Below are 72,089 nucleotides of genomic sequence, written 5' to 3'. Positions count from 1 at the left end.
CAATTAAACCAGTAATTCATGTCAACATCATCAATGTAAGAGTTTTGCTTCCGTCCCCACCTGGGCTCGAACCAGGGACCCTCTACACACATCGACAACATTCACCCTCGAAACACCATTACCCGTCGCTCCATAAAATCTGCGGTCCTTGCAAATGAAGTTAAACAACTACTTCCACATCGCAGAGCAAGTTACGTCACCACTCTAAACGCCACTAGTTCGCACCACTAACTAGCTAGCCCCTTCACACCAGTAACATACAACCCCCTCTGACTTCCTTCTCTTCAGCAACCATTAATCCTTGTACACCAAACGTAACCCATAATGTCCCTTACAGCTCTCTCACGTTTCAGCGAGCCACCAATGGCTAACACCCGCAGACAAAAACATGGAAACTCTTCAATTTTTACTAGCAGACCAAATAAAACCCCTTCTCAAACAGCGTTCTGCATATATCTCAATCGTAGGGTTTAACAACTAACTTAACATTAACAATCCTAAATTGCTGTAGTAACTCCATGTTTGGTTCAGTTTATCTGTTACGATAGTGTGTCAGTAATACTTCTGTAGTGACCTCAACCAAAAGTTGCCATAGTCCTCAGTCAATGTTATCTTTCATACTCTGCTTCCTTCCAACACTGCTTCATTATTCCTAGTGTTTGTTTAATATTCATTTTATTCTCTGAGTTCCCTTGCTTCACTTCCTTGAATATAAGACATTCGCTTCTCTATGCATCGTAAACTACATCCTATTTCCCCTGTTTTCAACTAAGATCATAGCCACAGCTCTTATGAAACCACCAATCCGCCATTATTAGAATACAGCAGATCTAGGTAACTGTCCTTTCTAAGTTGGCTACAAGTAACACCAAACACTTGCTGTAGTTGATCAGCATATATTTAATTTATATCCATAGTATCAATATCGAATTTATGGACTGACATTATGCCACCATTCTCAATCGTTTATTCTAGCAAACCCGTAGGTGACTCGAAAAAAATTACTACCACGAAATAAGTGAGTCCTTCCATTTGAAACAATCACGCTACAAACCTTCCATTCTTCATCACCTAAACCAAATACTTTGTAGTATCTAAGCAACACATACCAACAGTTGAATTACACTCAGAAACCCAGATTTGTTTACTCTATGCCATTGCAATGACAAAGAAATCCCACAAAATAGCCCAATTACACTGGTTTATCATCTTACCCTCTGATACAAAATGAAGTTCCTTCACTTCACCACCTTAGCTCCACACCTTATCTCTATCACATGATCCAACATGATCCAACAACGGTACAACTTAGAAAACCCGTATTCATTATTTCCCCACCCATAACGTACGTCTACATTTGGGTGAGCAAGTTAATAAATATATAATGTTAGAAACTTCTAGGTACTCACATCAAATAATCCCTTTGTGTTGTTTTTTTACCAATAAACAATCGACACACAAACCTCTTCAAACATTCTCCCAGAGGACCAAAAAAATTGACTGTAATTTTCAGGACACTGTCCTGCCACTACTCTATAAAACAGCATCACAATATCCATACCACTCCTTGATATTCTTATGACCTCATTCTGTTATATATAGCAACTTCTTATCCAAACTTATATCAAATTATCATATCCATTTCTAGAACTTATTATGCACCCCTCAGATTCAAATTACTTTCTGCTCTTCGTTCATAAAATAGCCCATGTTGTCCCATTCAATTACTTAACTTCGTTAGCTGGCTTTTTCTCCTTATTACTTATATTACTGTTTTTCCAGATACCGGTCTTTTAAACTGGCCATTCATTACTGCTATTAGTTCATGCAATATTAGTAATTAAATACTTAAATCAAATTCCCATTCTGTATCAAAATGTATTTTGCCTATTTTGACTTTTTTGGTGCTTTGATTCAGTATGTTACATTGCATTGGCTCCCTTTCCTGGCCATTTTTGAGTAATTCACAAAATACTAATTCTCTCTTCACCACAGTACTGAACCTCCTTAATTTGTACACATCAAAGGGCCTCAAACCCACTCATTTATAATGCTTTTAACCATTATGACTTGAACATCACAATAAAGGACTCTAACCTTTATTCCTAATCTGTTGAGGACTTGAACCTCACAACTTTTCACCTTTTTAGTATCGTCTTTCTACTAAGGACTGTAACCTTCAACCGTAGGCCTCGAACCTACACCAAAATACCTTATAGGGCTTTTATAACCTTCTACTAAGGACTTTAACCTTAAACCCTAATCTTGCTGAGGACTTGAACCTCTTCATATCTATATTCTTACATCACAGGACTTGAACCTATGAACAATGTTTATTCTATTGTATAATGTCGTACACTCCATAATCTCGTCATGTTGAGGACTCAAACCTCTGACCCATTCTACAATGTCGTACACCTTATAATCTCGTCATGTTGAGGACTCGAACCTCTGACCCATTCCAAAATGTTGCACACATTAAAAGTCCCTACGCCCAATATTGTTACACCCATTCTCCTTCTTCTCTGTTGTTTTTAGTCATTACTCTGACCAAACCCTTCTAAGAATCATAGCACCTTGTTATTGTCTAATAACTCAATACCACTCATCGTCCCCCTCCAAAATATAAACAGGCTACTTACAGTGGGGAGAACAAGTATTTGATACACTGCCGATTTTGCAGGTTTTCCTACTTACAAAGCATGTAGAGGTCTGTAATTTTTATCATAGGTACACTTCAACTGTGAGAGACGGAATCTAAAACAAAAATCCAGAAAATCACATTGTATGATTTTTAAGTAATTAATTTGCATTTTATTGCATGACATAAGTATTTGATCACCTACCAACCAGTAAGAATTCCGGCTCTCACAAACCTGTTAGTTTTTTCTTTAAGAAGCCCTCCTGTTCTCCACTCATTACCTGTATTAACTGCACCTGTTTGAACTCGTTACCTGTATAAAAGACACCTGTCCACACACTCAATCAAACAGACTCCAACCTCTCCACAATGGCCAAGACCAGAGAGCTGTGTAAGGACATCAGGGATAAAATTGTAGACCTGCACAAGGCTGGGATGGGCTACAGGACAATAGGCAAGCAGCTTGGTGAGAAGGCAACAACTGTTGGCGCAATTATTAGAAAATGGTTGAAGTTCAAGATGACGGTCAATCACCCTCGGTCTGGGGCTCCATGCAAGATCTCACCTCGTGGGGCATCAATGATCATGAGGAAGGTGAGGGATCAGCCCAGAACTACACGGCAGGACCTGGTCAATGACCTGAAGAGAGCTGGGACCACAGTCTCAAAGAAAACCATTAGTAACACACTACGCCGTCATGGATTAAAATCCTGCAGTGCACGCAAGGTCCCCCTGCTCAAGCCAGCGCATGTCCAGGCCAATCTGAAGTTTGCCAATGACCATCTGGATGATCCAGAGGAGGAATGGGAGAAGGTCATGTGGTCTGATGAGACATAAATAGAGCTATTTGGTCTAAACTCCACTCGCCGTGTTTGGAGGAAGAAGAAGGATGAGTACAACCCCAAGAACACCATCCCAACCGTGAAGCATGGAGGTGGAAACATCATTCTTTGGGGATGCTTTTCTGCAAAGGGGACAGACGACTGCACCGTATTGAGGGGAGGATGGATGGGGCCATGTATCACGAGATCTTGGCCAACAACCTCCTTCCCTCAGTAAGAGCATTGAAGATGGGTCGTGGCTGGGTCTTCCAGCATGACAACGACCCGAAACACACAGCCAGGGTAACTAAGGAGTGGCTCCGTAAGAAGCATCTCAAGGTCCTGGAGTGGCCTAGCCAGTCTCCAGACCTGAACCCAATAGAACATCTTTGGAGGGAGCTGAAAGTCCGTATTTCCCAGCGACAGCCCCGAAAACTGAAGGATCTGGAGAAGGTCTGTATGGAGGAGTGAGCCAAACCTGGTCAAGACATACAGGAAACGTATGATCTCTGTAATTGCAAACAAAGGTTTCTGTACCAAATAATAAGTTCTGCTTTTCTGATGTATCAAATACTTATGTCATGCAATAAAATGCTAATTAATTCATTAAAAATCATACAATGTGATTTTCTGGATTTTTGTTTTAGATTCCGTCTCTTACAGTTGAAGTGTACCTATGCTAAAAATTACAGACCTCTACATACTTTGTAAGTAGGGAAACTACAAAATCGGCAGTGTATCAAATACTTGTTCTCCCCACTGTAACAGTCTGATGGCCTTGAGATAGAAGCTGTTTTTCATTCTCTCGGTCCCAGCTTTGATGCACCTGTACTGACCTCGCCTTCTGGATGATAGCGGGGTGAACAGGCAGTGGCTCGGGTGGTTGATGTCCTTGATGATCTTTTTGGCCTTCCTGTGACATCGGGTGCTGTAGGTGTCTTGGAGGGCGGGTAGTTTGCCCCCGGTAATGCATTCGGCAGACCGCACCACCCTCTGGAGAGCCCTGCGGTTGTGGGCGGTGCAGTTGCCATACCAGGCGGTGATACAGCCCGACAGGATGCTCTCAATTGTGCATCTGTAAAAGTTTGTGGTAGAGCATGGCACTTGCAATGCCAGGGTTGTGGGTTCGTTTCCCACGGGGGGCCAGTATGAAAATGAATGCACTCACTAACTGTATGTCGCTCTTGATGAGAGCGTCTGTTAAATGACTAAAATGTAATTGTAAATGTAAAATGTTTTAGGTGCTAAGCCAAATTCCTTCAGCCTCCTGAGGTTGAAGAGGCTCTGTTGCGCCTTCTTCACCACACTGTCTGCCTGGGTGGACCATTTAAGTTTGTCGGTGATGTGTACGCCAAGGAACTTGAAGCTATCTACCTTCTCCACTGCAGTCCCGTCGATGTGGACAAGTAGTCCTTGAGTTGTATCGTTTGTTAATCTTTGAAATCAATGTTTTTTGTTTGGCATACATTTTAAGTAAAAAATCTGAGTCAGTTCTGTTACCGTGAAATTGCCTGTGTGTGTATGTGTCCCACCCTGGTAACAGTATGTGTGTGGCTCTACTGTTGGATGGGCATGTCAACACTGTCAGGAATTAACTAATCTACTTCCCTCACACTCTACCGGCTGCTTCCTCTCCCACACTCTTCCCTCACAGACATCTCTCTTTCTCCACTCCTCTGTGTCCATCACACAACTAGATGGTTGTGGGAGGTGAAGGTCTGACCACTTCATACAGAACAGGAAACATACACACGCAGAAGTACATATTCCATACTCCACATACATTACAAAATAGGTGGAAGATACAAGGACAGAGAGCGAGTAAGGAAGGGAAAGATAAATAGAGAAACCATTCTTGTGAATTCTCATCACCAGATTTACAGGGGATTGCAGATTAGAGGCTCCAGATTAGTGTGTTCTCCTGTGATTTAGTTGTGCCCATCTTCAGAGGGCAAACTGTTGTCCCAATGACGAATCCCAGTCAGTCCTTTCATTAGGGATGTTTCTACTGGCTCTAGACTGTCACTAGTAATTAGCTCAGCCTTTATGAACCACAGCTTGAGAAACACTGAACAGAGGCAAGATGGGGGGAGGGGGCTCCGAGTCGTGAATAATTTGATTTGGATTTAGTGTTGCTCAGAAGAATGACACAATTTCAACTGGGATTAATACGGATTTAATTCAATCTGGCCCGGCCCCGAAATAGCCCTCCCCGTGTCCTGCTGTTTGCCTGCAAGCACCTGCTGTTCGCCTGCAAGCACAGCTGCACCTGGCATGGGGTGGGGGGGTTCATTGGTTGTGTGGGGTCTAAGAATGTGTGCGCACGCGTGTGTGCGTGTGTGGGTGTGGTGCTTTCCCTGGCATCACCTCAGCATGTCGCTGCCTGCTTCATCTATTTAATCATAGACTGAATGCCTGGAGCTTGGTTGCTATCAGAGTACCAACATTTCTGTCTCTCTTTCATCTTGCTCTCTGTTTGTTTCACTCTTTATAATGTTTATTGCATATCTACAGTGTATCTGTTAATTGCAAAATGACCATCTGTAATCTAATATTCTTTTCATTTAGCAGACGCTCTTATCCAGAGCGACTTACAGTTAGTGAGTGCATACATTTTTTTCATACTGGCCCGCCGTGGGAAACGAACCCACAACCCTGGCGTTGCAAGTGCCATGCTCTACCAACTGAGCTACACGGGGCCTACTCTCATCTGGAGAGAGTGGCCGACTCTATAAATCTATACATGAACATTTCTACATTAAAATCTACTAATTCTCTATTGTCTACACATGTAATTCCACTAGGGTCCTCAATGCCGTCCAGTTAAATGTGTGTCGACGCCACAGTACTACTTTACAACCTCCATGTCCTGCATGCCCTCTGAGCCACTCATATCCGTCACTCAACACATCTGTTGTCCTCTCCTTAATCTTGTTACAATGGAGCCTGGCTGTCGCTAGCCTCAGCCTTTAGGGAGAGAGTGGTGCGAGAGGAATGAGTAAAATGACGAAGTAGTAGTGCTGAGAGATCAGTGCATTTTGAGGTCGGTTCAGGTTTTGATTCAATTATACAAAAAAAGAATCCCGGTTTCAATTTCTGTTTCCATAATTTTTTTAACATGAAATGCATTATGAAATAATGACGTTACAATGATTTTAGAGCTTTTTCATAGAAGTTCCAAAGCCAAAAATAGTGAACATTCAATAGCCAAAACATTGAAAATTGTCTCTGTCAGGTCCACATTGGGTGGACATCAATCGAAAAATAGGATATTACTATGAAATAATGAAATATTTTAGTTGTGTAATACTTTGTTTTTATTTGATTACTTTATTATTTTTCATTCCTTAAAGATGCACTATGCTGAAATCGCTCTGGCATTTCCTGGTTGCAATTTTTTAAATAGTTCGCCTAATTTCAGTTTATGTGACAAAACAAGCAAGTATAGTGTAGAGAATAATTCTACCATCTAAACCGTTGTGAAATATATTTTCCATAACCCAAAATATTGTATTTTCAGCTGTTTGAAGCTGGTGTACAAAACCAAAAGTAAAACGAAACTTCAGCAGGGGAAGCATAGAAAAAGCGCACATAGAACAGATCTACCGCTTCTTAGACTTGCTTTCAATGAGAATGACAGATCTATAACTCACATTTCTATGTGAATTTGGTCAGGTCACCCAAAAAGTTACATATTGCAGCTTAAAAGTAATCATCTCGTCTCTGCTCAGGCAGTAGCAGTCAGCCAGCCAGGCCATCTAATATTATATCATCCTATTTAGCTAGCCTGCCTAAGTGTGCTGCAGAGCTGTCAGACAAAATCATTTTACTAGTTCTTCAAAGTAGATAAGGCATACTTTTACGAACTGTCGCTGTCCCTCTCGTCTTTGTGTTGTGCACAACCCCTCTCATGCGGTCTGTGTGTATCTAACCTAACGTAGCAGGCATAAAATAAAAGCGTATTCGTCCAGAGATCTGTACATAATGACGAGATGCTCATGTTTCCGCCCTCACAATGGGAGTCGTTGTCCCAAAGGCGGGAAGGCAAGCGACAAGCTTAGGTCCAAAATAAGAAAATAGAAATGCATTTTGCTGATTTTGGACTGATTTTGGCGAGAGTGAACCCTCTCACTTCGTCTCTTCCTCTCTGATACGTCTCAGAGCCGGGAAAAACTGTCGCAATGGATTATGGTCATTGTAGTTAATTACCACGTTTCTGCGCTGAACTAGGTTTAATATTTGCTTAATGAAAACTACAACTCCCTTCAGCCCAGTGTCCCACATAGTTCTTGACTTGATTTCTCAGATTTCTCTCATGAATGATTTGATTTCTCTCTAGAGAAACGGCACGTTAGGCTCACAAAAAAAAACACAACTAAATGGAATTGAAGTAATTGAACCGACGTTGGGAAATTAGTTGTTTAATAACCAAAAAAACGAAAGAAATCGCGAGATTTTCACTTTTACAGGTTTTCAGTCATGTGAAGTATTCTGAACAATACAGGAGAGACTACTGGCTGTGCTACACAATAGGTCATTACGCATTGACCCTCTCCTTACAGAGGAACGGCAGAGCAAAAACAAGGTAACTGCCAGAAGCACTCAAGTTGACAGCCTGAGAGGGGAAGATGTGAGTCACCTCAAGTTGAAAGAGCTAACACTGCAGCTACAGTTGAGTACAAAGGAAAGGCTTCTGCACTTCAGGTAAATATACTGTACCAGTACGCCAAGTTAGTACTCAAAAAAACATACAGCTGAATATGTTCGTTATTATAACTTGGAGTGTGTAAAGTGTAAACTTGTAGATCCATTTTATGTAAACATATTGAGAAATATGTAATACAAGTAAACATATAAGAGGAGATACACCTCAGGTACATACAGGCGAGTGACCTCATAATGTACCCTTCAGTGCCACTAATCACGCTTAACTCATTTCCAAGTTCACCCACCACCTTTAGGTATTGCCATGTGTATTGCAAAGTGTTTGTTCCGCTTTGTTAGCTGGCTGATTTTGCATTTAGAGTGTTGCTGAAAGCGATTAGCAGTTAGCTGAGGCTAAATACCAGAGGAACAGTTTTGAAAAGCGGTTGACGTAGCCTTTGGGATGTTGTTATAAGACTGTGGAATCTGACAGCGGAGCAGGCCCATGCTGCCTCTCATCACTATTGGCAGCTCTAACTGTGGCACTGGTGACAAACAACAACAATCCATCCTCTTCATTTTCCGCAGTTAGCCCGTACTACCTGCTGATCTGATGCAGAGGGGATAGAGAGAAGGGGGGATGGAGGAATGGAGGGATGTCTGTCGCTGACCAGATGCTGACTGTCTCACCTGTTTAGAGGTCAAGGTCTGGGCACTACTGGGTCGCGCTTTGTGTAAGTGTAAGTGTGTACGTGTGTGAGTGAGTATGACGTAGGGGAAGACTTTATAGGGACAGATTATTAACTTTCCTAGGGGGAAGATGGGAAACACTGGAATTGGAGGATGCAAAGAGTCAGTGCTTTGGTCTCAGTGTTCACATTTACTGAGCTTGGGACTATTTTGGAGAGCTTGGGTGTTTCCTGGCGCCGACGAAGATGGTGGCCTCACGACTAGCTCTTAGGAAACTTTGTGGTATTTAGTTTTTTTATTAGCTCAGAAAGTGTTTTGTATCATTAAATATAGCCGGGGAAAACGATTGGATATCAGAGCGGCGGTAACTCACCAGCATTACGACCAGGAATACGACTTTCCCGAAGCAGATCCTTTGTTTGCTCTCCCCAGGGCAATTTAACTGATTCCAGCGGCTGACCCAAAACATCGCCGGCGGAGGAGAGGCACACGGAGCGGCCTGCTGGTTCGACTTAGGAGGCACGCACACCACCCACCGCTTCCAAGTATACAACTCGCTAATGTTCAGTCTCTGGTTAACAAGGTCGACGAGCTCCGGGCAAGGATTTCTTTCCAGAGAGACATCAAGGCCTGTAACATACTTTGTTTCTGTCACGCCCTGGCCTTGAGAGGCCTGTTGTCTTTAGTTGGTTTGGTCAGGGCGTGTGGATCTATGTTAGGATTTCTATGTTTAAGATCTAGATCTGTTTCTATGTTTGGCCGGGTGTGATTCCCAATCAGAGACAGCTGTCGCTCGTTGTCTCTGATTGGGGATCATACTTACAGTGGGGAGAACAAGTATTTGATACACTGCCGATTTTGCAGGTTTTCCTACTTACAAAGCATGTAGAGATCTGTAATTTTTTATCATAGGTACACTTCAACTGTGAGAGACGGAATCTAAAACAAAAATCCAGAAAATCACATTGTATGATTTTTAAGTAATTAATTTGCATTTTATTGCATGACATAAGTATTTGATACATCAGAAAAGCAGAACTTAATATTTGGTACAGAAACCTTTGTTTGCAATTACAGAGATCATATGTTTCCTGTAGGTCTTGACCAGGTTTGCACACACTGCAGCAGGGATTTTGGCCCACTCCTCCATACAGACCTTCTCCAGATCCTTCAGGTTTCGGGGCTGTCGCTGGGCAATACGGACTTTCAGCTCCCTCCAAAGATTTTCTATTGGGTTCAGGTCTGGAGACTGGCTAGGCCACTCCAGGATCTTGAGATGCTTCTTACGGAGCAACTCCTTAGTTGCCCTGGCTGTGAGTTTCGGGTCGTTGTCATGCTTGAAGACCCAGCCATGACCCATCTTCAATGCTCTTACTGAGGGAAGGAGGTTGTTGGCCAAAATCTCGCGATACATGGTCCCATCCATCCTCCCCTCAATACGGTGCAGTCGTCCTGTCCCCTTTGCAGAAAAGCATCCCCAAAGAATGATGTTTCCACCTCCATGCTTCACGGTTGGGATGGTGTTCTTGGGGTTGTACTCATCCTTCTTCTTCCTCCAAACACGGCGAGTGGAGTTTAGACCAAAAAGCTCTATTTTTGTCTCATCAGACCACATGACCTTCACCCATTCCTATTCTGGATCATCCAAATGGTCATTGGCAAACTTCAGACGGGCCTGGACATGCGCTGGCTTGAGAAGGGGGACCTTGCGTGCGCTGCAGGATTTTAATCCATGACGGCGTAGTGTGTTACTAATGGTTTTCTTTGAGACTGTGGTCCCAGCTCTCTTCAGGTCATTGACCAGGTCCTGCCGTGTAGTTCTGGGCTGATCCCTCACCTTCCTCATGATCATTGATGCCCCACGAGGTGAGATCTTGCATGGAGCCCCAGACCGAGGGTGATTGACCGTCATCTTGAACTTCTTCCATTTTCTAATAATTGCGCCAACAGTTGTTGCCTTCTCACCAAGCTGCTTGCCTATTGTCCTGTAGCCCATCCCAGCCTTGTGCAGGTCTACAATTGTATCCCTGATGTCCTTACACAGCTCTCTGGTCTTGGCCATTGTGTAGAGGTTGGAGTCTGTTTGATTGAGTGTGTGGACAGGTGTCTTTTATACAGGTAACGAGTTCAAACAGGTGCAGTTAATAAAGGTAATGAGTGGAGAACAGGAGGGCTTCTTAAACAAAAACTAACAGGTCTGTGAGAGCCGGAATTCTTACTGGTTGGTAGGTGATCAAATACTTATCATGCAATAAAATGCAAATTAATTACTTAAAAATCATACAATGTGATTTTCTGGATTTTTGTTTTAGATTCCGTCTCTCACAGATGAAGTGTACCTATGATAAAAATTACAGACCTCTACATGCTTTGTAAGTAGGAAAACCTGCAAAATCGGCAGTGTATCAAATACTTGTTCTCCCCACTGTAAGTAGCCTGTTTGCCTACCTTAGTTGTGGGATCTTGTTCCGTGTTAGGATTGTATGTGTATAGCCTGAGGACTTCACGTTACGTTGTTTCTTGTTTTGGCCAAAAATATCAAGGACATCAACCACCCGAGCCACTGCCTGTTCACCCCGCTATCATCCAGAAGGTGAGGTCAGTACAGGTGCATCAAAGCTGGGACCGAGAGAATGAAAAACAGCTTCCATCTCAAGGCCATCAGACTGTTAAATAGCCATCACAAGCACATTAGAGGCTGCTGCTGCCTATTGAAATCTCTGGCCACTTTAAGAAATGGAACACTAGTCACTTTAATAATCTTTACATATCTTGCACTACTCATCTCATATGTATATACTGTATTCTATTCTATAATATTCTACTGTATTTTAGTCCATGCCGCTCTGTCATTGCTTGTCCATATATGTATATATTCTTAAATTCCATTCCTTACTAGATTTATGTGTATTGGGTATATGTTGTGAAATTGTTAGATATTACTTGTTAGATATTACTGCACTGTCGGAGCTAGAAGCGCAAGCATTTCACTACACCCACAATAACATCTGTATGTGACAAATAAAATTTGATTTGATAAGGTTCTATCTGCATTTTTGTCTAAATTGTATTATTGACATAGCCTTGTTCTGCTCAATGTTCTCTACCTATATAGTACTATAAATACCCCAATTTATGTTGTTAAGTTCAAAGATTACAATATATAAATCGCTGACACCATTTAAACCAATAAGGGTTCGGAACTTTAAAGCCAATTATCTCAGAATCATCTTTTTGCAGATAGAACCTTATAGTCCCAAGCTCTCGATTTGTCTCATTCCGGTCTAACTGTTTTAATCCCTGGTTCACTCTAGTCTGAATACTCATCCAAGCCTCACTCTCCTTATAGTCTCCTCATTCTCCGTTCAGTGTCATTTCTCATTGGAGTGTTCACAATGCACTCTCTTTGTCTGAATTCCAATGCAGACACTGCATCAAACTCCATTGTTTGACACTCCCTCCTCTTCCACTTTAGACCTGTTTTTCCTCTCTCTGTCCATCTCCTCTGAGGAGCCTTGGAGCCCCCCTCCACTGCACCCCTGTGGAAGGAGATTCATTTGGAGGCTTTGAGTAGAGCTCTCTATTTCTCCAAGAGTTATCTCCTGCCTTAGTGGAGGGCTGTGAAAACAACATGCATTCCCCCTAGAGTTCACTGCTACCGCTCCACACACACACATAGAGAGAGAGCGTGAGAGAGAGAGAGAGTGTGAGAGAGAGAGAAAGAGAGAGAGAGCAGACCTAACCCACTCTATTAAATTAGTCAAAACTGGAATATTTTACATCTAGCTAGAAATTAATAAGGAACATTTCCTCATGTGTGCTACTTAACTGTGCCCTTGACTTTTTCCACATTTTGTTACGTTACAGCCTTATTAAAAAATGTATACAAAATAAATAATCTCATCAATCTACACACAATACCCCATAATGACAAAGCGAAAACAGGTTTGTAGAAATTTTAGCAAATCTATTCAAAATAAAAAAACAGAAATACCTTATTGACATAAGTATTCAGACCCTTTACTATGAGACTCGAAATTGAGCTCAGGTGCATCCTGTTTCCATTGATCACCCTTGAGATGTTTCTACAACTTGATTGGAGTCCACCTGTGGTAAATTCAATTGATTGGACATGATATGGAAAGGCACACACCTGTCTATATAATGTCCACAGTTGACAGTGCATGTCAGAGCAAAAACCAAGCCATGAGGTCGAAGGAATTGTCCGTAGAGCTGCGAGACAGGATAGTGTCAAGGCACAGATCTGGGGAAGGGTACCAAAACATTTTTGCATTAAAGCATTGAAAGTCCCCAAGAACACAGTGGCCTCCATCATCCTTAAATGGAAGAACTTTGGAACCACCAAGATTCTTCCTAGAACTGGCCGACCGGCCAAACTAAGCAATCGGGGGAGAAAGGCCTTGGTCAGGGAGGTGACCAAGACCCGATGGTCACTCTAACAGAGCTCCAGAGTTCCTCTGTGGAGATGGGAGAACCTTCCAGAAGGACAACCATCTCTGTAGAACTCCACCAATCAGGCCTTTAGGGTAGATTCGCCAGACGGAAGCCACTCCTCAGTAAAAGGCACATGACAGCCCGCTTGGATTTTGCCAAAAGGCACCTAAAGGACTCTCAGGCCATGAAAAACAAGCTCTGGTCTGATGAAACCAATATTGAACTCTTTGGCCTGAATGCCAAGCGTCACGTCTGGATGAAACCTGGCACCATCCCTACGATGAAGCATGGTGATGGCAGCATCATGCTGTGGGGATGTTTTTCAGCGGCAGGGACTGGGAGACTAGTCAGGATCGAGGCAAAGATGAACGAAGCAAAGTACAGAGAGATCCTTGATGAAAACCTGCTCCAGAGCGCTCAGGTCCTCAGACTGGGATGAAGGTTGACCTTCCAACAGGACAATGACCCTAAGCACACAGCCAATACAATGCAGGAGTGGCTTCAGGACAAGTCTCTGAATGTTCTTGAGTGGTCCAGCCAGAGCCCGGACTTGAACCCGATCAAACATCTCTGTAAAGACCTGGAAATAGCTGTGCAGCAACACTCCCCATCCAACCTGACAGAGCTTGAGAGGATCTGCAGAGAAGAATGGGAGAAGCTCCCCAAATACAGGTGTGCCACACTTGTAGCATCATACCAAAGAAGACTCGAGGCTGTAATCGCTGCCAAAGGTGCTTCAACAAAGTACTGAGTAAAGGGTCTGAATACTTATATAAATGTGATATTTCCAGGGGGGTTTTGTAAAAAAATCTAAAAACCATTATGGGGTATTGTGTGTAGATTGATGAGGAAAAAAACAATGTAATACATTTTAGAATAAGGCTGTAACGTAAAAAAAAATGGAAAAAGTTAAGGGGTCTGAATACTTTCCGAATGAACTGTGTATCCCCCCAATAGAATCCCCATACTTTAACGATGACAACTTCTCCATCCTAGAGGGGGAGATCAACCATTTCCAGGTCCAGGGACATGTACTAGTCTGTGGCGACCTAAATGCCAGAACTGGACAAGAACCTGACACTCTTAGCACACAGGGGGGCAAACACCTACCTGGAGGTGACAGCATTCCCTCCCAAATATGCCCCCCTAGACACAACTATGACAAAACAACCAACAAAAACCGGTCACAACTCCTGCAGTTCTGTCGCACGCTGGGTCTGTACAAAGTCAATGGTAGGCTTCGAGGGGACTCTTACGGTAGGTACACCTACAGCTCATCCCTTGGCAGTAGTACTGTAGATTACTTTATCACTGACCTCAACCCAGGGTCTCTAAGTGTTCACAGTCAGCCCACTGACACCACTATCAGATCACAGCAAAATCACAGTCTACTTGAACAGAGCATAATATTAAGAAATGTTATAGATTGAAGGAAAGTTGTGTAGAAACCTACCAGAAGAAAATTAGGCAACAACAAATTCAATCCCTTCTAGACATCTTCCTGGACAAAACTTTTCACTGTAATAGTGAAGGTGTAAACTTGGCAGTAGAAAACCTCTCAGCTTCCCTATCAAATCTGAAAATGTCAAGCAGACAACCTAAGAAAATTAACAACAATGACAAATGGTTTGATAAAGAATGCAAAAACCTAAGAAATAAATTGAGAAACCTATCCAACCAAAAACATAGAGACCCAGAAAACCTGAGCCTACGCCTTCACTATGGTGAATCACTAAAACAATACAGAAATACACTACGGAAAAAGAAGGAACAGCAAGTAAGAAATCAGCTCAATGTAATTGAAGAATCCATAGAATCTAACCACTTCTAGGATGATTGGAACACACTAAACAAACAACACACAGAGTTATCTATCCATTACCCCATACAGCGCCGGAGAAGATGGCTGCCGTTTTACAGCCCTCTAACCAATTGTACTATTATGTGTGTTTTTCCGCGTTATTTGTAATTTATTTTGTACATAATGTTTCTGCCATCGTCTCTTATAACCAAAAAGAGCTTCTGGATATCAGGACAGCGATTACTCACCTCGTATTGGACGAAGATTTTTTCTTCAACGAGGCGGCCGCGAAGGATATCATACAGACACGCGACAAGGCCCAAATCCCCGTCATTCGCGTGAGGAAGAGACGGAGATATCGTGGACGGAGATCGGGGTGCCTTGTAAGGATCCGACGGCGAGCGAGTAAACTGCCTCTTCCATCAATCCTATTAGCCAACGTTCAATCTTTTGAAAATAAAGTGGACGACTTAAGATTACGGTTATCCTACCAACGGGACATTAAAAACTGTAATATATTATGTTTCACCGAGTCGTGGCTGAACGACGACAATGATAACATTCAGCTAGCAGGCTATACGCTACATCGGCAGGACAGAACGGCTGACTCCGGTAAGACAAGGGGTGGCGGTCTGTGTATATTTGTAAACAACAGCTGGTGCACAAAATCAAATACTAAGGAAGTCTCGAGGTTTTGCTCGCCTGAGGTAGAGTATCTTATGATAAGCTGTAGACCCCACTATTTACCAAGAGAGTTTTCATCTATATTTTTCATAGCTGTCTATTTACCACCACAAACCAATGCTGGCATTAAGATTGCACTGAATGAGTTGTACAAGGCCATTAACCAACAGGAAAACGCTCATCCAGATGCAGCGCTCCTAGTGGCCGGGGACTTTAATGCAGGGAAACTTAAATCCGTTCTACCTAATTTCTACCAGCATGTTAAATGTGCAACCAGAGGGAAAAAAACTCTAGACCACCTTTACTCCACACACAGAGACGCATACAAAGCTCTCCCTCGCCCTCCATTTGGCAAATCTGACCATAACTATATCCTCCTGATTCCTGCTTATAAGCAAAAACTAAAGCAGGAAGCACCAGTGACTCGGTTAATAAAAAAGTGGTCAGATGACGCAGATGCTAAGCTACAGGACTGTTTTGCTAGCACAGACTGGAACATGTTCCGGGATTCTTCAGACAGCATTGAGGAGTACACCACATCAGTCACTGGCTTCATCAATAAGTGCATCGATGATGTCGTCCCCACAGTGACCGTACGTACATACCCCAACCAGAAGCCATGGATTACAGGAAACATCCGCACTGAGCTAAAGGGTAGAGCTGCCGCTTTCAAGGAACGGGACTCTAACCCGGACGCTGATAAGAAATCCCGCTATGACCTCCGACGAACCATCAAACAGGCAAAGAGTCAATACAGGTCTAAGATTGAATCGTACTACACTGGCTCTGACGCTCGTCGGATGTGGCAAGGCTTGAAAACTATTACAGACTACAAAGGGAAGCACAGCCGCGAGCTGCCCAGTGACACAAGCCTACCAGACGAGCTAAACCACTTCTATGCTCGCTTCGAGGCAAGCAACACTGAAGCATGCATGAGAGCACCAGCTGTTCCGGATGACTATGTGATCACGCTCTCCGTAGCCGATGTGAGTAAGACTTTTAAGCAGGTCAACATTCACAAGGCCGCAGGGCCAGACGGATTACCAGGACGTGTACTCCGAGCATGTGCTGACCAACTGGCAAGTGTCTTCACTGACATTTTCAACATGTCCCTGACTGAGTCTGTAATACCAACATGTTTCAAGCAGACCACCTTAGTCCCCGTGCCCAAGGACTCCAAGATAACCTGCCTAAATGACTACCGACCCGTAGCACTGACGTCTGTAGCCATGAAGTGCTTTGAAAGGCTGGTCATGGCTCACATCAACAGCATTATCCCAGAAACCCTAGACCCACTCCAATTTGCATACCGCCGCAACAGATCCACAGATGATGCAATCTCTATTGCACTCCACACTGCCCTTTCCCACCTGGACAAGAGGAACACCTACGTGAGAATGCTATTCATTGACTACAGCTCAGAATTCAACACCATAGTGCCCTCTAAGCTCATCACTAAGCTAAGGATCCTGGGACTAAACACCTCCCTCTGCAACTGGATCCTGGACTTCCTGACGGGCCGCCCCCAGGTGGTAAGGGTAGGTAACAACACATCTGCCACACTGATCCTCAACACGGGGCCCCTCAGGGGTGCGTGCTCAGTCCCCTCCTGTACTCTCTGTTCACCCATGACTGCATGGCCAGGCACGACTCCAACACCATCATTAAGTTTGCCGACGACACAACAGTGGTAGGCCTGATCACCGACAACGATGAGACAGCCTATAGGGAGGAGGTCAGAGATCTGGCCGTGTGGTGCCAGGACAACAACCTCTCCCTCAATGTGACCAAGACAAAGGAGATGATTGTGGACTACAGGAAAAAAAAGAGGACTGAGCACGCCCCCCATTCTCATCGACGGGGCTGTAGTGGAACAGGTTGAGAGCTTCAAGTTCCTTGGTGTCCACATCACCAACAAACTATCATGGTCCAAACACACCAAGACAGTCGTAAAGAGGGCACGACAAAGCCTATTCCCCCTCAGGAGACTAAAAAGATTTGGCATGGGTCCTCAGATCCTCAAAAAATTATACAGCTGCACCATCGAGAGCATCCTGACTGGTTGCATCACCGCCTGGTATGGCAACTGCTTGGCCTACGGCCCAGTACATCACTGGGGCAAAGCTTCCTGCCATCCAGGACCTCTATACCAGGCGGTGTCAGAGGAAGGCCCTCAAAATTGTCAAAGACTCCAGCCACCCTAGTCATAGACTGTTCTCTCTGCTACCGCACGGCAAGCGGTACCGGAGTGCCAAGTCTAGGTCCAAAAGACTTCTCAACAGCTTCTACCCCCAAGCCATAAGACTCCTGAACAGCTAATCATGGCTACCCGGACTATTTGCACTGCCCCCCCACCCCATCCTTTTTACGCTGCTGCTACTCTGTTAAGTATTTATGCATAGTCACTTTAACTCTACCCACATGTACATATTACCTCAACTACCTCAACTAGCCGGTGCCCCCCGCACATTGACTCTGCAACGGTACCCCCTGTATATATAGCCTCCCTACTGTCACTTTATTTTACTTCTGCTCTTTTTTTTCTCAACACTTTTTTTGTTGTTGTTTTATTTTTACTTTTTTTGTTTAAAATAAATGCACTGTTGGTTAAGGGCTGTAAGTAAGCATTTCACTGTAATGTCTGCACCTGTTGTATTCGGCGCATGTGACCAATAAAATTTGATTTGATTTGAAACAAAGAACAAACAGCTAAGACATATACATGATCAAATACAAATCTTAGAATCAACTATTGAAGACTACCAGAACCGACTGGATTCTCCAATTACATTGAATTAACTACAGGGCAGAATACAAACCCTCCAACCCAAAAAGGCCTGTGGTGTTGATGGTATCCTAAATTAAATGATAAAATATACAGACCAGAAATTACAATTGGCTATACTTAAACTTTTTAACATCATCCTCAGCTCTGGCATCTTCCCCAATATTTGGAACCAAGGACTGATCAACCCAATCCACAAAAGTGGAGACAAATTTGACCCCTATAACTACCTTGGGATATGCATCAACAGCAACCTTGGGAAAATCCTCTGCATTATCACTAACAGCAGACTCGTACATTTCCTCAGTGAAAACAATGTTCTGAGCAAATGTCAAATTGGCTTTTTACTAAATTAAAGTACGACAGACCACGTATTCACCCTGCACACCCAAATCTATAAACAAACAAACCAAAATGCTCATGCTTTGATGATTTCAAAAAAGCTTTTGACTCAATTTGTGACTAGTTTCAGGAAACTAGGCGTATGTCGCGCGTCACTACTTCACAGGAGAGCCATTTGAACGTAAACTTTTTTTTAAATCAAAATGCATTTTTGGGCAGAAATGCCTTCTGGAACTTTCATGTGCCTTAATAACAAACTTGTATGCCATCTGTAAATATGAATAAAATTGTTACATTATGAGCCTAGCTGGTTTAGCCACAGAAACAACAACCTTCCCGCTAGCCATGATTGGCTGAGATAATGAGTGGGCTGGACATGCCGAGAGATGAGTTCGGATTGGTCTGCCATGTAGCACGCTTCTGTCTATAACATGAGCTGGTCAGTATATGTAGGTAAACCTTTGTAACGCAGCTTTTATAAAAGATATCACGTAGTAGAACTGCATAAGTGTTGCTCTCCACTTTCTGGAGGACTGAGTTTTGAAATCAGTGGAATTAGAGTATAATAGCTAAGGAGATGGAGAAAATTCTGGCGTTTGATTGCAAATATGCAGACGGTGTCAAAAAGAGAACACACAGAAGGCTGTTGTATAAAACACCTGTCTCCGGATTACATCTTCAAGCTAAGGGCAACCATGGCATCCGTGACAGAGAGGGATATGGGTAAGATAGTCTAGCTAGCTACATTTTCAGATATTACACATTTCTAATTTTGTCAGAAAGTCGTTTTCAAGTTAAAGTGTACTGTTAGCTAGCTAGCTAACGCTAGCTGGCTGGCTCGCTAGCCAGCTAACATTACGTGTATGATCTGTGTAGTTATATTATTCGTATCTCAGAGCCATTTGCATTGCTAGTTATAGCCTAATGTTAGCTAGCTAACATTGAACCTGGTTGGTTAGCTACATGCAGATTCATGCAGGGTAGTAACGTTATGAGTTGGGATTATGGTTTATTGTTTAGCTAGCTACATGTCTAAACAAAAGACTCCACTATGCAAGTAACCATTTCAATAGAATGTTCATGATGTCACTGCGACAACAGTCGATAGATGTAGCTGGTAAATTCGCTCTGGTTATCTACTCCGATTTCAGAGCACTCGTCTGAGTGTGCCAGAACGCAGAATAACTGACGAATTTACAAACTCCCAACTCCCGTTGAATACGGCCGGTGTCAGTCAACTTTGGCAAAAAAGCGTATTTCAATTGTTGCCAGCAGCATAGTTGCAGTCACCAACGCTTTGGATAACATAAAAACAGCCTAACCAGCTCTTCTAGGGTGAGTAAAATAGTCAGAGTGAGCTGTTCCCTCTCATGTGTCTGGAAGTAACTAGCAAGCTAGCCAACGTTAGCCAGTTAGCTTGGGTGCTTGACTGCTGTTGTTAGGTCAGAACGCTCGGATCAACCCTACTCCTCGTCCACAGCGTCCAGTGTGCACTCTGAATGCTCCGAGAGTGAAACGCTCTGAATTTACGAAAGGACAATCTGACAACGCTCTGAGTTTACGAATGCCCAGAGCGCACTCTGAGCACACTCTGGCACTCCAGATTGAATTTACAAACACATCCGTAGTATAAACCAGCCTTTAATCTTGAAGTCTTTGGTTGTTTAGTACATGGCCTCACATGTGAATCCTTAAAGAGCTGGGTGGGGCTAAAGCTTAAGAGGTTGTGAACAATGCTGAAAGGGTGTAGACAAAGAAGAGCTCTACAGTAGGTGTACCAAAACATTCAAGGGCCATTTTCTCAAAAGTGAGGTTACAAGTTTATCAAGCAGAATTACTTTCCCATTGTTCCTCAACTGTAGTGTATGATCTATAGTGCTTTCGAAAAGTATTCAGACTCCTTTTTTCCACATTTTGTTAGGTTACAGCCTTATTCTAAAATTTATTAAATTGTTTTTTTCTCCTCATCAATCTACCCCATAATGACAAAGCAAAAACTGTTTTTTTGAAATCTTTGCTAATAAAAAAATAAAAAATAAAAAATTAAATATCACATTTACATAAGTATTCAGACCCTTTACTCAGTACTTTGTTGAAGCGCCTTTGGCAGCGATAACAACCTCGAGTCTTCTTGGGTATGATGCTACAAGCTTGGCACACCTGTATTTGGGGAGTTTCTCCCATTCTTCTCTGAAGATCCTCTCAAACTTTGTCAGGTTGAATGGGAAGTGTTGCTGCACAGCTATTTTCAGGTCTCTCCAGAGATGTTTGATTGGGTTCAAGTCTGCGCTCTAGCTGGGCCACTCAAGGACATTCAGAGACTTGTCCTGAAGCTACTCCTGCATTGTCTTGGCTGTGTGCTTAGGGCCGTTGTCCTGTTGGAAGGTGAACCTTCGCCCCAGTCTGAGGTCCGAAGCGCTCTGGAACAGTTTTCATCAAGGATCTCTCTGTACTTTGCTTCGTTCATCTTTGCCTCGATCCTGACTAGTCTACCAGTCCCTGCCGCTGAAAAACATCCCAGCAGCATGATGCTGCCACCACCATGCTTCACTGTAGGGATGGTGCCAGGTTTCCTCCAGACATGACGCTTGGCATTCAGGCCAAAGCGTTCAATCTTGGTTTCATCAGACCAGAGAATCTTGTTTCTCATGGTCTGAGAGTCTTTAGGTGCCTTTTGGCAAACTCCAACCGGGCTGTCATGTGCCTTTTACTGAGGAGTGGCTTCCGTCTGGTCACTCTACCATAAAGACCTGATTGGTGGAGTGCTGCAGAGATGGTTGTCCTTCTGGAAGGTTCTCCCATCTCCACAGAGGAACTCTGGAGCTCTGTCAGAGTGACCATCGGGTTCTTGGTCACCTCCCTGACCAAGACCCTTCTCCCCTGGTTGCTCAGTTTGGCCGGGTGGCCAGCTCTAGGAAGAGTCTTGGTGGTTCCAAATGTATTTCATTTAAGAATGATGGTGGCCACTGTGTTCTTGGGGACCTTCAATGCTGCAGAAATGTTTTGGTACCCTTCCCCAGATCTCTGCCTTGACACAACCTATTTTTGCTTTGTCATTATGGGGTATTGTGTGTAGATTGCTGAGGATTTTTATTTATTTAATCCATTTTAGAATAAGGCTGTAACGTAACAAAATGTGGAAAAAGTCAAGGGGTCTGAATACTTTCCGAAGGCACTGTACCATCTCTACTTTTATCCAATGTAAAATACACCATTTAAAATTTTGCTACATACAAGCCGGTCGGTCACTTCTACGCCATTAAAAGGAACGTAAAATTTGACATACCAATTAGGAATTGGCTAAAAATACTTGAATCAGTTATAGAACCCATTGCCCTTCATGGTTGTGAGGTCGGAGGTCCGCTAACCAACCAAGAATTCACAAAATGGGACAAACAACAAATTGAAATCTGCATTCAGAATTCTGCAAAAATACCCTACATTTACAACGTAAAACACCAAATAATGCATTCAGAGCTGAATTAGGCAGATACCCACTAATGATCAAAATCTAGAAAAGAGCCGTTAAATTCTGCAACCACCTAAAACAGACCCCACAGAGCCCCAGGACAGCAACACAATTAGACCCAACCAAATCATGAGAAAAAGTAACGATAATTACTTGACACATTGGAAAGAATTTACAAAAAAAACAGAGCAAAGTAGAATGCCATTTGGCCCTAAACCGAGAGTACACAGTGGCAGAATACCTGACCACTGTGACTGACCCAACATTTGCAATCTACTGTAGAGAGAGCCTGCAGAGCTCTATCATACTATCCAGGTCTGTGCCCAAACAGTTTGAGCTTCTCCTTCTAAAAATCCACCTTTCCAGAAATAAGTCTCTCACTGTTGCCGCTAGCTACAGACCCCCCTCAGCCCCCAGCTGTGCCCTGGACACCAAATGTGAATTGATTGCCCTCCATTTATCCTCAGAGTTCGTACTGCTTGGTGACCTAAATTGGGATATGCTTAACACCCCGGCCATCCTACAATCCAAACTAGATGCCCTCAATCTCACACAAATTATCAACGAACCTACCAGGTACAACCCTAAATCCGTAAACATGGGTACCCTCATAGATATCATCCTGACTAACCTACCCTCAAAATACACCTCCGCTGTCTTCAACCAGGATCTCAGCGATCACTGCCTTATTGCCTGCGTCCGTAACGGGTCCGCGGTCAAACGACCACCCCTCATCACTGTCAAACGCTCCCTAAAACACTTTAGCGAGCAGGCCTTCCTAATTGACCTGGCCCAGGTATCCTGGATGGATATAGATCTCATTCCGTCAGTAGAGGATGCCTGGTTGTTCTTTAAAAGTAATTTCCTCTCAATCTTAAATAAACACGCCCCATTCAAAAAATACAGAACTAAGAACAGATATAGCCCCTGGTTCTCCTCAGACTTGACTGCCCTTGACCAGCACAAAAACATCCTGTGGCGTACTGCATTAGCATCAAATAGCCCCCGCGATATGCAACTTTTCAGGGAAGTTAGGAACCAATATACACAAGCAGTCAGGAAAGCAAAGGCTAACTTTTTCAAACAGAAATGTGCATCCTGTAGCACTAACTCCAAAAAGTTTTGGGACACTGTAAAGTCCATGGAGAATAAGATCACTTCCTTCCAGCTGCCCACTGCACTGAGGCTAGGAAACACTATCACCACCGATAAATCTACAATAATCGAGAATTTCAACAAGCATTTTGCTACGGCTGGCCATGCTTTCCACCTGGCTACCACTACCCCGGCCAACAGCTCTGCACCCTCCGCTGCAACTTGCCCATGCCCCCCGCTTCTCCTTCACACAAATTCAGACAGCTGATGTTCTGAAAGAGCTGCAAAATCTGGACCCCTACAAATCAGCTGGGCTAGACAATCTGGACCCTTTCTTTCTAAAACTAGCCGCCGAAATTGTCGCAACCCCTATTACTAGCCTGTTCAACCTCTCTTTCGTAACGTCTGAGATCCCCAGAGATTGGAAAGCTGCCGCGGTCATCCCCCTCTTCAAAGGGGGTGACACTCTAGATCCAAACTGTTACAGACCTATATCCATCCTGCCCTGCCTTTCGAAAGTATTTGAAAGCCAAGTTAACAAACAGATCACCGACCATTTCGAATCCCACCGTACCTTCTCCACTATGCAATCCGGTTTCCGAGCTGGTCATGGGTGCATTTCAGCCACGCTCAAGGTCCTAAAAGATATTATAACCGCGATCGATAATAGACAGTACTGTGCAGCCGTCTTCATCGACCTGGCCAAGGCTTTCGATTCTGTCAACCACCGCATTCTTATTGGCAGACTAAATAGCCTTGGTTTCTCAAATGACTGCCTCGCCTGGTTCACCAACTACTTCTCAGATAGAGTTCAATGTGTCAAATCGGAGGGCCTGTTGTCTGGACCTATGGCAGTCTCTATGGGGGTGCCACAGGGTTCAATTCTTGGGCCGACTCTTTTCTCAGTGTATATCAATGATGTCGCTCTTGCTGCTGGTGACTCTCAGATCCACCTCTACGCAGACGACACCATTTTGTATACATCTGGCCCTTCATTGGACACTGTGTTAACAAACCTCCAAACGAGCTTCAATGCCATACAACACTCCTTCAGTAGCCTCCAACTGCTCTTAAACACTAGTAAAACTAAATGCATGCTCTTCAATCGAACGCTGCTGGCACCCGCCCACCCGACTAGAATCACTACTCTCGACGGGTCTGACCTAGAGTATGTGGACAACTACAAATACCTAGGTGTTTGGTTAGACTGTAAACTCTCCTTCCAGACTCACATTAAGAATCTCCAATCCAAAGTTAAATCTAGAATCGGCTTCCTATTTCGCAACAAAGCCTCCTTCACTCATGCTGCCAAACATGCCCTCGTAAAACTGGCTATCCTACCGATCCTTGACTTCGGCGATGTCATTTACAAAATAGCCTCCAACACTCTACTCAGCAAATTGGATGTAGTCTATCACAGTGCCATCTGTTTTGTCTCCAAAGCCCCATACACTACCCACCACTGTGACCTGTACGCTCTTGTTGGCTGGTCCTCACTACATGTTCGTCGTCAAACCCACTGGCTCCAGGCCATCTATAAATCACTGCTAGGCAAATCCCCGCCTTATCTTAGCTCATTGGTCACCATAGCAGCACCCACCCGTAGTCTGCGTTCCAGCAGGTATATCTCACTGGTCATCCCCAAAGCCAACACCTCCTTTGGCCGCCATTCCTTCCAGTTCTCTGCTGCCAATGACTGGAACGAATTGCAAAAATCTCTGAAGCTGGAGACTCTTATCTCCCTCACTAACTTTAAGCATCAGTTGTCAGAGCACCTTACCGATCACTGCACCTGTACACAGCCCATCTGAAATTAGCCCACCCAACTACCTCATCCCTATATTGTTATTTATTTTGCTCTTTTGCACCCCAGTATCTCTATTTGCACATAATCTCTTGCACATCTATCATTCCAGTGTTAATACTAATTGTAATTATTTTGCACTATAGCCTATTTATTGCCTTACCTCCATAACTTGCTACATTTGCACACACTGTATATATATTTTATGTTGTATTTATTGACTTTATGTTTTTTTTTGGACTCCATATGTAACTCTGTGTTGTTGTTTTATCGCACTGCTTTGCTTTATCTTGGCCAGGTCGCAGTTGTAAATGAGAACTTGTTCTCAACTGGCTTACCTGGTTAAATAAAGGTGAAATAAAATAAAAATAAATAAAAAAATTAAGGAAAGCTTTGACTATGTACAGACTCAGTGAGCATAGCCTTGCTATTGAGAGCGGCTGCCTTAGGCAGACCTGGCTCTCAAGACAAGACAGGTTATGTGCACACTGCCCACAAAATGAGGTGGAAACTGAGCTACACATCCTAACCTCCTGCCAAATCTATGACCATATTAGAGACACATATTTCCCTCAGACTACACAAACCCACAAAGAATTTGAAAACAAATATTTTAATAAACTCCCATATTTATTTTTATTTTAGTCATTTAGCAGACGCTCTTATCCAGAGCGACTTACATGAGCAATCAGGGTTAAGTGCCTTGCTTAAGGGCACATCGACAGATTTTTCACCTAGTCGGCTAGGGGATTAGAACCAGCGACCTTTCGGTTACTGGCACAACACTCTTACCCACTAAGCTACCTGCCGCCATATCTATTGGGTAAAATACCACAGTGTGCCATAACAGCAGCAAGATGTGTAACATGTTGCCACAGGAAAAGGGCATCCAGTGAAGAACAAACACATAAATAAACACAAATACAACTCATATTTATGTTTATTTATTGTCCCTTTTGTACTTTAACTATTTGCACATCGTTACAACACTGTATATAGCCATAATATGACATTTGAAATGTCTCTTTTCCTTTGGTACTTTTGTGGGTGTAATGTTTAGTGTTAATTATTCATTGTTTATTTCACTTTTGTTTATTATCTATTTCACCTCCTTTGGAAATGTAAACATATGTTTTCCCATGCCAATAAAGCCCTTTGAATTGAATTGAGAGAGATGTCTCTGACAACCCAACCCCATACCAGCCATGGCATCCCATCTACCTCTGTCAGTGAACGAGCCCAAGGAATGAGAGTTGAGAGAGGAGATGAGAAAAAGTGGTGAAAAAATTGATGAAGAGATGGAAGGGGGTGGGGGGTTGGAGGGGGTCTACCATAGAGAGATAGAGAGAGAGAGAGGACTAGTGATAAACCAACCCCCTCCCTCCCTTTATATGGCCAGTCATTTCATTTCAAATCCTCTCTGTCTCTCCTGTCCTCTCCCGCTCTCTTTACGTTTTGATACAGTTTGAAAGGAAACACAACACACATCACATTAGAAGAGGTGTTCCAGTCTTTGAAGTCAGTGAGACCCTCTCCCTCTCTCTCTTTCCCCTCCTCCCTCCTAACGCCGAACTAAAACAGTGAAAGAGTGAGGTGCTCCCAGGGTTACCTTCCCCCATCGCAGCATGCCTAAGGTCAGCCTCTCTCAGAGCAGGCTTAGAGAGGAGCTCTCTGGCACAGCACTTGGCTCACCCCAACCATGCTCCTCTCCTCGAACTCGTGGCCACGAGCTGCATCGCCTCTCTCAAGGGGAAAGGGGAGAGAGATGGAAAGGGGAAAGAGGAGGGGGAAGGAAAGGGGAGATAGAAAGCACAGAAACTAGGTAACAAAAGCCCAGAAATGAGCAGCTTAAAAGCTTAGCCAGCATTAGAGACGCCTAATTTTCCAGTGAAACCACTGGGCTGCTCTAAACCGACAAGAGTTGAGCGGTGTGCCCTAAGAACAATGAAACTTTATTTCAATATTTATCTAGAGCTAGTTGACTCATTTATTTATTTAATCCATCATTCCCATTGTCCCCCGAGGCAGTGGTATAAACAATACACTTTTAAGTAGGATATATAGTGAGTGTTTGGATTTTGAAAGCGTATTGAAAAGGGTGCCGTCAAGAAAAGGGTGCCGTCACTTCAAACATCAAGGAAAATAATCTGTCCACATCATTGATGCAAATGTATTTTGTTCGCGTGGACACAACGTCTCTCTTTCCTGCTAATTATCTACTTTGAAACAAGCCAGACGATATCGCAAATCAGCAGCTATAACCTAGAGAGACATTGTTGTCAGCTATCAAGTTCACAAAGAGCCTGTGGGATCTATGGGAAAATGCATATTGCAAACAGTCTTGCTTTCTCTCTTTCCTTGTTCTCAACGCTTCAACCTCTACGCCAAGCTTTCATTCCTTTACTGAAATCTCAAATACAGGATGCAGTGAAAAGGTATAAAATAGTTGAGAGAAGCTAGAGCACAGAGCACCAGGAAGAAAAGTGAGCACAACCCCGAAGACCGAGAGTTAGAGAGATAGATTGATGAAAAAAAGGGCAAAGAAAGTCAACACAACACAGAAACCCTTCGCTGTTCCCTTTGCCTCTCAGGGACTCTGAGTACTCTCTGTGAAAGGGGGAGTGGGAAGAGTTCACGGTGAAGTCAAAGAAGGACACACACAAAAGGAGGGAAGGAAGCGGTGCCAAAGATAGACAAAATGGCCTCTATACTCCCTCAGAGAGGGCTTAGGCAGTTTTGATTATTTTGCTGCTAGAGAACGTTCTGTAACCTCCCCCTCTTCGCCTTCTGCTCATTCAGCCCCATTCACCCTGGAACGATACGGTAGCAGGGATTAAAAAAACCTGCAAGAGGCTTAGCCACAGCATCACTTGTACTCCCCAGTCCACTTCTCCTCTGGTGCTAAAACAACACAATGTTTATGGTGAGAAATGAGAGGGTTGTAGGGAGGGAGACAGAGATAGAGGGTTGTCCGGAGTGGCTTTAAATCACAGACACTGAGTCATGCTTCCTTTCCTTTAGTGCCGCTTAGTCTCAGTGGAAGTCATCGAAAGGTAAGTTGGGAAAGTTGGGAAAAGAGTTAGAAAAGAGTTGTAGCTGCATGGAGATGGATATCATCCGGAAACCTTAGTTGAACCTCATATGTGCCACCTAGAGACCCACAACTCAGTTCCAACGAGATGGGCATCTGCATTCAAATATAGTACAAGCCAATCAGAGAGAGAGTCACAGCTGTGTTCCCTTGTCCTGCTGACACCCTCATCCATCCCCTACAGCCATGCATTTGTCCGCCTGTCCACCTACCTACCGCCAGCCACTCCAACAAAACACAACAAAATCTTTGACGTTTGACCTTGTGTTGGATCCCACCCATCCCCCTGTAAATGATTTTTTTACAGTGTGTTGTGGCAGTCTTGGGTTGACAAGTCTTTAGCTGTGTCAGTACTCAGCCCCAGTTATGTTTTCATTGGGACCTGTCAGATTTGTCGCTAATCCTGTGGAATGAGTGTAACAGTTGGAACAGAGGGTGCGATGTAGCGTATAGCATGCTCCTTTTACAAATCTGCCGACACCTAATCCCGTTTCTCTGACAAATTGGCCGTGTGGGAGAACGAGTTGTGTGACGACCGCTTGCGTTGCTTGCTTGTCTGTGAAATATGTAAATGTGTCAATGTCCAATGTGTCATTTCCAGTCGACAGCACCAATTAACACCATATCGATACATTTCCCTTACAATTTACATCATTAACATAGGTCTTGGTCTATAGTGTTTTGTGAGCCTGTCTAGCTGAGAAGACTAAGCAGAACTCCAACTTCTTGCTCATGAACTGATTTTAGATTCACTACCTTTACCTTATGATTATCATAGTCTATATCCAGAGCAGCACCGTTCGCCTCACAGATGTATCTTTTTGATACATAAAGACACTTCCCCACCCATCGAGAGCACCCACACTCATCTACACTCTCTTAAACCAAACTGAAAATCCACCTACAGCTAATATTTGATAAAAACTAAATACATATTTTGATGTATGGGCTACTCCTCTGTGAGCTCCTTCCATCAACACTCTCTGTTCTTCTTTTCACCGGAGCTGTCTTCCTGTCTGTCTCAGCCTCCGGCGCTCTGCTTTTTATTTCTGAATTCTAAAGATATTACCTGCCGAAAATGTTAACATAAGGAAACCTTATTTACATAAGTCCCTGAGAGGGGGAGAGAGGGAAATGGTGGGATAACGAGAATGTTCTATTTCTGTCAGATCTGGACTGGGATCAGTGGAAGATCGTCTCAGCGCGCCGTTCAGCCACTACAAAGATAAATAAATAATTGAAAGAGAAAAACACATGAAGGATGACAGATGTGCACGATTCAGATTCCAATCCAAATCTTAGAGCTGATTTGAGGCACATCATTAGACTATGTTTCCGCTCGCCTATCTGTCTGTCTGTCTGTCTGTGTGTGTGTGTGTGTGTGTGTGTGTGTGTGTGTGTGTGTGTGTGTGTGTGTGTATGTGGACTGCTTGTTTGCGAACTGGAGTGTGAACATGCATTCCATTGTCTGCATGTTTGCCTAGGAATTTGTTTGAATTTCTTTGTGTAAATGTTGACAAGTTAACATGTATGCTGATTTATGTTGATATGTGTCACTTACAATCTACAGTGCTTCGGAAAGTATTCAGACCCCTTGACTTTTTCCACATTTTGTTACGTTACAGCCTTATTCTAAACTGGATTAAATATTTGTTTCCCCTCATCAATCTACACACAATACCCCATAATGACAAAGCAAAAACAGGTTTTTATAAATTTTTGAAAATGTATAAAAAACACCCCAGAAATATTACATTTATATAAGTATTCAGACCCTTTACTCAGTGCTTTGTTGAAGCACCTTTGGTAGTGATTGAAGCCTCGAGTCCTCTTGGGTATGACGTTACAAGCTTGGCACACCTGTATTTGGGGAGTTTCTCCCATTCTTCTCTGCAAATCCTCTCAAACTTTGTCAGGTTGAATGGGGAGTGTCGCTGCACAGCTATTTTCAGGTCTCTCCGGAGATGTTTGATCGGGTTCAAGTCCGGGCTCTGGCTGGGCCACTCAAGGACATTCAGAGACTTGTCCCGAAAGCCCCTCCTGCGTTGTCTTGGCTGTGTGCTTAAGGTCGTTGTCCTGTTGGAAGGTGAACCATCGTCCCAGTCTGAGGTCCTGAGCAGGTTTTCATCAAGGACCTCTCTGTACTTTGCCCCGTTCATCTTTCCCTCGATCCTGACTAGTCTCCCAGTCCCTGCCGCTGAAAAACATCCCGACAGCATGATGCTGCCACCACCATGCTTCACCGTAGGGATGGTGCCAGGTTTCCTCCAGACGTGGCGCTTGGCATGTTTCTCATGGTCTGAGAGTCCTTTAGGTGCCTTTTGGCAAACTCCAAGTGCGCTGTCATGTGCCTTTTACTGAGGAGTGGCTTCTGTCTGGCCACTCTACCATAAAGGCCTGATTGGTGGAGTCCTGCAGAGATGGTTGTCCTTCTGGAAGTTTCTCCCATCTCCACAGAGGAACTCTGGAGCTCTGTCAGAGTGACCATTGGGTTCTTGGTCACCTCCCTGACCAAGCCCTTCTCCCCCGATTGCTCAGTTTGGCCGGGCGGCCAGCTCTAGGAAGAGTCTTGATGGTTCCAAACTTATTCTATTTAAGAATGATGGAGGCCATTGTGTTCTTGGGGACCTTCAATGCAGCATTTTTTTGGTACCCTTCCCCAGATCTGTGCCTCGACACAATCCTGTCTCGGAGCTCTACGGACAATTCCTTCGACCTCATAGCTTAGTTTTTGCTCTGACATGCACTGTCAACTGTGGGAGCTTATATAGAAAGATGTGTGCCCTTCCAAATCATGTCCAATCAATTGAATTTACCACAGGTGGACTCCAATGAAGTTGTAGAAACATCAAAAGGATGATAAATGGAAACAGAATGCACCTGAGCTCAATTTAGGGTCTCATAGCAAAGGGTCTGAATACTTATGTAAATAAGTTATTTCTGTTTTTTCTATTTTTATAAATTTGCAAACATTTCTAGAAACCTGTTTTCGCTTTGTCATTATGGGGTGTACTGATGAGGGAAAAAATAATAATTTAATCCATTTTAGAATAAGGCTGTAACGTAACAAAATGTGGAAAAAGGGTCTGAATACTTTCCAAATGCACTGTATGTGCACGTGGATACGCATACAGTGAGTGTGTGTAAACAACAATAATATCCATACATGATTGTTAATGTATCCAGGGTGTGATTGCTTGTGTTGTCTCCGCGTTGTCTCCGTGCTGCTGTGCTGTTAGTTGCTACTTGGCTACCTGCCAAACTTTCTCACTTTTTACTTTTAATAACCATTTATTCAAACTCTGTATTTAACAAGGTTACCAACATCTTAGTTTTGTCCTCACTCAACCTTTTTCGTTAAACTTTTTCACCCCGGACGCTTTATCTGGCATGGATCTGCAGTACCTCCTCCAGACGAAAAAGCTAAGTAACATTATGCGTTCTCTTTGCAGTCACTGTACTCATAATATACAGGAGAACTATCGCCTTGTGGTGAGGATAGCCGAGTTGCAAGCCCAGCTTCAGACGCAACCATTAGGCAAGGGCAATTTGAGTGTAGGAAAGTATGATACAGCGTCTGTGCCACCAGTAAATACAGATAGTAGTGTTAATCCCTCTGCGCAGTCCCCGCAGCCGGATAATTATATCATGGCTTCTGGAAAGAAATGCTGTCGGCATGCTCAAACTGTGTCTCTCATTCAGCCGATAGAAACTTTCAACCGGTTTTCCCCACTAAGCAACAAGTCGGTGTCAGAGCCCGAGCCTTCCTAGGTCTCGCCTCCACCCGTTACAGGGTCTGAGCCGCCGAAGCCTCCCACCATTAGCGCTGACAAATTGAAAACTCTAGTCATAGGCGACTCCATTACCCGCAATATTAGACTTAAAAAGAATCATCCAGCAATCATACATTGTTTACCAGGGGGCAGGGCCTACAGACGTAAAGGCTAATCTGGTGCTGGCTGAGGCTAAAACTGGCGAGTAAATGGTATATGGATGTTGTTATCCACGTCGGCACCAACGATGTCAGGAGTCAGAGGTCACCAAGCGCAACATAGCTTCAGCGTGTAATTTAGCTAGAAGTGTTGGCATCGAGTAATTGTCTCTCCCCCCCTCCCAGTTAAGGGGAGTGATGAGCTCTACAGAAGACTTGCACAACTCAATCGCTGGTTGAAAACAGTTTTCTGCACCTCCCAAAAGATAGAATCTGTAGATAACTGGCCCTCTTTCTGGGCCTGGCCTGCTCAGGAGTGACAGACTCCATCCTAGCTGGAGGGGTGCTCTCATATTTTCTATCAACATAGACAGGGTTCTAACTCCTCTAGCTCCACAATGAGATAGGGTTCAGGCCAGGCAGCAAGCTGTTAGCCAGCCTGCCAGCTTAGTGGAGTCTGCCTCTAGCACAGTCAGTGTAGTCAGCTCAGTTTTCCCCATTGAGACGGTGTCTGTGCCTCGATCTAGGTCTGGCAAAACTAAACATGGCGGTGTTCGCCTTAGCAATCTCACTGGAATAAAGAGCTCCTCTATTCCTGTCATTATTGAAAGAGATTGTGATCAGTGGTGGAAAAAGTACCCAATTGTCATACTTGAGTTAAAGTATAGATACCTTAATAGAAAATGACTCAAGTAAAAGTAAAAGTCACCCAGTAAAATACTACTTGTCTAAAAGTATTTGGTTCTAAATATGCTTAGTTATCAAAAGTAAATGTAATAGCTAAAATATACTTAAGTATCAAAAGTAAAAGTAAAAGTACAAATCATTTCAAATTCCTTCTATAAAGCAAAGCAGGCGGCACCATTTTCTCGTTTTTAACATTTATGGATAGCCAGGGGCACACTACTCAGATATCATTTACAAAAGATGCATTTGTGTTTAGTGAGTCTGCCAGATCAGAGGCAGAAGGGATGACCATGTGTTGTCTTGATAAGTGCGTGAATTGAACCACTTTCCTGTCCTGCTAAGCATTCAAAATGTAATGAGTACGGTCAGGTAAAATATATGGAGTAAAAAGTACATTATTTTCTTTAGGAATTTAGCAAAGTAAAAGTAAAGTTGTCAAAAATATAAATAGTAAAGTAAAGTACAGATACCCCCAAAAATGACTTAAGTAGTACTTTAAAGTGTAAGTACTTTACACCACTGATTGTGATAATACCTCACATCTAAAAATAGGACTACTTAACCCTTTGACACGTACCAACAAACGGGTGTGATCATTCTACAGTGGTCCCTGCAGCGTACGCTCAAACCGGTGTGATTAGAACGCTTATTTAGAACGTCCAGTTTCGATTAGGCTATTAGGCTAACTGAGGAAAGATAGATGTAACAAAAGCGATCATATTTAGGTAACTCCCGGCTTACAGAAACCACAATATTAATTAGCTGATAGCCATGACTATTTACAATTCATCACATCACTGGTGAGCTCACCATTGATCGAAATAATAGAGTAAAACACTTTGTTTGTGCGCGCCACCATGTTTGTTTTTTCGCGTCAACCAAAGATAAGAAGAGGAGTCAAGATGAGTTTGGTCTGTTCAACTTCTTATCTTTAGTTCAACTTCTTATCATTCACTTCCGGAAGTTTACTCGAAAGATGAGTGAACCATTCCTTCACCTCATTTTGTTATAACATCTTTGGTCTGACAGACGTTTACGTGACACCCAGAATGCATTGTATAATGTCAACAAACATGGCGCCACACATAGCAAATAACTTAGCATTAGCTCATCATAATCAGTATAACCTTCAAAAAAGTATTTTACACTCATCATAGGTGTCCATTAAAATCTATGCAATAATCGGAATGCATGATTTGTCAACAGTACTTGAAAACATGTGAATAAAACTGTAAATACATTATGCTCCATACATGCATACATACGTACTGTATGCTACAGTAGAAACGATAACACGATATACAGAAAATAAGGCACTTACTTTGATAGGAACGCACCTGTAGCTCAGTTGGTAGAGCATGGCGCTTGCAACGCCAGCGTTGTGGGTTCGTTTCCCATGGGGGGCCAGTATGAAAAATGTATGCACTCACTAACTGTAAGTCGCTCTGGATAAGAGTGTCTGCTAAATATGTAAAATGTAAATGTAAAAAGTTATTATTTGTAAGGAAATTAACAATGGAGGCAATGCGAGCGCCAGCCAGAAAATGTGCCAGGGGGAAAAAGTTTGTGCAAGACTGCGCAAATGTCTGCATACTTAATCTATGGAAACACTGGGGAAGTGCTTGGGCTCCCTTGAAGAGAGAAGTTCAGTAAAACCTCAAACATAAATTGTCCGCAACAGTGAAATGGGCTACTTCTATGTGAATTAATGAGGAGGCGGAACACACCTCAATTCAAACTGTTGTTAGAAAATAAAACGTTAGAAAATAATTTGAAACTGACAAGTTGAAATATAGCCTATAGGTAATTAATAGGCAGTATGTCTTGGTGTGAGGGCAGTGCTGGTTAACTGTCCTGTTGCGTAACAATCACATTTTGGAACAGTGAGTGCATTTTGACATCACGTACATAAAAGAAAATCACGCTGGGGCGACTGTTAGAGATATTTGGAACTCACGCATTAAAAAGGTTAATGTTAGATCCCTCAATTCCAAGGCAGTCATAGTCAATGAACTGATCATAAACTTGATGTGATTGGCCTGACTGAAACATGGCTCAATCCTGATGAATATATTGTGTTAAATGAGTCCTCTCCTCCTGGTTACACTAGTGACCATATCCCCCACGCATCCCACAAAGGTAGAGATGTTACTAACATTTATGACTGCAAATTTCAAATTTCAAAAAAGACTGCGTTTTCGTCTTTTGAGGATCTAGTCTTGAAATCTATGCAGTCTACTCAATCACTTTTTATAGCTACTGTTTATAGGCCTCCTGAGTTCCCTGAATTCCTATCGGACCTCGTAGTCATGGCAGAAAATAGTCACATTTTTGGTGACTTCAATATTCACATGGAGAAGTCCACAGATTTTTTTCCTCATAATCCTGTACTATCAGACCACCATTTTATTGCGTTTGCAATCACAACAAATCATTCACTCAGACCCCAACCAAGGAGTATCAAGAGCGGCACTATAAATTCTCGGAGAGCGCAAAGATTCTTAGATGCCCTTCCAAACTCCCTCCACCTACTCAAGGATGTCGGAGAACAAAAATCAGTTAACCACCTAACCGAGGATCTAAACGTAACTTTGCATAATACTCTAGATGCAGTCTCACCACTAAAAACTAAAAGCATTTGTCACAAGAAACTAGCTCCCTGGTATACAGAAAATACCTGTCACGCCCTGACTCAGGGGACTCGTATATGTTGAGTTAGGGTGTGTATGTTCTATGTTGGTGTATATCTATGTTGATATTCTAGTATGTGTATTTCTATGTTGGCCGGTGTGGTTCCCAATCAGAGGCAGCTGTGGCTCATTGTCTCTGATTGGGGACCATACTTAGGCAGCCTATTGGCACTAGTGGGTTGTGGGATCTTGTTCCGTGTTAGGTATGTTGTTTGTGTACCTTGGACTTCACGTTTCGTTTCTTGTTTTGTCGTTGTGTTTAATAGTCAAATAAACATGTATGCATATCACGCTGCGCCTTGGTCTGACCCGTTCATCAACGAACATGACAGAAGATCCCACCAAACAAGGACCAAGCAGCGTGCCCAGGAAGAGCGAATTGCCATGTCACAGGTGGGCAAATTGTGGTCATGGGAAGAGATATTCGCGGGGAAAGGGCCATGGGCGAAGGTAGATGCCCAGGCAGGAGAGGAGCAACGGCAACACAGAGGACGCCGGTCGAGGAGGAAGCCCGAGAGACAGCCCCAATAATTTTTTTGGGGGGGGCTAAAGGGGTGGTCGGGGAGCGAGAGAGAAGAGCCCCGACCACTGCACCCGGTTGGTTTTCAGATTGGGTCCCTACGACCATGGGAAGAGGAGTGGGAACAGTATTATACTGAGGAGTCGGAGGATGGCGACGACGACGAGGTTCTGTTCCCTAACTCGTGGGGGCTCCCGGAGGAGTCCTCACGGGAAGAGGAGTGCCGACGACGGAGACCCGAGAGGCAACCCCAAGAAAAACAATTTTTTGGGGGGGGGGGCACACGGGGTGGATGACGAGGCTACAGGATGCTAAAAGGGAGAAGGAAAGTGTAGAGGCACGGCGAGAGGAGCTGGTTAGGCAGCAGAAGGAGCGGGGGTTAATAAAGGAACCCAGTCCCGCTCCTCGCACCAAGAAAGTGGTGCGTGTCGCCAGTCCGGTCCGGCCTGTTCCTGCCCCTCGCACCAAGCCAGTGGTGCGCGTCGCCAGCCCGGTCCGGCCTGTTCCTGTCCCTCGCACCAAGACAGTGGTGATGGTCGCCAGCCCGGTCCGGCCTGTTCCTGTCCCTCACACCAAGCCAGTGGTGCGCGTTGCCAGCCCGGCCCGGCCTGTTCCTGCCCCTCGCACCAAGCCAGTGGGTCCACCGGGGTCCAGTCCAGCTCCGGTCAGCAGCTCCACTCCGGAGCCAGAGCAGTCCGATCAACCGGTGCCTGATCCAGCTCCGGTCAGCCGCTCCACTCCGGAGCCAGAGCAGTCCGCTCCACCGGTGCCTGATCCAGCTCCGGTCAGCGGCTCCACTCCGGAGCCAGAGCAGTTCGATCCACCGTCGTCGGGTCCAGCTCCAGTCAGCGGTTCCAGTCCAGACCCAGACGTCAGCCCCTCTCCAGGTTCGGGGTCTCCCACACCAGGGTCCAGACAGGGCTTGGTACTTCGTGGGAGGAAGGAGAGGGGAAGCAGCGCGCCGAGGTCCAGACCAGACCAGGGGTGCAACAGGGAGGCGGAGAGTAAGTGGTCGTCTCGCCCTGAGCCGGATCCGCCTCCGAGGCGGAATGCCCACCCGGCCCCTACCCTGTTATGTTTATGTTGCGCGGTCGGAGTCCGCACCTTTGGGGGGGGGTACTGTCACGCCCTGACTCAGGGGACTCGTATATGTTGAGTTAGGGTGTGTATGTTCTATGTTGGTGTATATCTATGTTGATATTCTAGTATGTGTATTTCTATGTTGGCCGGTGTGGTTCCCAATCAGAGGCAGCTGTGGCTCATTGTCTCTGATTGGGGACCATACTTAGGCAGCCTATTGGCACTAGTGGGTTGTGGGATCTTGTTCCGTGTTAGGTATGTTGTTTGTGTACCTTGGACTTCACGTTTCGTTTCTTGTTTTGTCGTTGTGTTTAATAGTCAAATAAACATGTATGCATATCACGCTGCGCCTTGGTCTGACCCGTTCATCAACGATCGTGACAATACCAGAGCCCTGAAACAAGTTTCCAGAAAATTGGAACGGAAATGGTGCTGCTCGATCAGCCTACTTTTCCAACCTGAATGAGGTGAATAAAAACAAATAGAAAAATGTATTTTTGAAGCTGTCACAAAGCTAACTAAAAAGCAGCATTCCCCAAGTGAGGATGGCCTTCACTTCAGCAGTGACAAATTCATGAACTTCTTCAAGGAAATGATTATGATCATTAGAAAGCTCCTGAGTGGCGTCCCGAGTGGCGCAGCGGTCTAAGGCACTGCATCTCAGTGCTTGAGGCGTCACTACAGACCCCCTGGATCGATTCCAGGCTGTATCACAACCGGCCGTGATTGGGATTCCCATAGGGCGGCGCACAATTGGCCCAGCGTCGTCCGGGTTTGGCCGGTGTAGGCCGTCATTGTAAATAAGAATTTGTTCTTAACTGACTTGCCTGGTAAAATAAAAAAAGCAAATGACAGACTCTTCTTTGAATATGCGTATATCTCCAAAACGTAGTTGTCCTGCACAAGATCTTGGACCTGCCAGGACCTGTATCTCTCAACACATTCACAAAAATAGTAATGGCCTCTAAATCTTCCAGCTGCCTACTGGACCCTATTCCAACTAAACTACTGAAAGAGCTACTTCCTCATGTTGAACATAATAAATGGTTCCCTATTCTCCGGATGTGTACCAAACTCACTAAAAGTGGCAGTAATAAATCCTTTCCTGAAAAAGCCAAACCTTGACCCAAAATTTTACATTGTTGGGGATTGTTTATGTTGATTACTGCATGCTACTGAAATCTTGCTAGTGTTGGTTATCTTGTTACATATGTAACTTATTTGTTCTGTTGCCAGCTGTTAGCATTGTTTAGCTAATGCATACTATCGTCTAAGTATAGAATTGCCAGCTACTGTAACCATTGCATGTTTCTAGCTATTATTATGTGCAAGCTACTATTACTGTGAGTCTGTGTTACGTGCAAGAAAAGTAAGTAAGTTGTAGAAGATTCTAGACGGCCTGATGCGCTCTCGCATGCGCACTTGATTTCTGGCCTATTAGATAAGATCTCTAACTGGCCGGAGAGAGAAGAAAAAATAGAAAAAACCCACTGTGATTCTCTGCCTCTGACCCTATTATGAGGGCTGAGTCACTGGCTTGCTAGTGCTCTTCCATGCCGTTCCTAGGAGGGGTGAATCACGTCTTGCCAGGCTTTTTTCACTGACATTATCTTCCTGTCCGGTCTTGTGGCCCCTTGATGGTGGGGGAGCTCTTTGTGGGCTATACGCCACCTTGTCTCAGGGTAGTAAGTTGGTGGTCTGTTGATATCTCTCTGGTGGTGTGGGGGCTGTTCTTTGGCAAAGTGGGTGGGGTTATATCCTGCCTGGTTGGCCCTGTTCCTCTCTGCCCTCCCGGAGGACCTGAGCCCTAGGACCATGCCTCAGGACTACCTCGCCTGACGACTCCTGGCTGTCCCTGTCCCCAGTCCACCTTGTCGTGCTGCTGATACAGTTTCTGCTGTTCTGCCTGCGGCTATGGAACCCTGACCTGTTCACCGGACCTGCTACCTTAACGCGGACCTGCTATTTCGACCCTCTCTCTCTCTATCTTTCTCTCGCTGCCCCACCTGCTGTCTCAACCTCTGACTGCTCGGCTATGAAAAGCCAACTGACATTTACTCCTGAGGTGCTGAACTGTTGCACCCTCTACAACCACTGTGATTATTATTTGACCCTGCTGGTCATCTATGAACGTTTGAACATCTTGAAGAACGATCTAGCCTTAATGGCCATGTACTCTTATAATCTCCACCGTCACAGCCAGAAGAGGACTGGCCACCCCTCAGAGCCTGGTTCCTCCTTTCTACTGAGTTTTTCCTAGCCACCATGCTTCTACATCTGCATTGCTTCTTGCTCTTTGGGGTTTTAGGCTGGGTTTTTGTATAAGCACTTTGTGACATCTGCTGTAAAAATGACAAAAAAAATGTGATTGATTGATCGTAAGCCTCTGAGTGTGTATGTTTGTTAATGCATACAGTGAGGGAAAAAAGTATTTGATCCCCTGCTGATTTTGTACGTTTGCCCACTGACAAAGAAATTATCAGTCTATAATTTTAATGGTAGGTTTATTTGAACAGTGAGAGACAGAATAACAACAACAACAAAAACGCATGTCAAAAATTTTATAAATTGATTTGCATTTTAATGAGGGAAATAAGTATTTAACCCCTCTGCAAAACATGACTTAGTACTAAACCCTTGTTGGCAATTACAGAGGTCAGACGTTTCTTGTAGTTAACAACAACAAAAATCCAGAAAAACGCATGTCAAAAATGTTATAAATTGATTTGCATTTTAATGAGGGAAATAATTATTTGACCCCCTCTCAATCAGAAAGATTTCTGGCTCCCAGGTGTCTTTTATACAGGTAACGAGCTGAGATTAGGAGCACACTCTTAAAGGGAGTGCTCCTAATCTCAGCTTGTTACCTGTATAAAAGACACCTGTCCACAGAAGCAATCAATCAATCAGATTCCAAACTCTCCACCATGGCCAAGACCAAAGAGCTCTGCAAGGATGTCAGGGACAAGATTGTAGACCTACACAAGGCTGGAATGGGCTACAAGACCATCGCCAAGCAGCTTGGTGAGAAGGTGACAATATTTGGTGCGATTATTCGCAAATGGAAGAAACACAGAAGAACTGTCAATCTCCCTCGGCCTGGGGCTCCATGCAAGATCTGACCTCATGGAGTTGCAATGATCATGAGAACGGTGAGGAATCAGCCCAGAACTACACGGGAGGATCTTGTCAATGATCTCAAGGCAGCTGGGACCATTGTCACCAAGAAAACAATTGGTAACACACTACACCGTGAAGGACTGAAATCCTGCAGCGCCCGCAAGGTCCCCCTGCTCAAGAAAGCACATATACATGCCAGTCCGAAGTTTGCCAATGAACATCTGAATGATTCAGAGGAGAACTGGGTGAAAGTGTTGTGGTCAGATGAGACCAAAATCGAGCTCTTTGGCATCAACTCAACTCGCCGTGTTTGGAGGAGGAGGAATGCTGCCTATGACCCCAAGAACACCATCCCCACCGTCAAACATGGAGGTGGAAACATTATGCTTTGGGGGTGTTTTTCTGATAAGGGGACAGGACAACTTCACCGCATCAAAGGGACGATGAACGGGGCCATGTACCGTCAAATCTTGGGTGAGAACCTCCTTCCCTCAGCCAGGGCATTGAAAATGGGTCGTGGATGGGTATTCCAGCATGACAATGACCCAAAACACACAGCCAAGGCAACAAAGGAGTGGCTCAAGAAGAAGCACATTAAGGTCCTGGAGTGGCCTAGCCAGTCTCCAGACCTTAATCCCATAGAAAATCTGTGGAGGGAGCTGAAGGTTCGAGTTGCCAAACGTCAGCCTAAATCCCTCCTGAGATGTGTGCAAACAACTGACCTCTGTGATTGCCAACAAGGGTTTTGCCACCAAGTACTAAGTCATGTTTTGCACAGGGGTCAAATACGTATTTCCCTCATTAAAATGCAATTCAATTTATAACATTTTTGACAATGCTTTTTCTGGATTTTTGTTTTGTTATTCTGTCTCTCACTGTTCAAATAAACCTACCATTAAAATTATAGACTGATCATGTCTTTGTCAGTGGGCAAATGTACAAAATCAGCAGGGGATCAAATACTTTTTTCCCTCACTGTATATGTGAGAGAGGATGTGTGTGTTCGGTCTGTCTGTCTCTCTGTCTGTGTGTGTATTTATTTATGCATAATCATGATAAAGATTACACGCTCCTCGGCTCCCATGAGGAAAGCAGGCAGAGAAAAAGAGGAGGAGGGGGATAAAAAAGGACGGATGTGTGAGAGGAGAGAGGAGAGCACTCCCCGGGGGCCAATAAACTCCCTTAATTAGGAGGGGCCTAGTTAATTAAGTCCCGTGCCCGACTATATCAGAGGGAATCTTTGCCAGGGAGCACTGCTGACTCCTCGCTGAACTCCCCCCAGCCCTGCCCCAGTGAACCCAGCTCTCCCAGTTAGTCAGCGCCAAGGTGCCTCCCAGTCCGCCAGCCAACACACCCCAAAATGAAGACAGATTTCCATGTTTCATCTTCCTACCCTCAGGCTGCAACCGTCCCAGTTCCTACATCATACGCTTTCCTTATATCCTTATGTCACAGCCGTGGCCTCTTGAGTCACTTTAGAAAACAAACCGAGGATTAGCCAGTGAAAACCGCCCAAGAAAGACTGGTTTTAGTGTCTTTAAACAGCATTGCAAATTAAGGATAGTTGATATCACTAGAGTTTAGAGTGGGGTGAGTTTAAAAGAAGTTAAAAGTGTTCAGAGAAAGCTGGAATTCTCCCAGAGGGGCAACTCGGCCGGTGTTTTGCAGTCGTGTCTCTTTACAAAACGCATCGCTCGACCACACAGCAAAACAGAGACGTGGGAGAGAGAGAGGGACGGAGCTTTAAAATATAGAGGAGGTTGAATTGATTAAATGCTGAAAAGTGTGAGTAATTCTTCCAGCCCTGGGAACACACACTGCACTCCCTCCATTATTCATGGCCATGCATTTCTCTATTCTATCTCTCCCTCTCTCTCTCTATCCCTTTCTCTCGCTCTCTCTGTCTCTCTCTTTTCCCTCCCCTCCCTTAGTCTTGCTTTGCAGTTGGATGTCGATGAGCGATGATGAATTGCATGTAGTTTGGAACCTGCATTTGTTCTGTCATTATTTCAATAACAGTGTCCAACAGAAATCATGTGCCTGGCAGTTATTGTACTTCTGCTCTCGCGTTGTGATTATTCTCTATGATTTACCTTATATGGTTGTCTACCATTCAGCCTCTTAGTTTCTTGAGGACAACCACTGTATCGCTGTCCTTTACAGTGGGTAACTTTATAAGGAAAGTGTTTGGTTGTGTCGATAATGACAAAATTGCCACCATTATTATCAAGCAAAGAGCATGGCATTTCAATTGCCCTTTCAGGCTTACAACACAATAGCAACCAGCTGTTCAATAATACCATCTTGCATTACCTTTTCACATAGACAAACACAGCTCTGAACAAATACTCCTTACTATGCCTTCTGTATATCCCTCCCCCATCATCCAAGCCTGAAATAGCCTTACAAAACCCAATATCATTTACATTTAAGTCATTTAGCAGACGCTCTTATCCAGAGCGACTTACAGGAGCAATTAGAGCTCAAGGGTACAGACACATTTTTCACCTAGTCGGCTCGGGGATTCGAACCAGTGACCTTTTGGTTACTAGCCCAACGCTCATGTATTTATAGGCTCCAGTTTAGACAACTATATTGCCTAAGCCGATACAACACTAGTACAACAACCACTATACAATGTAGCTTTACATTTACAATGTCTGGGTTGGGTGATGGGGGGAAAGGATGCATTAGTAGTGGTGCCACAGCTGGCATCCTAGCCCATGACCACCCACTGCTGTGGTAGAGATGTGCCCAGCTTAAATGTACATGGGGGATTTGTCTTAAGTCCGCAGGCAGACACATTGCAGGCCTGTGGGGGTTAATGGGGTTGAAGTGGGGACTCAAGACTCAAAAGCGTTTAGATTACAACAACTCAGCTCTGATTGCCATGGGGGATTAATTCCCAAATGGGGGGTTGAGGTCTGTTGGAGTCCAATAGGGGGTGCTAGCCATGCTACTCTGTCTGGATCCCTGGTTGTGCAGCATTTACATTTACATTTTAGTCATTTAGCAGACGCTCTTATCCAGAGCGACTTACAGTTAGTGAGTGAATACATTATTTGTATTTTTTTATACTTTCCCCCCGTGGGAATCGAACACACAACCCTGGCGTTGCAAACGCCATGCTCTACCAACTGAGCTACACCCCTGCCGGCCATTCCCTCCCCTACCCTGGACGACGCTGGGCCAATTGTGCGCCGCCCCATGGGTCTCCCGGTCACGGCCGGCTACGACAGAGCCTGGATTCGAACCAGGATCTCTAGTGGCACAGCTAGCACTGCAATGCAGTGCCTTAGACCACTGCGCCACTCGGGAGCAACCTGGGGATGAGTTGAGAGTCTTTGGTGTTAAAGCTAAGAAGTTGATGTTTTGGTGATATAAGGATAATTGGGGAAAACTTAATTTGGTATGACAAAGCACATGTCCTTGTCGATCACAAGGAGTGGTGTCACGTTGTAATGTCTGTTGGGTTGAGTGTGTGTTTGTGCGTGTTGCTCTATGCTTGTGTGTGTGTGTCCAAATATACTTGAATGTGTATGCATGTGCAACTACATTCACGTGCTTGCACTCAAGGGGTATCTTCACGCAGACAGACCCCTGATCTGTTCCTTCTCTTCATCCCGGACTCTCTCAGGTCCATGTTTTATCTGGAATATGTAGAATACCATAGAGTCTGTGAAAAGTGGCCACACAAATAAAGAACATTTCCACTGTCATTAGTACATTTACATTTTAGTCATTTAGCAGACGCTCTTATCCAGAGCGACTTACAGTTAGTGAGTGCATACATTATTATGTTTTTTATTTATATTATTTTTTTACTGGCCCGCAGTGGGAATCGAACCCACAACCCTGGCGTTGCAAACGCCATGCTCTACATCCCTGCCGGCCCCTACACTGGACCAATTGTGCGCCACCTCATGGGTCTCCCGGTCGCAGCCAGCTACAACAGAGCCTGGATTCGAACCAGGATCTCTAGTGGTACAACTAGCACTGCAATGCAGTGCCTTAGACCACTGCGCCACTCGGGAGGTTAAGTATAGTAGCTTGGGCTCCTGATCGTTTTCATGTCTCTCACAGCAGCTTTCCACCAGACGTTGTTTGAAGCTGTAAGTTCTCTCTAAAACTCCCATTAAGGATGCAGCCGAGGATAACGAGGCTCTTCAAGCATGTGTTTATTTATCGAAAGAGACATTCTCTTTCTCCCTAACTCCCATGCTCTGATAAACCTGGTGTGTGATGTGTTAATGAGCCACTAATGAGTCCAGCTCTTAATCTGTTTCAACATGAAATACGGAGCACAGAGGCGATGGGACCGGGGGAGTTGAAGTGTACAGTGTGTGCTTGTGCGTGTCTGTGCAGTACAGCCTATGTGTGGATGTATGGGCTGGTGCAAGGGTGATAGGCACTAGTGAGGCAAAGCCTGTGAATTAAACTGGAAACAAATGAGAATTAATCACTTACATAATGTCTCTCTTGTTCCTCTGCCCACTCCAATCTCAGTGTCCCCTGCAGAGAGAGACATCATGCCCTGGGTCTCACAGCAGAGAGAGTGCACTTTACATGGAGGATACATCTGGAGAGGTCACCACTTTGAGAGTGAATCTACTACTTTGTCTTTAAAGTCTTTGAAATCTCTGTGTGAAGATGAAGGACAACGCTCTTTCTCTCTCTCTCTCTCCCTCTCTAGCTTCCTCTCTCCCTCCTCGTCTCTGCTCTCTCAGGTCCGATGGGATAATCCTGTGGCCTTCTCTCCCTATCTATCTCTCTCTCCTTCTCATTTTCTCTCTCCATCTCTCTCATTCTCTCTCCCCCTCTCAGTCTCGCTCTCTCTTTCTCTTACACGCTCTTTCCCTCTCTCCCCCTTAAAGATGAGAGGCTGTCCTTCTCTTCAGCTGTTCTAAAGGGAGGGTCCGTTTAGTCCCTCCCAGCAGGTGTTCTGTTGCTCTTTACTTTACCTCTTTTACCACTCGTACCTGTGGGAGCACTCCAATCAATCAACTCCATTTTCTATTGAAGTATCATCTCTCCTTAAGTTCTGCTTGATCTGCTTTGATTCCCTTTCAAAGTTATAAAGAGTGCATCTATCCTAGCCAAATGTATGGTTCAAGTTTAGTATTGAACATGGATTAATAAAAGAGTAGTCAAATGTGTATTCCCATTGTGGGGTCGCTGTAAGGTTTAGGGGATGTTAGACTCTGACTATGGTGGCTGTGTTTCAGTGCTGAGTGTTGTCCCAATCTGAACTGCTGGGAAGTCATCTTCCTTGTTCTATTTTTCTTACTTCTTGACCGAGATGCAGAGAAGGATTATCTGGGATTATCAAACAGCCTTGCCAAAGTTTTTCTTCTTCTCCTCCTTGACATCTGGTTCACCCCTGAAGCCTAAACTTTTGATTTACCCTCACCCTTGTCTGGACAAAGTTAATACTTAGTATCCTTATACGTTATCGTGAAATCATTTAAATTCTGCTTTTCGATACGGCCTACAAACAGTAACTACTAGCTGTTTATTATTTCCCATCAGATTTGTTCTTTTTTTACAAACTGATTTTGACAACCCAAACTTGAACTAAGTTCAATTTGAGTTGCGTTTGGACACCTGTCCGGGATTGAGTTCAGAGCTAGGTGTACAGTACTGCATTATGATCAGAATGACAGTGGGCGAGGGGGCAGATGAAGAATTGGAGGGGCAGAACAATCTGCCTCCTTTGCTACAGATCTGGGTCTCACCATATGTGTGTGTGGATGGTGTTAGAATAGTGATCTTTAAAGATTTGCTGCAATATTGAGGACACATGCAACATACACTTCACATGCCACATACAGTGGGGAGAAAAAGTATTTGATACACTGCCGATTTTGCAGGTTTTCCTACTTACAAAGCATGTAGAGGTCTGTAATTTTTATCATAGGTACACTTCAACTGTGAGAGACTGAATCTAAAACAAAAATCCAGAAAATCACATTGTATGATTTTTAAGTAATTCATTTGCATTTTATTGCATGACATAAGTATTTGATCACCTACCAACCAGTAAGAATTCCGGCTCTCACAAACCTGTTAGTTTTTCTTTAAGAAGCCCTCCTGTTCTCCACTCATTACCTGTATTAACTGCACCTGTTTGAACTCGTTACCTGTATAAAAGACACCTGTCCACACACTCAATCAAACAGACTCCAACCTCTCCACAATGGCCAAGACCAGAGAGCTGTGTAAGGACATCAGGGATAAAAGTGTAGACCTGCACAAGGCTGGGATGGGCTACAGGACAATAGGCAAGCAGCTTGGTGAGAAGGCAACAACTGTTGGCGCAATTATTAGAAAATGGAAGAAGTTCAAGATGACGGTCAATCACCCTCGGTCTGGGGCTCCATGCAAGATCTCACCTCGTGGGGCATCAATGATCATGAGGAAGGTGAGGGATCAGCCCAGAACTACACGGCAGGACCTGGTCAATGACCTGAAGAGAGCTGGGACCACAGTCTCAAAGAAAACCATTAGTAACACACTACGCCGTCATGGATTAAAATCCTGCAGCGCACGCAAGGTCCCCCTGCTCAAGCCAGCGCATGTCCAGGCCCGTCTGAAGTTTGCCAATGTCCATCTGGATGATCCAGAGGAGGAATGGGAGAAGATCATGTGGTCTGATGAGACAAAAATAGAGCTTTTTGGTCTAAACTCCACTCGCCGTGTTTGGAGGAAGAAGAAGGATGAGTACAACCCCAAGAACACCATCCCAACCGTGAAGCGTGGAGGGGGATGCTTTTCTGCAAAGGGGACAGGACGAATGCACCGTATTGAGGGGAGGATGGATGGGGCCATGCATCGCGAGATCTTGGCCAACAACGTCCTTCCCTCAGTAAGAGCATTGAAGATGGGTCGTGGCTGGGTCTTCCAGCATGACAACGACCCGAAACACACAGCCAGGGCAACTAAGGAGTGGCTCCGTAAGAAGCATCTCAAGGTCCTGGAGTGGCCTAGCCAGTCTCCAGACCTGAACCCAATAGAAAATCTTTGGAGGGAGCTGAAAGTCTGTATTGCCCAGCGACAGCCCCGAAACCTGAAGGATCTGGAGAAGGTCTGTATGGAGGAGTGGGCCAAAATCCCTGCTGCAGTGTGTGCAAACCTGGTCAAGACCTACAGGAAACGTATGATCTCTGTAATTGCAAACAAAGGTTTCTGTACCAAATATTAAGTTCTGCTTTTCTGATGTATCAAATACTTATGTCATGCAATAAAATGCAAATTAATTACTTAAAAATCATACAATGTGATTTTCTGGATTTTTGTTTTAGATTCCGTCTCTCACAGTTGAAGTGTACCCATGATAAATTACAGACCTCTACATGCTTTGTAAGTAGGAAAACCTGCAAAATCGGCAGTGTATCAAATACTTGTTCTCCCCACTGTACATGCATGGCACACCATGCCACGGACACACGCATATGTAAATGGTTTCTGCATAGATCCTTTACGCACTCAAACACACATACCTACGCGAGCGTACACATACACATTCACACACACACACACACATACTGCCTAAAGAGCCACATATGCTGTAGACACTTTCGATACACTCACACACATGAACAAAGAACCCCCTCTTTGCATTTGGGGACTTCACATGGTAGCGCTCTCTAGTTTCCTGCAGCAAAGTGATTTATTCAGGAGATCTGGAGGGATCTCTCCTGTATATAGGGGGTAGGTAGATAAGGTAACGTATAGGGCACAGGGGAGTGCCAGTGGGGCGGAGAGAGTTGTGTCACCATGCATCATGTTTGAATATTCATGGTGGTGTGGCACTTTGTGTTAGCGATACGCTATAGGTTCTCCTCTCCTGGCTCTCCTCTGTGGCATGCTCAACACTCCCATCATCAACGAGCAGAACCTGCTAAAAGCATCAGATTGGCCATCTGTCTATCTGCCTCTGAGCCTGCTAATAGATGTGTAAGCACACGTTTTACAGTCTGACACACATGTATTCACATGACAATGGAAAGATGTACAGGTTCCAAATAGACTTGTCTTTTCGTGTCGCCTGAATCATTTTCCCCTTAAAAAGATTGCAGTAACTACACTGAACAAAAATATAAACGTAACATGTGAAGTGTCGGTCTCATGTTTCATGAGCTGAAATAAAATATCCCAGAAATGTTCCATACACATCTCAAATTTGGTGCACAAATTTGTTTACATCCCTGTTAGTGAGCATTTCTCCTTTGCCAAGATAATCCAGCCACCTGACAGGTGTGGCATATCAAGAAGCTGATTAAACAGCATGATCTATACACAGGTGCACCTTGTGCTGGGGACAATAAAAGGCCACTCTAAAATGTGCAGTTTTGTCACCAGTGATTTAACGTGTAAATCTTGGTAGGGCAAACCCCTAAAAAAGTGGGGGATGCATGCCAGCAAAGCCACTACACAACACAACACTAAACAATACATTAATTGCACTATAACGGTGACAAACGGTGCACACAAACTGTAAGGGCCTACATAAAGCTGTCCCAACAGCAGTACCAACAGCAGTCCAAACACCTTACCACTGCTACACCTGGCTATCAGTGGAGTCTTGTCTGGCAGCGAAACAGTTCATTCAGCCTCATTTATGCCTTTAAAAAAAACATAGCTGATATGGCTGACTTGCTTAAGCAAATGTGGTTTCTACTGACAATTGAGATGTACAAATTATGACATAAGGGGACAACAAGCGGATAAGAGGCAATCCGTAATTTCAATTAAGACATTAATGAGCGAGCTAGAACGGACGTAGAAAATATAACTATTTGTTCTGCACTTTTGAAATGTACAGCGACAGAATTCAGAACATGGGCCGTTCTTACAGTATTCTCCATATACACCAAGTCAGAACCATAGGATAAATAAAGGGGGCATATAAGCAGACAATGAAAGCTCTTACAATATTCGATAATTACATTTCTCTAAAACAGGTTATAGGCTACATGTGCACCACTAAGTCAGAACAGTCTGCGAAATTAAGAGGGGAAAATATACCAAATTATTAGGGTGAGGCACATGGGCTACTAACAGCTTACTACACAACATACACTCAGTATTACTTTCTTAGCTACAGTATACATATCTCCCTGGCATATTACATAATTTATGCAGCAGCATACAATACATTTTTGGACTCACCTTGTTGTGCTGTGCTCACTTGAACAGGAAGGTAGCGTCATCAAACTTTGTCATCAAAGTCTGGCATTCTCTGGACTTACGAGTTGGATGACCGTTCAAAACGTATTTTCCCAGTCGGAGCTCGTTTTTTCACCGAGATCCCAGTTGTCTTGAACTCACTGAAGTCAGATTTCCCAGTTCCCAGTTCCAAGTTTCCAGTTGTTGTTTTGAGTGCAGCAGAAGTCATGCTGGATTGACAGCATGGCCAATGTTGAATGTTTATCATTTTAAGCTTGGAAAAGAGACCCTTAAACCCAGACTTTGGACCACACACCCACTCCACTGAAAAGCAGGCTAGTGATGGCTTTGCAATGCTTGCAGTTAGCCACTGATTCCTTCCAAGCCACTCATTGTTGAATTTACGATTTTCAACTTGTTGTGTAATGTTTTGAAAGTATGATGTTGACAGTCCAATCAAATCTACTGTATATATAACGTGATTTGACGTCATTTTATCTGTGGCCAATGACCTTGAGCCTTCTTGGATGGGCACTTCTAATGTAACTCTATGGCAGCACCCAAGGGGCTTGAATTTTCTAGCTCTACCTTTAGATTTGGCAACGTAGTGTCCCCATGAGTGACAGAACATTGAGCCAATCACGGCGCAACTAGAGAACATTACCAACCCCTACCCTCCGTATTTTCCACTGGCTGCCCCACCACCACAGAAAGCACTGAGCTAGGCTGAAACACCTGCATTTTGGAGCTGCCTTACTCAAGAAAGCAAAACAGAGACCATGTTTGTATGCGGCTTTATTAACTCAATAATTTTATTTTTATTTTTACATTGTTTGCATTGTCCATTAAAATAACATCAAATTGATCAGAAATACATTCATTTCTCAGAACAAGTTTCAGAAGAAAGTTACTTGTTTCTGGCCATTTTGATTCTGTAATCGAACCCACAATTGCTGATGCTCCAGATACTCAACTAGTCTCAAGAAGGCCAGTTTTATTGCTTCTTTAATCAGCACAACAGTTTTCAGCTGTGCTAACATAATTGCAAAAGGGTTTTCTAATGATCAATTAGCTTTTTAAAATGATAAACTTGGATTAGCAAACACAACGTGCCATTGGAACACAGGACTGATGGTTGCTATGTAGATATTCCATAAAAAAAATCAGCCATTTCCAGCTACAATAGCCATTTCCAATATTAACACTGTATTTCTGATCAATTTGATGTTATTTTAATGGACAAAAAAAATGCTTTTCTTTAGAAAACAAGGACATTTCTAAGTGACCCCAAACTTTTGAACGGTAGTGTATATATATTTACTTTTTTGCAAAAAATGTAGGGCTCAATACAATGACGGGTCGCCACTGTTTGTCACATAACACAATGCCACAGAAATCTCAAGTTTTGAGGGAACGTTGAACTGGCATGCTGACTGCAGGAATGTCCACCAAGGCTGTTGCCAGAGCATTTAATGTTAATTTCTCTACCATAAGCTGCAGGATCGTCTGGTGGGGTGCTGAGGAGTATTTCTCTGTAATAAAGCCCTTTTGTGGGGAGAAACTAATTCTGATTGGCTGGGCCTGGCTCCCCAGTGGCTCCCCATGGCTGCACCCCTGTCCAGTCATGTGAAATCCATAGATTAGGGCCTAATTTATTTATTTCAATTGACTGATTTCCTTATATGAACTGTAACTCAGTAAAATCTTAGAAATTGTTGCAAGTTGCATTTATATTTTTGTTGAATGTATATATAGAGTTTGAAAATACAAGGGAACTCTGGTTTAATGCAATTGGGATATTAGAATGGGTTTTTATTGTAAATCCTAGTATCATGCTTTAACTGAAGTTGAAATATGTACATTTTTCATAGCCTATATACCAGTCAAAAAAATGTAAGCTTAAATTGAATGAATACCTACCAGAGGACAATAATGAACAGGCCATGTGAAACCCAGAGACAATCTCAATTCAGGCCTGCTAAATCTCTCCATGAGGTCCTGGCAGAGGGTTTAGCAGGCCCTGTGCGTATTTATGGGCTCTCCCTAATTGAATACCTGTCTTAAGTGGTCTGATTATGGTAATAGGTCCCCACAGTGCAGCCCGTGGATGTCCTTGTGATTACGATTGCCGTGGAGGCTCGGAGAGCGGTAGAGGTAGCAGCACAGCTCACTGGTTTATGGTACAGCTGATAAAGTCCTCACTTGAGCCTCAGAGTAAAGAGGCACAGGTTTGCGATGACCTACAACTGACCAAGGTTATAGGAAAGTATACTCTAGGAAGGTGTTGGACAACTTTGACTGTGAATGTCAGTGTGTACCTGTATAGAATTGCATTATGAACCTAGTCTAGTTTTGCCATAAAGTAATTGGAGGTGAGTACTATGTGGAATATATCATGGAATTTATAATAAATTCAAGTATGAGATCAAGACCTCTGCCCTTAATATCATGGAAATATACATTTTACCCATGGCGGTAATATGTGCACATTTATGTGTGTGTGGGCGGGTATGTGTAAGTGCATATACCAACTTATTTTTTATGTGCACTGCACTGCACACACGGCACACACACACCACATAGCATGTGTGCTCGGAGACTGCTGTGCTCTTTTTGACATAAAATTGCATTTTGTGGGGTTGAAAAAGTGGTGTTTGCTGAGATTAATTTACCTGGCCTTGGCGTCACGGAGAGCCAAGGAGGGGCTGATAATTAAAATGGAAGCCTGCTGCTGAGATGGAATATTCATTGGAGATTACTTCCACCTTTAAACATCTGGATCATGTGGCGAGTCCTGGTGTACCCAGCTCTTCTGTGTCTCTGTTGTGTTGTTTTGGGTTGTGTATGTTTTTTATGAGTCTCTGACTGTGGGTGTTTTTCTCTGTATGTGTATTTCTATGTGTGTGTATGTGTGTTCTGTGCCATGCGTGTTCGTATGAGCAAATATGTGTGTGCCTCTGCCCTGTAGGGCCTTTCTTGCTTCCTGTTGTGTAAAGTCATCAACACTTGACCTTACAGAACAGAAATATAATTAAATAGATGGCCTTCAGGAGGCATGCCAGACGCCTGTCGACTTCAGTTGACAAACAGCCAGTGTCCGTGTCCATCTGTGTCCCCTCCTCATCTGTATCACACCATCTCGTGTGTGTGTGTGTGTGTGTGTGTGTGTGTGTGTGTAACGGAGGGTGGTGATGACTACCCTAGCTTGAAGAGTAACCTTGCCTAAGACCTGAAAACATGTGTTAACTTGTGTTAAGTCAATGCCTAGGGCTTTAGCTTAGCGGGTTAACAGCGGATTTCACCTAAAAAGAGAAAGCTTTGGTAAAACATGAATGGGCCTAACTAGTCTAGCCATTCCTCCCCTCAGCTTGGCTCCCTGACTAATTTGGGGGCATTTGATTGGGAGCTGTTAAAAAACGGCTGAGAAGACATGAAACAGCAGGAAGGCAATAAAACAGCCTTGTTAAGAGAATTGTATTACCATTTTCTCCTCTGGCAGTCTGGAGAATAACCTTATCGCACCATGTGCCGGAATCCCCATAACGGAGCCAAAATAGTCCTGCTCTTTTTTCAGACAATTTAAAAGACATTCCAAGCCATTTTTCACCCCATCAAAACCGGCAAGAGACTATTTATAATCTTCTTTGCCAGACATGGAAACAGGGATAGGTCAAAGGAGATAATTTGAGGTCTGTGCACATGAAATCGACACCCATTTTTGTTTCCAGATCAGTCTTTTTCCATGTCGATTTTTAGGGGTCATGTAGCACGTAACCTCTCTCTGTTTTCTTGTAGACAGATTTAAAATGACTAGCTAGCCCATTCCTGAGCAGATAGACTCTTTCCAAAGCCTAATGGAGTAGTCTCTTTGTGAGAGAGATCCTAGAGGATATGAAGCAGATGGAGCTCTTTGTAATCCCAACACTGAGATTGCTGTTATTATCCGTGCGGTGGCTAATAGTGGGGAGAAATGGGATTCCTGCTTGGTGCTTTTCCCTCCTTTATTCCCATTTCAGAAGACGTGGAATGGGAATAATCTTCCTGTGCGTTCACAGAGATCAGCGGAGAGATGGAAAAACAGGGATGAGAAGGAAGAGGGGGAGGGTAGACGAGGGCGGCATACATATTGATGTAGAGAGATTCCTGGTAAGGGCGTAACCTTCTCGATTCAGTTACGGTAACGTTTAAGCAACGTTATCTTGCCACCACAGAGTGCTAGACATTCAGCAAGGATATTAGCTCCACGTTAGCAGGACCGAGACAGCTGGACACACTTGTTGAAAAGGTCATCTTAGGAGTAGCTTTGCTCTCCCTGTGCATGTGATTGTGTGTGTACGTGTGTGTGTGTCCGTGACCAGAGGGGTCATGCCAGTTGAAACTAAGGAGGCATGAGCATCCTCAATTTTGTAGGATAACAATTTACAAGATACACCAACGATATTAAATGTGGACATCAATGCCCACTCCAAAAATGTTGCATGCCCAGCTCCACCTGTGCGTGTTTATCTATGTGTATGTGAGAGATGTAGAGCAAGCCTGGGATGGGGTGTGGCCGTACAGGCCAGGGAGGATGTATATGTTTAGCCCTCTGTGTGTTTTACCTCCTCAGGTCAGCTCACAGGGGGCCCTGCTGGGTGGATGGATTCAAGCTACCGTTGAGGTTTGATACATGATTTATTCATCCCGCCCACCACACAACGCACCACGCCAATTACCCAGTCTCTAGTGACTGAGCACTCTGACATTTGATCCAAACGCTCTCTTATTTGGGGATAAAGGTGAGTGGAGGTGAACTGGGATGAAGTATGTACACCGTATGCATCCAAATAGATGATAAATCATGGATTTAGCGCCGAGATCATCACTTTGTTATTTTGTGCTGTTTTCTTTATTGAAAAATTTAAAAAACTAAATTAAGTGATGATGGGGAAGTTTGCACAGGGAAGCTGGGTGGTGATGAGAGTGTATGCATGATATTGTGTGTGTGTGTGTGTGTGTGTGTGTGAGAAGGGATAGAGACAGTAGGCCTGTGCCTTTGTGTGGATTTGTGTCAGTGGGGGATTTTGGGTGGCAGTGTGATTAGATGTGTGTGAGAGAGAGAGCGGTTATGCATGTGAGTGCTGTGTGTGATAGTGTAGGTGCATCATCCTCCCGGTCGGGTTGTGTATTGGCGGCCGAGGCGGGTTCATCTCACCCACATGAACAGATGCCATAGGGACAGACGGACACAGTGCCAACCTGACACTGGGCATCAGTGCTGGGCAAGGGTAACCTTCCTAGTTTACCCCTAGTCCTGACTGCCAGGAGGGAAGCTTTGCCAGGGAGAGGCTGATCCCTCCCCCTCTTCTCCTCCACCTACCCAATTTACCCTGAACCCAGCTGCCAGAGTGCCTAAGCCAGCGAGAGAGAGAGGGAGAGAGAGAGCTAAAGAGAGAGGGGGAAAGAGTAATAGAAAATTGGGATTGAAACAGTGAGATCAGAATTAGAGAGAGAGAGAGAGAGAGAAAGGTGGAGAAAGGGAAATGTTTGCAGCATCAGTAACACCCTCATAAGTATGCATGAAGGGCCTTCTCATGATTGTGTCTCATTGGCAAACACAACTAGGCTCGGTAAGTGTAGCTGCCAATTGTCTTCAAATAATAACCCTGACAATTACACCACCAGTCACGATCCGCAGCAGGTGAGCCAGGAAATACTCAGACTCAAATAGAACCATAGGCCAGCCATCCAAAAAAAACACAAGACCATCTAAACTGCACGGATCCAAACCACTTCCAATAAATGCCTATTTCTCAATACGAGAAGGAGATTACTCAAATCTCTTTCTCTGCCCTAAAAAACACTTTTCCATAGACTAATCATAATACCCAGAGACTACCACTTATGTTTAAACATAGACGGGTTAGCAAGTCACGAAAATGATGTGCACGCCGCAATGGGGCAGAAGTCTGTATGTTGTTGTGATTCTGGATGACCAGATAGCTAGCAACAATGACAAGAAGCTGCCATGTGGGGAATCGTAGGTGGCTCGTTTCAGCTAGTTTTATCTTGTTCCAAACCAGTCTGTTTTGCCCCAGTGTTGCGCGCGTTGGTTTTGTTGCTAAATAACCAACCTTTCTATTGCCCAACACAAATTATCTTAAATTCCCAATAAACGGACTAAGCGTGGACATATGACAATGTAGCTAATTGCCATTGTAGAGTAGAGTAGCTCTTGCCTAGACCAGTAAACCACTCTCGTCTCCCCTCCCCCAGGAGTCTGCTCTCATTGTTTGACCCTCCAGCTGTGACCCATATTTCCAAGTGTATCTGTTGGTCAAAAGACCAATCCCATCTGTGCGCCCGAGCTCATCTTACTCAGGAGGCAAATAACCCCACTAACACACATGCAACGGCTCAGCGTTAATATATTAAATCATTTGTAGTGTGTGGATCCATAGATCTCTAATCTCTGTGGTTGGTCTAGTGGAGTGGACAGAACTGCCACTGCTGTTTTCAGGGGCAAAGAGCCCTACTGTTAAGACAGAGGCTAAACGGCGCTACCATCCCCATACCACCTCAGCCATCACACACATAGTGCATGTATGCATACACATGCACATATGTACATACACACTGGAATAAGAGCACTAGTGCAAGGCACTGGGATAATGTGGTCTAATGATGGTATCCGATACAGACACTGCACTGTATTCTAATTGTGTGTGTGTGTGTATGTGTGTGTTCACTCATGGGCAAAAAACAGGGAATTAATGTGCAGCTGGTCAGTGTTTGAGAGCATTTAATTTTCCCAGTGTGCGGCTGGGTCTGCTTCAGTCTGTGTGTATGGTGAATGACATGCTTGCCAAGCGTCTCTTCAGACAGGAAACGGTCAGGTCTGGGCAGCAGCAGCTCTGGCCCAATGTGACAGAGCACAGCATGGTAACTTCCTGCGTCTGCCTATCATACAGACACCAGCGCTGCCTGCCAAGCTCACCGCATAATCACATCAGCAGCTGTAATAGGGGGAAGACAGAATGACAAATCTCATTACAGACGCAGACTCAGTTTGTTTTTATGAAGCCAGCCTCTTATTCATTTTCCCTCAGTGAAGATTCATGTTTTTCTATGAGAGAAGTAATGTGATAAGCGGCCGGGGACTGTGCTGACGCTGGCTTGAGGGACAGAACACAGTTGTTGTCCAGCTTGTTCATTCAGAATGCCGCAGAGGTTGACGTCACCTCTCGCTTTTTGCCTCTTTCTCATACGTAGTCAGTGTGTGGTGTCTGTGTGGGCTTTCTGACCAATGCCTCCCTCATGATGAGTGTTGAAGAGGCTGGAATGAAGAGTAATATGCTCTCTTTACACACTGTAACAATTTGGTTAGTTCCAAAACTTTGGAAAGCACATAGTTGTAGAAGTAGTGCTGGAAGCTGGATCGGCAAGCCTATAGGGAAACACAGTGTCAGGTACAATAAATATAATACAACACTCAAGCCTACATCTTACATGTGCCGTATTAATGCAAAGATTGTCATAGTCGTCATCTCAACTTAATGGGTTGTTGTAAAAAGTTGGATGAATTGTGTTGAGCTAGTGGACAGACAGACAAACACAGACACAGCATGATAAGTGTGACGACCCTCCCACTCTGTCTGCCGTATTCTCTCTTTGCTCTTGTTTCCTTATTAGGATGCCGGTGGGCGGAGTTGGGAGGGTCGTCAGCTACATGGGAAACACCTTGGCCGGGTGTGTCCCAGCATAAATGGAACTCTTCCACAGTCATTGAGGAGACTCTCTCCAGGCAGATACTTTGATTTTGGTTGTGATATTTTTGTGGCCTTTTTTGGGTTGTTTGCTTTGGCACTTATCAACACTTTTCTATATTACATTTATGCAAGCAAACACTCACTTACACTACTGATTACTGATTACACACCCCATTGTTATTTCAGTTAGTTACTTTAATTAATAAATATATACTTTGAGTACTCCTTGTCTCCACGTGTCTCCCTTTTGTTACGAACTTGAGCCGGTTCGTGACAAGTGGGGGGTTCGATCCGGGATTTTGAACTGGTTGTGTTTGGGAGAACGTGGAGTTAATGTCCAATGCGGTAGGGTTTTTCTTTGTAAATTTTGTTAGTTTGTTTGAGTTTGATAGGCCAGTATTGGTTGCCTTTGGGTTTTGTACTGCGTTGGAGAGAGTACATTGGTTAGTTTCCAGTCCCTGCCCAGCCTGGAAACTCTTGCTCTACTCGCTGTTGGGACATCGGTCTGAGGTGAGTACAATCGGCTGTGTACCTCAGTGGGAGATTGGGTAGGGTAGTGACATTTGCTACCCGGAGCTATAACTTTTTCCCCTGATAGGCTTAGTGACGTGTTTTGTTTGGGATACGTTGGGCATGGTTAAATGTTTGTTATTTTTTGTGTGGTGTCAGTGGACTGAGCAGTTGTCTCGAGGGCACATCCGTGGCTTGGGGAAATCTACCAGCGTGCTGGGGGTTTAATTCCTTGCCAGCGGGCTACAGTGCGTAATTACCCACCGCGAATCTGCACGAAGACTAGGGTTGAGTTATTGTAGGTTGGGGAAGCTCCATATCCCAGCTCTCTTCTGTGGTGCTCGGTGTGATTGTCATTTCTCTTGTGTCTGGTGTGCTCAGCAGAGGGGTTGAGCAAGATTATTATGATCTATATATATATTTTTTTTTCTTGATTATGGCGTCTAATGTAGATGAGTTCATTCGCTTTCCATCAGAAGAACTGTTAGAATTATGTACTAAAGAACAGCTGTTGAAGGTTGCTGAACACTACAAGGTTGAAATTAGTGATAAACGCCTAAAAAAATTCTATTAGGTTAATATTGAAGGCCAATTTGATGGAGAGTGGTATTCTGGATGTTACCACTGGGGCAGCCTCTGCTGAGGACACGTTGTCTCCCCGATATGTTACAATGACCGCTCCATCGGTTAGTCATGGTGGTCTTCTTTTTGAACAGCAGAAAGAACTGCTTCTGTTACAGCTAGAGCATGAACAAGCTAAAATGGAGCATGATCGTGTAAAATATGAAAGGGAATTGGAATTTAAACAGGATATGGAGCGTGCTAAAATCAAGCTGCAACAAGAGCGACTAGAGTTGGTTAGGGAAGGAAAGCTCTCAGGGGAGAGTTTGCTCTGGGAAGGTGACCCAGAGTTACCTAGGGTCGTTCCTCTTTTGGTCGTAATCCAGAGACATTTGATGTTGTAGGGAATTTACGGTTGTTGCCCCAGTTTAATGAAAAGGACCCGGAGATATTCTTTTCGTTGTTTGAGCGTGTTGCTGACGCTAGGAGTTGGCCTGATTCTGATCGCACTTTGATGTTGCAGTGTGTGCTGACTGGTAAAGCGCAAGAAGCATATTCAGCTCTTAGCGTAGCAGACAGTGTTAGTTATGAGAAGGTTAAAACGGCTGTGTTACAGAGTTACGAATTGGTCCCTGAGGCTTACACGCAACGATTTAGAACTTTAAAAAGGGATGATCAGCAGACTCATGTTGAGTTTGCGCGAATATTATCTTCACAGTTCAATCGCTGGTGTTCTGCCTCTGCAGTTATGACTTTCCAAGGGCTGTGTGATCTGATTATGTTAGAACAATTTAAGGACACAATCCCTGATCGTATAGCGACGTACATTAACGAACGAAAAATAAAGACTGTTGCTGAAGCTGCGGTTTTGGCAGATGAATATGTGTTGACTCACAAAAATGTTTTTGCAGAACCCCGTATTCGGAGTGAGTGGGGGCGTTCGCAGAGATTTGGGCCTCGCTCGCCGAGATACTTCGGTTCCCGGGCAGAGTTTCATTCAAATAGGGTTGAGCCTGATACCCGTGGTAAAACTGACGTTGGTCAAGAGTGTCACTACTGTCAAGAATTAGGTCATTGGAAAAATGAATGTCCGATTCTTAGGTCTAGGGGTAAATTCAGTACAGGTGCTTATGGTAAATCGAGGCCTGCAGCGTTAGCCGCGCCTGTTCCACATCAGTTCACTCATGACGCATTGTCTCATGCCCGGAGCCAGGTGAAGGGTTATATTGATCCCGACTATTTACCTTTCGTTACGGAGGGTTTTGTGTCTATGGTAGGAAGTAAGAACCTAGTGCCAGTAAAGATCCTAAGAGACACAGGTGCCTCTGAATCATTTGTGTTGGAATCTGTGTTACCCTTCTCTGCGGAGACTGATTCGGGGAATAGTGTTCTAATTAGGGGAATAGGTTTGAACACTCTGTCAGTTCCATTGCATAAACTGATGTTGGATTGTGGACTGGTGAAAGGTGAGGTTGTTGTGGGGGTGCGTCCTTCATTGCCTATTGAGGGTATTGACGTGATCCTTGGAAATAACTTGGCTGGGGAGCGTGTGTGGCCTATCATGTCTCCATCTTTAGTGGTTTCCACTAAGCCGTCAATTGTAGGGATTCCCTGATGAGAGTGCGCAGAATTTCCCAGAGGTGTTTTCTGCGTGTGCAGTGACGCGTTCTATGATACAGGACGACCTGGTCACGGAGCTGGCTAACGAGAATACCATAAAGAAGTCTGTTACTGTTTTCCCTGTTATCCCGTTATCTGTATCCCGCTCCGATTTAATCGGGCGCAACGGACTGACCCTACATTAGAAGAGTTGCGGGACCAAATTGTGTCTGTGGAACAGTTGGGAGATGTCGCACAGGGCTATTTTCTCCAAGAGGAGGTCCTGATGAGAAAGTGGATGTCTCATGGTAGTTGTTTTCTGGGGAGGCGATTAGTCAGGTTGTGGTACCAGTTAAGCTTCGTGAGTTGGTGCTGACAACTTCTCACAACGACGTTGCGGGCATATGGGTGTGAGAAAAACCTACAATCGCATATTACGACATTTTTTTTGGCCAAGATTAAAGAGGGATGTTTCTGATTTCATCAAAACTTGTCACACCTGTCAATTAACTGGTAAACCTAATCAAGCTATTAAGCCGGTACCACTGTTCCCTATTCCTGTACTCAGTAAACCTTTTGAGTATCTGATTATTGACTGTGTTGGTCCTCTGCCTCGTTCCAGAAAGGGTAGTAATTATTTGTTGACGGTGATGTGTCAGACCACTAGGTTTCCTGCTGCCTATCCTCTCCGGTCTATCACGACTAAGTCTGTGTTAAAAGCTTTGACTCAGTTTTTCTCACTGTTTGGAATCCCTAAGGTCATTCAAAGTGATCAAGGATCTAATTTCACCTCTAATCTCTTTGGACAGGTTCTCCAACAACTCCATATTAAACACAACTTGTCTACCGCTTATCATGCCCAAAGTCAAGGAGCACTGGAATGTTTCCATCAAACGCTTAAGTCTTTGTTGAGATCTTATTGTACTGAGATGGATAAGGATTGGGAGGAGGGGTTGCCTTGGTTACTGTTAGCTGCTAGGGAGGTTTCACAGGAGAGCACAGGTTTTAGCCCAAATGACCTAGTGTTTGGACATAAGGTGCGTGGGCTTTTATCTGTTCTCCAGGATGACTGGAGGTCTCCCGAGCCTCCTCAGTCCCTGTTATCATATGTGTGTGATTTTCGGCGACGCTTGTATGCCGCTGGTGAAATGGCTAAAGAGAAGCTATCATCTTCACAGGACAGGATGAAGAGCATATATGATCGGCGAGCTGAGCCTCGTCACTTTAGTCCAGGTGATCAGGTTCTGGCTCTGCTGCCAATTGTTGGTTCTCCTTTTCAAGCCAAGTTTCAAGGTCCATATACAGTGGTGCGCCAGTACACTGAGCAAAATTATCTAGTTGCCACTCCAGAACGGAGGAAAGCACACCAACTGTGCCATATAAATTTGTTAAAACCCTATGATGCACGTTCCTCTGAGACTGAACAGGGGGAGTCTACAGAGGACGGTAAGGCTGTTCTTTTGGCTGATACTGTTTATTCCCTGGATTCTGGTCATGCTAGGTCTGTGCAGGAGCAGGAAGATGTTTCTGGTCCCGACGATTGCATACTGCAGGGTAGATTGAAGAATTCAGAGACACTGGAGATTTTAGATAGTCTTCTTACTCATCTACCTGTTGATGGGCGGAAAGAGATGGTGGGTCTGATTCGGAGATGTCCAGGGTTGTTTTCTGATACACCAACATGTACAAATTGTCGGTTTGGGACGCAGGGGGCTGGTACGTTGGTCCGGGGTCCTTGTTGGTCCCCGGTCTTATGGGGGGGTGTGACGACCCTCCCACTCTGTCTGCCGTATTCTCTCTTTGCTCTTGTTTCCTTATTAGGATGCCGGTGGGCGGAGTTGGGAGGGTCGTCAGCTACATGGGAAACACCTTGGCGGGTGTGTCCCAGCATAAATGGAACTCTTCCACAGTCATTGAGGAGACTCTCTCCAGGCAGATACTTTGATTTTGGTTGTGATATTTTTGTGGCCTTTTTTGGGTTGTTTGCTTTGGCACTTATCAACACTTTTCTATATTACATTTATGCAAGCAAACACTCACTTACACTACTGATTACTGATTACACACCCCATTGTTATTTCAGTTAGTTACTTTAATTAATAAATATATACTTTGAGTACTCCTTGTCTCCACGTGTCTCCCTTTTGTTACGAACTTGAGCCGGTTCGTGACATAAGCCACCCACCCAGCCAGTCGAATCAATTTCATGTTTGGGTAAATGAAAGGACATAGTGAGGAGCATGTACAATGGTATGATTATAGTAGGTACAATGGTATGATTATAGTAGGGTCAATGGTATGATTATTTGAGTGGCAGCCCTACGTGTGTGAAAGAGGTTGCATCCAATTAAATGTAAATGACCATGCTTATGGATAGCCCTATTAGTGCTGGTGTCTCCTACACATAATTACACAAATGTTTATGCTTCTGCAGTCCAAGTGAGGAATAGCAGCACCCCTCCATGGAACGATGAGGCTGCTTAGAAAGAGCTTCTCTATGTAATTTCCATAATTATAATTTAGACCAGCGGTAGGTAGGTAAGGAGGGAGGTGAGATCATTTGAAAGTGACATTTAGAAAATTATAACATTATATTCAAGCCATGGGTCCATATTAACTTTTTCCAGGAAGAGACAGATTTCAGTAGCATTTAACAGAAATACTGGGGTTGCCTTGCCCTTAGAGTATATTGCCTATTTCTTTTCATGCTATTCACACTAAGCTGTTTGTTCTGATCCTAGAACAGAAATAAGCTCCATCTGGTATTCTAACGGGTGCTAACGTATAGCTTAGCTTGCCTCATCGGAGGTGAAGAGAGCACAATCTTCCCCCGTCATCCATAGTGATGGGATGGGATTGCCTTGCCTTGGTGTGTTCTTCAGCTCATCGATCTGTGTTACCATTACCAACAACGGGACACCCACAGATCCCTACATGGGAAGTAAATCTAGAACACAAACACATACAGTGAAGTCAATATAGGACAAGCATGTATACCCACAAGCTCACACACTTACATAACCAACACTGCTGCACACACACACACACCCCAATACACATCTTTAAGCAGGTTGTGTATTTTTACTTTGAGCCTACATTTTCAAGCCACTTACAGTAGGTCATTGTTTATTTCAGGACTTCAGGAGAGTAAACAAAGCCTACACACAACCCAGTGCATGGTAATGTACACTGCAGAAGGCTAACACGTCTGTTAGCGTGGGAGAGACAACAGAGAGATGGAAGGATGGAGATGGAGAGATTGAGAGGCATGACAGCTTGAAGTGCTCTGGGCATTAGGAGACCACGCTCGATGAGGTTTAATTTCCTTCTGATGTCCTAACACCAGTGAGCCGCAGTGTGTGTGTGTGTGTGTGTGTGTGTGTGTGTGTGTGTGTGTCCATGCTAGGGCATAATTAGTAAGATGGATAAAATAACACCACAATCTGAAGGTTTGTTTATGTCCATAAGAATATGTGTATTGCTCTGTTGTCAAAATGTAGTCTGAGTTACATAATGAAATCACTGCAGTTACAGTGCAGCAACTGACACTACTAATCTTAGAATCACAATCTGCTCAGACTGTACAGTAAGCATCCCAGCAGAGCTGAAATCTAATAATCTTATTCTCACAAGCTTTACAAATGATCTGCTTCTTATGTTGCCTGATAAAAGTTTTTTAGCCGAAACACTGTGCTTCTTTTATCATTTAGGATTATCTTGCAAATCTAACTTCTATTTTCCTCCAATAATAGCTGAATGTTTTCTATATCCAGTTTTTGCTTTATTTTGTGTGACTTGGATTGTGAGGCAGCAGTAGAATATTGACAAGGGGGCATCCAGTTAATTTGAAATGGCCACTCCCCACAGTGCAATGTAATTTATTTGGGCCTCAGGTGAGCATATTAGCTATTTTGTGTAGCTAATCTGTTCTGATATTGGTGAAAATGTATTCCTGATATGCATCCAAACTGCCTCACTGTCTTCACATTGAAGTCAAACTTTTTAGAAGTGACTTCAACAAAGTCTTCAGGGAATTGTAAAATATGGCTACAAAAATGGGACGCATGCCCTCGACGGAGCTGCATGCTTAAAAACAAAACTGCTGAATTTGTCTACTCGCAAAAATGTTGGTACGTGTTCACACACTGTTGGTAGGGGAGAAAGAAAGTTCAGCCAAAGTTTAAGAACAATATTTTTCATTCACACATCTCCGGAAATCCCAAGGAGGACCCCAATTGGATGGCATGAATATTCACTTTGAATTTGCATGTTCTTAGCTTCTCATCTGCCTTTGGCCCGCTCACCTTTTGTGATGCATTAATCTTTCAGCGTTCCATCCCTCTCTGAGCATATGTCATCAATCTGCAGCTACATCCTGTTTGTCTAATGCTTCATTTGCTTTGAATGTAATCAATTATGTAAATATCTCTGTTGTCGCAGGAAACTGAACAGTAGCGCAGACTCGGGTTTGGTAGAGGATGGAGATGTTGACACTCTCTCTTATCGTGCTGTGTAAATAAAGCGCTCTTCAAGTAGCTGTCTGTGTTCGGATGCGGCGGACTAATGTCAACATAGCGTGCATTATGACTCATCAATTTGTACTTCATGATTGACAGGTAGGTCAAAAGTAGACCTATGGGGGAAAGGGAGAGTAGCTCATACAACAGAGTGTTGTTTGGAGTGCTGCATCAAATAGTTTGGGCATTAAATGCACAATGAAACTCAAATATAGCTGACATTCATTTTGTGTTGTTCATAACACAATGTTTCAACTGTCACAGTGAACTTAAGGTACATCATAAGTAAGACAAAGGTGACACTGAATACAGCAGAAGTTTTATTGTTTTACACTACAGTCAAAAGTATTTTTCTCCACCAAAAGTGGTTTGAGATTAAGTTTGGGAGTGCAGTGGATAATATACAGGTAGGCTACTGCAGATATTGTGGATCCATACTCATATAGTATCCGAGAATATCTATATACCAAAGAACAAAATGGTAGCTATAGCACTTGAAAGTTGACAGCTAAAGTTTCCTAGGTGTCTGAATAGCTTTTTCAATCCTGCTGCCAGCTATCAACCTCAATCTACCTCCGGTAGCTTTAAGAGTGCCTTGAGGGAAAATGACCTGCTATCTGATACTTCAAGATTCTGCAAAGAAAATCTCACATCAGTCCTATCCACTGCCGTCTATTGATAAAAGATTGGTTTGAAATTGGGCTTGGCAAAGGTTATTCTCCGGCCATTATATTCATATTCAGTTTGGGAGACCCAATCTTACCTGCAATTCTGAGACTTTATCATCCAGCATCAATGTGTAAACAAAGGTGGTGAAAAGATCTGACCTAGGTCAAACAACTTTTTTCTCTCTCTCATATATATATATATATAGATAGATAGATAGATAGATAGATAGATAGATAGATAGATAGATAGATAGATAGATAGATAGATAGATATATAGAGAGAGAGAGAGAGAGAGAAACGCAACTTGTAAAGTGTTGGTCCCATGTTTCATGAGCTGATGTAAAAGGATTCATGAAATGTTCCATATGCACAAAAAGCTTATTTCTCTCTAATTTTCTGCACAAATGTATTTACATCCCTGTTAGTGAGCCAATATAATCTATCCACCTGACATGTGACATATTACACAGGTGCACCTTGTGCTAGGGACAATAAAAGGCCACTAAAATATGCAGTTTTGTCACACAACACAATGCCACAGATGTCTCAAGTTTTGAGGGAGCGTGCAATTGGCATGCTGACTGCAGGAATGTCCACCAGAGCTGTTGCCAGAGAAATGAATGTTCATTGCTCTATCATAAGCCGCCTCCAACGTCGTTTTAGAGAATTTGGCAGTACGTTCAACCGGCCTCACAACCGCAGACCATGTGTAACCACGCCAGCCCAGGACCTCCACATCCGGCTTCTTCACCTGCGGGATCGTCTGAGACCAGCTATCCGGACAGCTGACGAAATTGTGGGTTTACACAACCAAATAATTTCTGCACAAACTGTCATAAACCGTCTCAGGGAAGCTCGTCGTCCTCACCAGGGTCTTGACCTAACTGTTGTTCGGCGTCTTAACCGACATCAGTGGGCAAATGCTCACCTTCAATGGCCACTGGCACGCTGGATTAGTGTGCTCTTCACGGATGAATCCCAGTTTCAATTGTACTAGGTTTGCTGATGTCAATGTTGTAAACAGAGTGCCCCATGGTGGCGGAGGGGTTATGGTATGGGCAGGCATAAGCTACGGACAATGAACACAATTGCATTTTGCCGATGGCAATTTGAATGCACAGAGATACCAGGAGGAGATCCTGATGCCCATTGTCGTGCCATTCATCCGCCGACATCACCTCATGTTTCAGCATGATAATGTACGGCCCCATGTCGCAAGGACTTGTACACAATTCCTGGAAGCTGAAAATGTCCCAGTTCTTCCATGGCCTGCATACTCACCAGACATGCCACCCATTGAGCACATTTGGGATGCTCTGGATCGACGTGTACGACAGCGTGTTCCAGTTCCGATCAATATCCAGCAACTTCGCACAGCCAATGAAGAGGAGTGGGACAACACAGTTATGTGAAATCCATAGATTAGGGCCTAATGAATTTGTCAATTGACTGATTTCCTTATATGAACTGTAACTCAGTAAAATCTTTGAAATTGTTGCATGTTGTATTTATATTTTTGTTCAGTGTATAATTAATAGAACATTTTTGTAGGGGTTGATACATTTTTTGTTAGGGCAAATCAAGTCTGCCTTTTTAAACCTTGAATACACTACAAGAAAAATTCCTGCAACAGGATGATCAAATTACGATGCGGCATCTGTATAAAATAAATAATACAAATATTAAGCTATTTTGAATGCTTTGTTATTTGAAAATGATATTATACTATAGTAATAGACATAACAATTCACATTTCCTGTTGCTGCAGGATTCTTTTCCTGCTGTGTGAAACTGGCTAAAATTAAGATACGATATCTGTAGTCTTTTTTGCTAATCTTTATCAAGGGTGCCAATATTTTGGACCTGGCTGTATGTGCATTCGGAAAGTATTCTGACCCCTTCTCTTTTTCCACATTTTGTTACATTACAGCCTTATTCTAAAATTGATTAAATAAACAATTTTCCTCATCAATCTACACACAATACCCCATAATCACAAAGCGAAAACAGGTTTTTAGAAATGTTTGGAAATTTATTAAAAACAAAAAACTGAAATACCTTATTTACATAAGTATTCAGATGTTTCTACAACTTGATTGGAGTCCACCTGTGGTAAATTCAATTAATTGGATATGATTTGGAAAGGCACACACCTGTCTATATAAGGTCCCACAGTTGACAGTGCATGTCAGAGGTCCGAGACAGGATTGTGTCAAGGCACAGATCTGGGGAAGGGTACCAAAACATTTCTGCAGCATTGAAGGTCCCCAAGAACAAAGTAGCCTCCATCATTCTTAAATGGAAGAAGTTTGGAACCACCAAGACTCTTCTTAGAGCTGGCCGCCTGGCCAAACTGAGCAATCGGGGGAGAAGTGCCTTGGTCAGGGTGGTGACCAAGAACCCGATGGTCACTCTGACAGAGCTCCAGAGTTCCTCTGTGGAGATGGGAGAACCTTCCAGAAGGACAACCATCTCTGCAGCACTCTACCAAATCAGGCCTTTATGGTAGAGTGGCCAGATGGAAGCCACTCCTCAGTAAAAGGCACATGGCAGCCCGCTTGGCATTTGCCAAAAGGCACCTAAAGGACTCTCAGACCATGAGAAACAAGATTCTCTGGTCTGATGAATCCAAGATTGAACTCTTTGGCCTGAATGCCAAGTGTCACATCTGGAGGAAACCTGGCACCATCCCTACGGTGAAGCATGGTGGTGGCAGAATCATGCTGTGGGGTTGTTTTTCAGTGGCAGGGACTGGGAGACTAGTCAGGATAGAGGGAAAGATGAACGGAGCGAAGTACAGAGAGATCCTTGATGAAAACCTGCTCCAGAGCGCTCAGGACCTCAGACTGGGGCGAAGTTTCACCTTCCAACAGAACAACGACCCTAAGCACACAGCCAAGACAACGCAGGAGTGGCTTCGGGACAAGTCTCTGAATGTCCTTGAGTGGCCCAGCCAGAGCCTGGACTTGAACCCGATCTAACATCTCTGGAGAGACCTGAACATAGCTGTGCAGTGACGCTCCCCATCCACCCTGACAGAGCTTGAGAGGATCTGCAGAGAAGAATGGGAGAAACTCCCCAAATACAGGTATGCCATGCTTGTAGCGTCATGCCCAAGAAGACTCGATGCTGTAATCGCTGCCAAAGGTGCTTCAACAAAGTACTGAGTAAAGGGTCTGACTACTTATCTAAATGTGATATTTCCGGTTTTTTTCTTCTTTTTTTTTGCAACTTGTTTTTGCTTCGTCATTATGGGGTATTGTGTGTAGATTGATCAGGGGGGGAAAAACCCAATTTAATCCATTTTAGAATAAGGCTGTAACATAACAAAATGTGATGTTTCTATTGTGTTGCTAACAGGAAGGTATGGGTTAAACGACCAATAATGTAATTATTGTCATTGGTCAACTTGGCCTTGGAGGTAATCATGTATGACCAAGTCTAGAATGCTTAAAATACATTAAGTACAGTCCACATACACACACACACAGGGAGAATACCACTGCAACCAAGGCAATTTGTCTTTCATGATAAATTCTCATTGGCGTGTCCAGAGACATCCAGCCCATGCTGACAAATCAACACATTTTTCACTCTCTCCCTCCCTCTCTCTTTCTCTCTCTCTCTCTCATATTCCCTGCAATTGATTTTTCCTGCTCTTCTTTCTCCCATCCTGTCCCTGTGCTGGAGAACAATTGCACATTCCTCTAAAATGTGGTGTCAAAGGCTGCAAGGCTCAGCATCATTAAGAAGAAAACTAGCAGTTAACATGTTACATACTGCAGACCACATACTGTATCAGCGCCAATACAGTTGGCCTGCTCTTCACCAATGTTAAAGTTCACACTTTAGTTTCCTATTCAGAGACCTCAACACATTATTATTTTTTTTGCAATAATGATTCCGCAGTATATTCCTCTTTGGCAAAGTATGAAGATAAACAAGGAGGTTCTAAGATTTCACCTTAACATCAACTCAAACCCAATTGGCAATCTTTCATCATGTTATAGTGGTCGACGTCTCAATGGACAGAAAGGAGATGCTTTCATTTCGGACACAGAGGAAATGTTGTTCCTCTGTCATAGATAACCAGTGAAATCTAATAAGGAGGAGAAAGGAAGGAGGGGAACGGTTGTTCCATCTCCATGCCCGTCTGAAGTTAGCTCCATAAATTGGAAACAGCGGCGGGCCCTAATCTTCCATCACCTGCACGGAGCGTCATCACGACAAACATCCCCAGAACCCCAGATATACACTCACATTTAAATACAAAAGGGCCAGTCAGGAAGACACACATTTCACATAGGCCCGTGACTAACTGCCTTGCCTGTCTGTATACCATTACTTAAAACAGACATCGCTATCTTTATTGATATTTATAGAGGTGGGGGTGGTGGGAATAAGACCCCATGGTAACGGGATATCGGAGAGGATTACGTTTCCCACTGAGTCGCCTTGGACCAGGCCTGCTCCGAGGTCTGGTCGGACGGAGCATCTCGGAATGTGTCCGTGCGGCTCACACCAGTATTACTTAGTCATGGCTCTTATCTACAAACTGCCACATGGCTAGTACTTCTGCTTTGGCATCGTATTGTAATTCCCTCCCTTTCCTCCTCTTCCATTCTCCCTCTTTAAGGCCTTCTCTCTGATTTATATCCTCCTGCGCTCATCAGATTAAAGACTGACCTTTGGAGAGAGGACCGCGACTAAGATTACAACAGAGCTGGAATGCATTATTAAAAATGTGTGACAAATGTGTCAAGCCTAATTGTTGTGCTTGTGTGGAAAAGTAGACAACCCTCGGTACAAAACCAACTGTGTCCCGAAACCCCCGATGTGCCACCAACAGCAACGACAACCTTGAGGGACATTTCAGCTGTGGAGCCCGCTGCTAATTAGAACAGGACGTACTCATTAGCCAATGACTGTCACCCTCCCATGGGTTGTCCCATCTCCCATGATGCTTCTCTGGACCAGCATGAGTTTTTCTTCAAACTTGGCTAGCGTAGAATGTACTAGGCCTACTACAGTGCTGATGATTATAGGCCAATTTGCATGAAATATTCATTTCTTATTAAGTATTGCAATAAATCATAACATATTGTAGTATTCTAGTAATAACAATGATGGATATAAAAACAAATCTGGCCAGCGATATTGAAATCCTATCTACCATCTGATTCCATTATAAACTTGCTCTGAGATGAATCGTCCTTGACTTATCATCACACAGCTGAATGGCCATTCTCTAAACACCAGTCAGAAGAAAGTATTAGACAATGGCGGACGCTCCCCTGTGTCTGTTTAAATGACTAGTCCAGGGCTCTCCAAACTTGTTCCTGGAGAGCTACCCACCTGTAGGTTTTTGTTTCAACCCAAGTTGTAACTAACCTGATTCAGTTTATCAACCAGCTAATTATTAGAATCAGGTGCGCTAGATTAGGGTTGAAGTGAAAACCTACAGGACGGTAGCGCTCCAGGAACAGGGTCAGAAAGCCCTGGACTAGCCTGTATTTATTGAAGCCAGTGTAGGCAGCGTCTCTCAGCGCGCCACATTAACGCCTTTAAGCTGAGACCACTTCCAGGGCTGTGGTTTGGGAATAACACATTGAGTCGTAAAATTCAATAGGGACTCATAGCCCTACCCCCTCCTCCTCCCCTGCGCCATGTTCATCCCCCAGAGGTTGTCGAGAGATTACCGGAACATTACAAAGCAGGGGTTCCAGTGTCACTTTAAAACCTCTCCCCCTCCTAATAGCATCTTAAACCATCATTTTTTTCTCCTCTCTTTCCTCTTCCGCTTGAATGACTGGGGGGAAAAACTACGGAACACAAAAGGTCAAGTGACTTTCTCTGTGCCGCCTCCCTCTGTTTTAATATAAAGAGTGGGGGGGGGCATGCACACACAAAGGTAGAGATATGCATCTATTGTTGTTTATGCTGTATGCCTAGAGCCATTGCAAGTGAATAGAGGGGGTTTGCTGGTTTTGATAGTGGTGGAAGTGTGGTTGGGGGTAGAGGTTGGTGTCTGTGCAGCCTGACTTATGACCAGAGTGGACAAGTTCATCAGGTCTGGAGGTCTGGCTTGCCAGTCTGATCAGTCTGTGGGGGATAATCTGTGTGCTGAGAAGGGTGTGTGTGTGTGTGTGTGTGTGTGTGTGTGTGTGTGTGTGTGTGTGTGTGATATGGGGAAAGGATGTGAGTGTGTGGTGCGGACGACTTATTAAATGTATTACAGTGCAGCTTTATGTCTGGCAGGCCTTGCTTAGGGGAACATTAGGTGTGTTGACTTGCTGTTTGACTAGGAGGTCATTAAAGTTAGAAAAGTAGCTAAATTGTGCCAAATGTCATTCAATTTGGTAGATGTTTGTTATGGCAGTCTATGCATTGTAAATCCCTTATTGGTCCACCCTGTTACATTTAATTTGTTAAATAATGTATATGTTTATTCATACAAGCATTTTGACACAGACCAAGCTTTGTAATTGTGCAGGCATTAAATAATTATGACAATAACATGCTAAATCATAAAACTGTCTCTGATCCAAATCTGAGTATTTTTGCCTCTGTACTTTAAAGCTGGGATGAAAGCCTTTCCTTTCTACCAAGCATGATATTCGACTAGTTGTTCTGTGTCTTTTTGTGTTATCAGGATTTAGAAAAACTCTTTGTACCAATGGGGGGGGGGGTTGCTTTCCCTTTTTCACTGCAGGGGATTACATAAAAAATGAAAAGGTTTAGAAGTCCACAATGTCTGCCTTTAGCTGTCATGCAGATAAATTGATTTTAAATTGTGAGATAGAACCTGTTTCACCTCACCAGCTTGGTCTGTTTGCAAAATTTTTACTGTTGACTAAGTCCAATGAACTGTTTTGTCTCCTCAGCTGAAAAGATAACATGCTCAATTTGGCCCACACATGTCAATACAAGAAACTCAAATTATTTGCAGCATCAGTATTTCTTTGTA

The sequence above is a fragment of the Coregonus clupeaformis genome, chromosome 8 (assembly GCF_020615455.1).
Source record: "Coregonus clupeaformis isolate EN_2021a chromosome 8, ASM2061545v1, whole genome shotgun sequence".
Lineage (NCBI taxonomy): Eukaryota > Metazoa > Chordata > Actinopteri > Salmoniformes > Salmonidae > Coregonus > Coregonus clupeaformis.
This window is presented reverse-complemented; position numbering follows the sequence as displayed.